The sequence below is a fragment of the Hippocampus guttulatus genome, chromosome 18 (assembly GCF_054856545.1).
Source record: "Hippocampus guttulatus isolate MCC_2025c chromosome 18, RoL_Hgut_1.0, whole genome shotgun sequence".
NCBI classification, from domain to species: Eukaryota; Metazoa; Chordata; class Actinopteri; order Syngnathiformes; family Syngnathidae; genus Hippocampus; species Hippocampus guttulatus.
In genome coordinates, this window is record NC_141278.1 from 914176 (window position 1) to 984525 (window position 70350).

Here is a 70350-nt window from a genome sequence, read left to right on the forward strand (position 1 = left end):
CACATGGCCGAGGTCTGTAGTGTGTACTTGGCTTCTTCTAATCCTTTTTTTTTTCTTGTCTTTGTTGCCTTTCGCCCACATGAACTCAAATTTTTCCCTTCTTTTTATGAACGCTGTCCTTCCATTTTATCGAGCTCTACTTTTTTTTTTTTTGCACTCCCACCACCCTCATGTCACAACAAGCAAACCAGACTTGAGTACAATAATACGCCACATCCCTCCGCAGTCTTAAATCCACAATGCATGCGCGCGCTCATCTTATATCTTCTAATGTCGCTTTGCTGCAGCAGTGGGAGTCTTTCAGCTCACCGCTTGGCATTTTAACTTTATTCCGTGCCTTATTGCCGTAATAATGGAAACCAGCAAGCGGAGCGGCAGTGGGCACGCAAACACATTTTTTATCGTTACAAGTCTCGCTTGCACTCAGTCAACGAGGGTTGATGGAGGAAAATGAAGTCAATGTATTTGGGTGCACATATTTTACGCAAGGCGGTAATAAAACGGAGGTGCCCGGCGTCAATTCATTTTTGGTTACGGTTGAAGTGAATGGATGGAGGGTTTAACAAATAACAAACACGATGCTTTTTTTGGGGGGGACACAAATCCCCTGTCAGCAACCCTCAGCAGCGTTTGGCCTTCAGATAAGATCTCCTGCCCTCTTTCAGCGATCTCTTGCTCTCTCATCCCTCATCCCCTTAAAGGAGCACGAGAGCATGGAGTGGAAATAACTGAGCCAGTAAAGACCAGGGCCAGAATCCATCCACTCCCCGCGCTTGGGAAAGTTACTCATGAAACGAGCTGGTAAGCAACGCCGCGTTGGGGAGGAGGGGGCCGTTGATATAACGAATGCTACGGATGGCGGACCGTGTGGCGGAGGGTATGATGGAGGAGACAAATGAGACGGATGATTGGGAAAGGCCAGAAGTTGAAAGGGGGAACATTACCACACCTTTTTCTTCAACTTGGGCGAAGGAAAGGACATGGACCAAATAACGATAAACCATTGTAAGGATCAAGGATTTCTTCTACGGTATTTTGCCACTACAGAGCAACACAAAATCCTTACAATCAGATCGTGAGATGGAGGGCCCTATTTTCGTAAACGGGAGCGTAAAAAAAAGCTGCAAACGCCCGAGGCTATCTACGCTAGACAACATAAATACAAAGAAACGTCTTGAGTCAAGTCTGCACAAGTACAGCAAGAAGATGCAATAGTGCAAATGAAGGAGATCGCGATCGTTTTGAAATGTTCATGAGCTCGAGCATGTCAATTGTTTAAAATGAAAGAAAACCTTGAGCAAAATCAGCAATGAGAAGTTTGTGGCACCCTGGCGAACACACCCCTATTGCATTGACTGAGCTAAAGCTTCGAGCTAATGTCAAAGTACGGAGGCCCTCTCGACACACGTAACAGAAACATGAGGTGGGCATTCATCACTCACAAACCAACAAGCAACAGTGGGCTACTCGCAAGAAGAACGCCAACGTGACATTTGCCTATTGAACAATTTATGAGATGCCGCTGATGTGACTGTGAAGGTAAGCAATAATCTCTTCTGTTCCCGGGGCTGCAACTGGGGCCTCTACGGATTGCTTCAATAAAAGCCAGCATTCGACAATGAAAAAAGCAGGGTAACGTATGATCCTTTTTTTGCATTATAATGCGGTGAATTCTTCTTCATCACAAAGCCGCCGCATGGTCACGATCAGCAAGGCTCCAACCCAAGTCGGAATGGCAACAACGCCTTGATGAACGTGACGGATCAAACTCCGTGAGGCAATGAAGAGAAAACAAGAGAGGTAAGGAAAGGGCACGGGCCTAGAGGAAAGACGCCTGAAAGATTAGAGACAACCCCACCCCGTGCCCCCGGCCTTCTTGTACAGGAGTGATGATGTCATCAAGGGATCTCCCTCCTGAAAAACGAGGAGAAAAGAAACAGAGCCACGCAGGGGAAGATTTTGAGACACAGAGAGGGGGGGGGGGGGGGGGGAAAGAGAGGCAGAGACTCGGGAATTAGAGGGGAGGGGAAAAGTTGGACACCCACTCTCGCCGTGACTTTTCCTCCTCTTCCCTTTCTCCGTGGAGGACGCCTCAAGACAAAAGAAAAGTCGCTTCAAGGATCCAAGCAAACACTGGATTACTTTGGATTTACATCCGATCTTGATATGCAAACGTTTCTTGTCGGATTCATGTCATAACAAGTTTGTGGATTTAATCCCAAATTCAAGGTATGTCTTCAATGAGCTGTTAATTGCCTGACACGATGTGCAACCACGGCGGTCTTGTGGGAATTTGGACTCATTTTGTTTTTTTGAAGCAACAAGTCTTTCAGCAAGCTTTCGGCAAAGTGCGAGGGAAGAAGGTCAAAGTAAAGGGGAAAGAAAACGTTCACATCAACTTGGCTTTTGTCTTTTTCAGGGGGCGGGGGGAGGGGGCGGGGAGGGCTGACTCAGCTGTGTAACTAATACGGACTAACCGCACTCATTGCACAGTTCCAGATGCAATAGCTCCACATAATAGCGGGATACACGAAAAAATCGTTTTTGCACTCTTGCAACAATTTGGGGAATCGCCTTTTGACGGTGTCGACTGTCCAGCTACTGCGTCAAGTGACGTGTGTGGCAGCTTTACTGCTGCTCTTTCACCAAAGCCAAATTTGATGGAGCCAAGATTCATGTGGCTCAGCCTTGCAATCAGGTCACGCGAGCGTGGAAAAAGAAGCGCGCGCGCCGCGGCATCGTAGCTCACGCTTGCCCGTGAACAAGGAGTCATGTCAGGATTCAATCTACTTGGTTTGCGGGGATACCAAAGTCACATCTGTTTCTGAATTAGTCAGCCCCCGTCCGCGTTTGCTGGTTTTTTACATGAATGCCTGCGCTGACCCTCTCCTCCCCGCGCACGCACATACACACCTCGGAAACATGACGCGTTTGTAATCAAGTTACAAATGACTTACACGAGCTTTGGGCAAATGTGGAAAGTGCTTCAGTAGCTTCTATATGAGGCTTGCAGCAAAGTCTATGAGCCCCGTGGACTGTTTATTCGGGTCAGTAGTGCATATATCATGAGGTATCAGTCGAGAAACACTCGACCCAGCAATGCATTTTATGGACTCCGGGCCAACCAGCTTATGTCATGAGATGTTTTGATTTTTCTTTTTCTCCCCTTTCTCATAGTGTAAGCGTCTTGAAAGCGTCCATGTCTCTGGTAACTTGAGACAGTGTGGAGTAGACTCCCTCTGAGGATTGCCTGCGATTAACTGTCCTGCCTTTTTTTTTTTCCTCTTTCCTCTTCCTCTGCAACTTCACCGGCCTGTTTCTCATTACCGACTACTCAAGCTCTTGGACACTGGCCAGAACGTAAGACTCATGAAAACTTGCCTCAGCCTATCCTGTGCACAGCACACTTTGGGATATTGCCTCAGCGAGTTTCTATTGCTCCCAGTTATTGCTTAGGCCGAGGATCTATCATAGCTCGATGGTATCTTTGCATTCAAAGTCCAGTGCATTCAAATAGGAAGCGCGCAACTTGGCCTGCTAGCATTCAGCCCGGCATTATTTGTCAGAGCCTCAAATGAGTACTTTCAAAGAATGACTTTTCAAGAAAAAATAAAGCCATAAAGTCCAATCCTTCTGCGGGGCCATGCAAAGACCTGTGCTACATCTTAAAAGGTGTAGCACAGGCTTTGTTTAATTGTGAAGCGCGTCGAGTTATCTTGTGTATGAACTACACAAATACACAATAAAGCTGCTTTGCCTGACGCGATCCTTGAGTTTTATGATCGTCACTCCTGTCGTAAACGAGGACAATGACGAATTGCGTTTCTAAGATTTACAAAGCACTGAGCGCACTTACCTCACCATGTGTGGGAGTGGAAATGATTAGAGAATTGGAAGGAGACAATTGGCCTTAGGTCAAAAGAAAGATGTCACTGGTAGGTTTATTATTGGTCAATAAGCTTCCTACGACTTCTGGATTTGGCCTCCAAATAGGCACTTTTTTGTTCTACTCTCCCTCCATTGGCTTGTCTTGCAGTGACCTAAACATTTGTTTGCTTTCTTTCTGTGCTTGGGGACCGACGACGTGTCGGCCAAGTCCCAACTTTATCTCCTCTGGCCAGCTCTGTGGCTACGCTACGGCAGTCAAAGAAAAAAATTTGATTTGCAACACATCACAGGAGGCTTACAAAATTCATGGGGATTATGGCCAGAAAACGATAGCAACAAGCTACTTTATATGCACTAGTTTCCATTCTCTGGAACGTGATGCATGATGTATTGTGTGAATTTGCTGATTATAATGTTGATGTGGTATCTGGCCACCTATAAAAGCGGCAGGTGCAGAGTGCTCAAACAGCCATCCGAGGCTTTGATTAACCTTCTGCCCATTGGAGCCGCAGGGGGGACTATAGTTTCATGATGTTTTATTTTACACCCCCCCCCCACACACACACAAATGGTTTTGAACAAGGATGGATTATGGCTTTATACGCTCGTTGGATTGATCGAATGCTACGGTGGGAATGCTAAATGCTATTGCGTTGTGTCCTCGTGGGTGGGGGACGCACGGGGGTGGAGGTCATCGCCCCAGGAAGGCAGGACAAGTGTGTCGACAGGAGGCAGTTTGCTCACTCGCCTGCCTTGAGGACGCCGTGTAAACACTGCCTACGTGTAAACACTGCGACCCTCTGAGCCTCTCTCGCCAGCTGAGGGCAAATGTGGGTCGGTCGGCGAGGAGTTCATGAGAGCCAGCGTGGCTGCGTGGCGTGTTTATGTGAGTGCATTGTCATGTTTAACTCAGGAAAAAAGGAAAGGGACTGCAGATGCTGACAATAAACGGTTTTGTAGAAATCGTATGATTGGATGTGGCATTGTTGAGTCACAAGCAAGCACCCGCTTCAACTCTTTCATGCCTCTTCCAGGTTTTTTTTCTTTTACTGTGAGGTTTGTGAAACAGGACCGTCAGGTGCATATCATAATTGGTTTCCTCCTCAACCTTGTTGTGGCTCAACAGACGCACGTTTATGTCATATTTGCATGCATGTGTGTGTTTTTTATGTTGCTTGCGCCCAGCGAAAGGCCAACCAGATGGATGGGAGAATGACGATGATCAGATTTGATTGACTTGCACTCCTTCATGAGCGAGATTGTGGCAAATTCATATGCCTCTATAAAAATCTTTAAAAAAAAACCACATCATAGTACATCATCAACAGGTTGACTGCGAACTGCTCAAAAATAAACACCTGCGTCAATTTGAGATGGGCTGCGGCATAAGTTTGCCACTGGAAACACAGCCGAAGGGTGAGCAGGCCGAACACCGGGAGGAGTTTGACATTTTATGCCCATTCGTCCTTCAGGTGGTGGCTGAGGTGAGGCGAGGTGTACGAAAGCATGTGGCTTCTTGCTTCCTGCCTGACTCTGCTGGCCATCGGCCTCGGCTCATGTGCAACACTTCCATCAGAGCAAGGTGAGGCTCCCATTCGTTTCCGGGCTTTAAAGAATGCAAATATCTACTCGGCAAGGTCACGAAAATCATTCTGGAGCCACGGACATTGAAATGAATGAAGCCATGAGACGCCGGTGCATTACAGTAAGGGGCTTTCACAGATACGAGAAACCCAAGAAGTTGCGCCTTGCTCGAGGTCACGCTAGCATTGCTCAAGATTTAAACTGATACGGTCGAACCTCCTTTCGACGTATCCCGTTGATTCCATCCATTTTCATCCCTATAACGTTCACATTTCCAAGTCCCGATTTGACGTCATTGACTTTCCATTTGCCGATTTTGCTGACAACGAACACCTTGGGAACCTCAACTTCATGATAGCGACCAGATTTTTCCCACAAAAAGGCCTTCGCTACGACGAGCCGATGCGGCTCAATGCTTGCTGTTATACGAGGCGTGATTATGGCTTACTTTGTTTCAACTGCTGGCCCTCAGTGGCGGGGTGGTCAGCGTGTGGTTGAAATGCGCGGTCACTTTTCTCTTCGGGAGCCAGCAATCATTCCAGCAGGCGTGCTGATTGACTGACGTTTTTTTTTTCTTTCCTCCGTACAATAAACGTCGCAATCGCTTTAGTTCCATAAGAAGCTTCGAGGAGCCGCTCATCACCGGCGAGTCAAGAAGAGACCGCGCCAGCTTGCGCGTCCCTTGAGTCTTTCTGCCGCGGCGCTTTGAGAGAAAGCAAGCCACGTCGCAAGCGGAGCCCGAACCTTTCGCGCCAGGCAGCGAGGCGAAAAACATGCTCGCAACTGTTGATTCAGCCAAATCTCAATTTGCCGGTAATTTGCTGACATGACATCTGGGGAGCGGCTGAATTAAAACTGGCGTTGAGGAATCGTGCTGCAGAAGCGCGGCATATTGGCCTCGGAGACCGGTCCTCTCGGGCAAATCTAATTGCTTTGTTAAGGTGATATGTTTTTTTTCTTTTTTGTTCACCGCAGAGTCCCTGCGATCGAAAGTTATGTTGGAATCATCTCTTTTGTCGGCGACTGCGCTGCAATGCTTTCTTTTGCGCTGCCGTGAGCGCCGAGCGATGCATTACCGGTCCAGATATCAAACGACAGTCTTCGTCACGATCGTCACAAAATGCTGCATTTACTCTTGCGGGCTGGTTTTGGGGGCTTTTATGGTCATGTCCTTCAAGAGCTGCTCCGCATGGCGACTTTCGGAGTTGTGAAAAGTGAAAAGCTGGCTTGTTTGGATTCAGGATATTTGAAGAATGTTTCATTTCCGCGCAAGGGAGGGTGACGGTTGGCTTGGCGGCATTTTTCGGATCATTATCGGTCTTGCTATCGGTTGTCTCCGCATTCGGCTGAATATGAGCTGGGGCCACTTTTGCGATTCGTTCCTGTGCTCAAGTAACATCTGCGTCATCAATAAATATTTGTAATACAGTTATCTTCCGGCAGTCACTCGTGCCCAAGTCGGACGGGAGAACGATCCATTGAATGCGTCACCATAATCTTCTCCACCTATCATTTTGGTGCGTGGTAATCATGGTTTTAAATGTCCGCAGAAAAGAATAGCTTGAAAGGAAATGACGCCAAATCTAATGTGGCCTTTCCAGTCTCTAGCGTGACCGCTGACCGGTACTTTGAGGTAAAATGTCGGTATTTTAGTCATGAACGCACCTCTGGATTGCAGATGTCGTTCGAAATCTTGCGATCGGTTGATTCCTCCGCAAACCTCCTGAGCTTTCGTGTATTGTTGAACGCACCCGGAAGGAATTTTATTTTGCGCCATATGAATCCCTTCGACACCTCGTTTCTGTTCCGATTGAATTGTGTCGAAGCTTCTTCACAGCACAAGTTCACACCAATAGCCAGTGATCCGGTCTGCCACTCGCCTTCACGCAAATAGCAACTACAGTGTGACTATAATCATCTTCTGCGTCGCAAAATGTTGTCTAGCTCAAGCATACAAATATCATCACTTTTGAAATATGCCCTTCGCTGTGTGAACTGAGAGTATACGTCCCCACAAATCACTGTCTTGCAGTGTATTTAAGAAAGTATACGTCCCCACAAATCACTGTCTTGCAGTGTATTCAAGAACTACCGATACGGAGTGCACAAATAACTCTCTTCTCAATTTGTCAGTTTGTTTCTCACAAAGTCAGGTTTGCCATTTCCAATCTCGACCCCCGTCCCTGTATCTATGCAGACAAATGCAGACCATCCGCTCCACGTGTCACATCGCAGTTTACAAAGCTCTCAAGGCTAAATGTTTGTCTGCCCTAATAACAGCCGTATCATAAAATTAGGCCAGGGGCCCAAACGGGGGGGATTAGCCATCCAAGAGTGCGGTTTTATGTCTTTTCACTCATCTGTGCTGCAGTTTTGTCTCTGGGAAAACAACCAGGAATGTTCACTCATTTGCCTCGAAGCAGAAGCACCTTAGATCCTCCCGCCATTTCTATTACCTTCTTAGTCTGTGGTTTCCTCTCCCTTTTTTGAGCCCAATCTACACAACGGAGTCATTGTATGAAATCAACGACATCGCGCGTCGCCCTGCGCATGCCTCGGGTGACTTTAATTGCCCGGCATACTGCAAAGCTCTGAGAGAGAAACATTTTTGGCTGATCAGCAATCCCGTCCAATTATCTGTGAAAGCCACACTGTAAAGCACGCTCGATACCTCCGTCTCCCCGCCTTATTAATAACCACACCGTGTGAGCGGACTTTTGACCTCCTCTCCCTAATGAACACCTACTTACCAAGTGTATTATCTAAGGGAAGCTCACAGATCCTAATGGGTTGCAGCGACCCTTGCCACATGTAGAAGAAAGAAAGAAGACAAGACCACTTTTACGCTTTCGGCGGTGTTACAAAATGTGTGTTTGAGTTTAGCTTTTTGACAGGTGTTCTTGTAATCCGGGTGCTTGCATTGTTTTCCTAAAAAGAAAGAAAAAATTGCTCGGAGCGCTCATTTCATTAAAACTCTCTTGTTTTGACAAATGTGTGAACAGCTCGAAAATCTGCAAAAAATACAATTTTTAAAAATGGAGCAGTGGATTCATTTCACAAAAACAGTCAAACGAAAAATCAAGTCTCATGCCGAGTCAAAAGCCAAAGAATAAAACTGAGTTTCAAGACGAGACGTGACAACATTGAAAGGCAGGACAAAAGGAGAACAAGGTGAATGGCAAAGACATCCATCCATCCACCCATTTTCTAATCTGATTTCTCCTCACAAGGGTCGCGGGTATCGCAGCTGTATTCGGCTGGGCGCACCCTGAAAGGGTTGCCAGCTAATCGCAGGGCAAACATACACAAACAACCATCCGCACTCAGACCTCGGGACAATTTAGAGGGTTCCTTTAATCTGCCATGCATGTTTTTAGAATGTGGGAGGAAACTGGAGTACCCGGAGAAAACCCACGCAGCCATGGGGAGAACATGGGCTCTCTACAGCCGACATGGCTTTCATCTTGACTCTGGGATGGGTCGGGGGGAAGAAGCCGGTGATGAAAACCAAAAGAATAAGAAAAAGACCAAGCGGCAAAGAGCTTTTTTTCTTGACATAAAAAAATCCCAGCAAGGAGAGATACGGAATGAAGACATAGGCTCCGTGTTTACGTGTCTTTTTCTTTTTTTTTTTGACAGGCAGTTTTTGAAAGGCTGCAAGAGATTTCAGTTGGCGCTGACTTTGCAGAAGCCAATATCAGTGGAGGGCCAAGTTAAAAAGACAGTGTTTTGATTTTCTTTTCCCTCCCTCTGCTTACAATCCATCCTTACGTGACAGGTGTTGTCCACACCTCGATTTGTGCAAGTCGACCACAACGGCGACAACACAACACGCGCCGCATACAGACGAGCCGCAACGTGCGCATGCTTTGTCTCACGGCTTGGCGCAGAGTCGAGCAGATGCTGCGGGGCATCAAGATGAATAGGTGATGACTTATTCGATTTTCCAGCGGGCCTCTCTGAACTTAAATTACTCTCTCAAACGTAATTATGCTCTCATTTCGGTCGTAATTTTAGCTCCTGACAGGACTGACATGAGGCATGATGTGCTTGAAAGCAGCCATGGCCTGCATTCGCTACTACGTCCCCAACTCTCATTTGCATTCAATTCCATTAAAATGGAAGAACAGGAAAGCAAATGCAAATGCAAAAAGAAAAAAAAAAGCATTTATTCTTCACAGGCCCTAATAAAGGGGGTTTATTTCTTCTTCTTTTGTTTATAGGTCTCTCAATAATAAGCCCCGGTCTCTTACGTTTGATTTAGCATCCCTTGGATTCAGTTCAATTAATGACTGAACGGCAATTTGTTAGCAGCTTTAACTACAGCAAGTTTGGACTCCATTTTTAATTTGGATTTCTTTTGATGGAAACGTTGCTTTTTGAGGTGAATTTCCCCCATCATGAGATTGTTGAAGAATGACAAAAGAGAATTTCTCCCCTCCAGCAAAATGAAAGTGGGCCTGGTATAATGCCTTGCTCAGTCCTCTGCCCCAAAAAGATCAATGACGTTGATTCACTCTAACAGCCCTGTTTTTCCACACATCTCACATAACCTCCCACCCCAGCCCCTTTTTAGTCTGTCAAGCACCATCAGTTATCTTCTACACCGCCCCCCCCCCAGCCCCATTTTGACAAGGTGCGAACATGTCCATCAAGTGCAGTGCGAGTCAACTTGTCTGATGGAGCCACGTTCGTCTCAGCACAGCTTTGACCTCGTTTCATCTAGCTCAGCGTGTTCCGCTCTCTTTCGGACTTCATTTTGGATCAATTTTCTTTGTACGTCTCGAGTGCGCAGTCAACAACCAGCACTGTTGCGATGCGTCATGTTCCCATCTCGTCAACCGACAAAGGTATGAATCGCCGCCGGCCTACTATTTGTCTCCCCAGATGCTCCGTGCCCGGCTTTACAAGTGGAAGAATGGAAGTTTCCACATTCGCCTCGGGATAACATCACAGGTGACGTCAGGTCTCTTTTGACTTTCTTTCCTCTTGTTATGGTGAGGATGTCGACCAAGATCAATGCCATTCGCAGGCTATGATTTGGTGAGGCGGTTCTCCCTCCTCAAGAATCAAGATGTCAAGAAGATCCGCAACCCTCGCGGGCCCGTCATCCTCCGCTTGGGCAAGACTCCTCTCATCCGTCCCACCGAGTAAGTTGAACGAACGTGCATCTCCTTGCGCTCGCTCAGCTCACAACCGAGGGAGATTTACACGGCAAGCCATCGTGTTTTTTTGGCAGCTGTGATGCATGTGTTTTATTCCACGCCATTACCGACCGAAATGACCGACAGTCAACTCGGAAGCTCGTGGAAGCTTCTTCCAACGTGACCCGTGGCTATCGTGTGCAATGCGGAGACTTGGAATGCCATACCTCCACAAGCCTGATTGCATTTACAGATAGACCACTTCCTCTCCCCCGCCACTGGGGACGCCGCATTGTAAAAAAGAGAAAAACGCAAGAAAAAAAAAACATGCGAAATTGACGGTTCGATGAGTATTTGCATGACCTTTGCTTTCATTCTCTGGCGTCCCTGCATCATGCATCAATCTCTGAGCGTTTCTCCGACAGCTCTGTCAACAATAAAGCATGTTTACGAACCTTGACAGGAGTAGTTTCTCATCTCGCTCTGCTCACTCAAAGGCCAAATAAAACCTTGCTATTTTTGGGGCGTTTTGTCCGTAAAGTGATTCACATACTGTATCCTTCAATATGTTAGCGGAGCTGCTTATCGTATACGCAGTGGCAGTTTACTGCTTTTGGTCATACAAAATGTCGCGGTTCATCCGTATCCTATCGCGCTTGGCCTCATTATGGTTCTGCTGGAGCCGACTGCAGTTGATGGGAGGCGAGAGACGAGGGAACACCCTGGAATGGTCATCCTAGTGTAACATTTCATATATTTTGTCAGTTTTGCCCTGAAGAATGCTGCGTTTTGACAAAAAATATAAAGACTGGATTTACTTATTTTTAAGCGACCCTCATGAACTCATTCAGTGCAAAGGGTGTCCCACCCCCCCCCCTCCCCCAAGAATCCAGGCATTCAATCCTAGACTTTCATGTGTTTTTTCACGTGGTGGTGTAAAGAAGTGTCTTTCTGGCCTGGACTGACTGATTCCAATCTAAGCGCATTTCAAACCAACCCTAAGGCTTTTTCTCAGGCTTTCACTCCATGAAAGTGGTCGCAATGCTTTTGTGCTAATGTGATCATTCCGGCTCAATGTGGGCAAAGCATATAAAAACGTGGTGTGCTGTCATTCAAGCGGCTTTTTAATTTATCCGCAACGAGACTGAGATGCGTGTGGGTCGAGTGATTGGAGACTAATGGTTTGCTTTGTATTAGAGGCTAATCGACTCACAAATGAGTGACAGCCAAATGAAGCCACTTGTTTCTTGGCGGTTTCATTTGTCTGTTGCCAGCAAAATGGCCACCACTCAGCAAAGTAGGATTTGATTGCTGTTTCTTTTTTTTTTTTTTATGTCGGTGGAGGGGATCAAAAGAGGGCAAAGCCATTTTCTGATATTGCGGCACGCAACCCAGATTGCGATCAAAGAATCTCACGTCTTTTGGTCCTGCAATATACAGTCCAAAGCACATTTCAGAATAGGGAAAAAAAAAGCCTCGAGGCTAAAAATCCAAAGAAATCTAAAACATTATCACCTGCCTTGCATGACGATTTGCTCGTGCATTAAATGTGTTCGTGAGGCCGATTGCAGCATCCGTCTGCAGGATGAACTGCAGTATACATTTTTGCGACAGGGTCTCAACCACAAAAGTAAACGACACATGACATACCGTCTCTCTTCTGTATTCAAAAAAAGGCCTCAACCTCAGCCACTTTTCCTTTCACCAAGGGCGGGAGTGGAACGGGAAGGAATTATTTGCTAGGCCCTCTCCGCCGATCACATTCAAAGTGATCTATGAAAATGAAATTCCTTATCGCTTTGCGCTTTTGCCATGTGTTTGCGACAAGCGTTACGATGGCATTTGTGAAATGGATGTGGCTCCGAACCCCCCCCCCCCCCCCACACACACAAAAACATTATGAGCATATCTTACATTGTAGATATCATATCGTACTTATTTTTTTTTTTTTGGCCCTATTGAAACAAACTCCTCGCTGCCGTTCCGCCAGCACCCTCACCCATCCACGCGCTACCAGTTTCCAGAGCTTTTTACAAAACGCTTCGTTCTTTCAAGCTCCCCATTTTCTCCTTCTCGCCTTTCCGTTCTACATCCTTCGCCTCCTCCTCCAGTCATAAATCACTTCATGAGGTGGGAAAGCAGCTGCCAGCGTCGGCCATTCACTGCGCACGTGGGCAAAGGAAGCATCACGGAATACTTCAAAGTATTTGCCATCTCACTGAGCCTCCGTTTCACCGGGGATGTTCGTGAACCCTTCATCCCTCAGTGCACTTTCATTCATAATTGTCTGGGTGAATTTGTGTGTTGAGATGCCCTTGACCGAACAGCAGAGCTGCAGCTTGCTGGGCCGTATCTGCGAGGAAAATGAATGCCAAAGGGTTACTGACTCATCGTGCGCTTTGCATTGTAATGCAGGCGCTATCTTCAAAAGGTGGTGGGGAAGTAAACAGGAATCACAAAGCCACCGTAAGCTCACAACTCTGTGTCATTTCTCCCTCCGACACATCAGAGGAAATTTCTATGCGCCAATCCTTTAAATTGGCAACAACAACAAAAAAATGATCACACCCGGATGAAAATACGTTGAAACTTACTGTTTTCGATTTAAAAAAAAAAACATTTTCATCAATAAATTTAGACCTTCTGCAGGACACACATTGCTTCAAAACAACTGCCCCACTGCCGGAATAAAGGTTTAAATGCGGCCAGTCTCGCATCGCAAATTATTGCTGTGAGGGAGTGCGTTTTGTCAAAGGACTTCTTCCCTGAAGAGTAAATATAGCCGCACTGAAAATGAATCTGTGCCAATTTCTTTCATTTCGCCCGTCATGAAGCATTCTTGATTTTTCTGTGTTTCTAGTGAGGTGTTTCCTGATGGCCTTCCTGAGGAGTTCACTCTCATATTCACCTTGACATTAAAGAAGGCTGCCCTGAGGGACACCACCTACCTCCTCCAGATATCTGATGAGCAGGGATACCCTCAGGTTTTGTTTTTCTATCTGAGAATACAATCTTTGTAGTCACCTTTCACTAGGCAGCCCTACCTCCAGATTCTCCTGTCCCTCCACCTTGCTTCAGCTGTCTGTTCTCTCTTTCTTCTAAGCATCCTTTCCCTTTCAGGATCATGACTTCCGATCCAGCCACCTTTCTTCACTATTTTTTGGCTGCAAACAATCGATTGCATCGTCACTTTCGAAAACCTTGACAATTTTTCCCGGTTTCATTCCAGGCGCCTTAACCCACCCTAATCCTCCTTCGAATCGTCTCTCTTGACTTCTTTGCCGTGCTGATCCAATTCAACGATGTTCCGTATTACGGTGTCGCCCTTCGTTGTTATTCACGCGCGCGGGAGTGTTGCATGACGAAACGCGGGGATTCCTTGGGGTACCTATCATCACTAGCAGCCAGATTTAAATACTCAATATGCATGATGAATGGAGGCCGGGTTCCCTCATTAGAAATGATTTATTGGCTCCACTGCTCGTGTGCGTAATTAATGTCTTCCTTTTTTAAATCCTCCCTGCGTGCCACCTGTACATATTACTCTTTGTTGACACCCATCCATGTCGCTTTCACATGAAGTAGCCTTAAGTCTTTTTGTTTGTTTGTTTGTTTTTTTAATGTATTTTTCTAAATTCCGAATTCTGTGCGTTGATGCCCACACGTCCCGTTCTGATGCCATCTGTGCCCCCCATTTGCAGCTCTCGGTAGACCTCAACGGCCAAGACGGCACCCTGTCGCTGAGAGCGAGACGGGCGGACGTCCCGGACGACCTGGTGAGCTGCTTATTCGCCAACGAGGCTGTGGAAACTCTGCTGGACTTGGGCTGGCACAAGGTGGCCCTGAGCGTGCGGCGGGATTCCGTCTCGCTCCTCGTGGACTGCAACCCCATGGAGACACAGCCCCTGGAGCCCCGTGGCAAAATGTCCACTGATGGGCATACGCTGCTGGCCATTCGAGCTACGGACGCTGGGCCTGTACAGGTAAGCTCGTATTGGAGTGCGGTGTGTGACTGCCATGCTTTAATAGCTTTTTATTTTTTATTCTTGGGATACCTTTTGATTAAGCTCGGGCTTCGGCGCGAGTCGTTAAACGGCGATGGTTTTACAAGCTTCTGAAACGTCCGTCATAAAGATATACGGTGATCTTGAACTTTATTCTCGGATTGGGCATTTCATTTTCATGATTGTGTTTTCTTTTGACAAACTGCTTTGGATAATTTCAGAGCATGTTCTGCATTGCCACGGTCCGAGAAGTCTTTTGCTCGCATATCCGCCCATTTGAAGACCCTCCACTGAGAGAACATTGTTTGTACTCCAATCACTTTGTTCCTAAGAGTCTTTCTCTCTCTTTGCACGTCTGCGTATTCATATTGGAGTGTGTGTTTTCTGGACCCTATCCGATGTTCCCGGGTGAGGCGAGCTTGTTCAGTCATGATTAAAAAGCAGCAGACTACCGGGGAGAATGAGTGCGCCGTGAGCCGGGCCTATTAACGGTGAATAGATCCAGTGGTCCCGGCATTTATATTAGTTTAAAGATCAATTAACTTCATTAGTCCGAAAGCATATTTGGTTAACGCGGGAAATGGGTATTCATACACACCGCCGCACAAAAACCTCCTGACAAAGCGCTTTGCTAACGCTTCATATAAACGAGCGCTTAATTGGCTCTCAGCTTTGTTTACCGCCTCATTGACGCGTACGTTGTTTATCTTCCTCCCTCTGTCTCTCTCAGATGGACATTCAACAGGTGGCGCTCTATTGCGACCCATCCCTAGCCGACCAGGAGACCTGCTGTGAAATACCAGGAGCTCAAGTAAGATTTGTCACCTTTTCGTGCATCAGATATCAATCACCCTACAGTTATTGTCCTTCCCGACAAGACAAGTGGGGGACCTGCTCAAAACACCTTGACATTTTCTCACCTTATATCATGACTTAACTTGATATTGTCACACATGTGTACCAAAAGTCTTGTCTCGAGATTGGTTCCAGGTGCACTAAAATAATTACGTCGAGAGAAATAACATGGCATGGCTGCACATGAGCCTGGCAACATTTGATTGAAGGAGTTTGGGCTACTTTCAACACAAAATGATGGGACTTCAAGGACCTTAATGGGGGTTCTGCGCGCGTCACGTTTTCGGCTTGTGTTCAATATTTTCTTACGCGGTTACAGTGCCCACCGGATGCCTCCAAGAGTCGACGAGCCGCAGAGAATGACTTGGAAAACACTTTTAGCCAGGTAACAAATAATGCTTTGAATGGCTTGCACATATACTTCACCACTGGCTTTTGTCGCTTGAAACGATTCTCAGAAAGTCTGATTGGATTTAAATTGCAAGTGGCAAATGTTCAGTCCCCGCATGTCAAAATAGCGCAAGAAGTGCCTTTTGTCACCTGAAGGGGAATTTTATACATGCCAATTGCTAGTACGTTTATTCATTAGTTTCCTGACCCTTGGGAAAAAAATGTAGCATTGCTGCTTTGAACTGTGTTGTATCGTAGAACTTTGTTGCCACCATTGGAATATTTTTTTTCTGTTATTACAACTACATTCAGGACTCAAATTTGAAAATCAAGATTTATTCCCTTTCCGGTCCTGGCATTTCCATTGACTTGAACTTTGAACTTTCCACACTGACAACACAAGGCCGCCATCTCGTTTCTGCGACTAACCTCTTATTGTCTACTTCACGAAGGAAATCTTCTCATCCAAAGACCTGTCACAGAAAGTAAGTCTGGTTGTTATTCAAAAGCATTGAATTTCCATGTTTGTTGGGGCCAAAACTGTACTTCCTGTACTGTAGTTTTCAAAATTGAGGTATATGGAGGACATGCATTTGCATTTGTTTGTTGATGCGTGTGGTTGGGGGGTGTGGGGGGTTCCTTTGTTTCTCTCTTCCTCCCTCACACACTTTTTGACTTCCTCAATGTAGTTTATTTGGGCTGGGGCCCTGCCACTAAGGGAGAAAGTCCTCGCGCAAACACAAAAGCGAACCCATCAGGACAAATTGAAAATGCAAGTGTGTTTCAGGTCAAAAATGCGCATTAATGGAACACTCGAAATCGTCCCTCGACGTGATTTTGAGCGCAAATGTTTTTTTTCGTCTATGTGTGGCCTGTGACTGGCGATCGGTTCAGGGTGTATCCCGAAGACGGCTGCGATCGGCTCCAGCATGCTCGCGACCCTCGTGAGGAGAATTGAATCAGACAATGGATGAATAGATGGATGGATGGAAAGCTAAGGGTTGTTTTGGCTTCTGTCGAGCCGCCTTATCCTCGAGCTACGCCTGAAAACAATTTCCATCACAGTGTTATTGTTCTGCAAAATTTTAATAGAATCACCGACTTCATTACGTGAAGCAAAAACGAGAGTGGAATTTGCCACAAATCAAATCTGCTTGAAAATGAGTCTAATATGGAAATAGAGACAGTTAAAGTCTTCTCCATTAAAAATTGGTGTTGTGACAGATAGAGAAAGAGAGAGAGAGAGAGAGAAACCTGATAAAGGCAAGCCCACTTCACATCGTGATACCGGTTGACGTTTAAGCTGTTCCAATTCCATAACGGCTTTTCCCTTAGGAAATAATGAATTTTGTTTCGGGTACATCATGTTGCTGTTATAAAATTTGTACGACATGTCCAGGCCACATTTTAATATTCAATTATAATATAAGCGTGAGTCAATAAAAAACACTGTCAAATTTCAAAAAAAAAAAAAAAAGGAACTAAAATAAAACTGGCCACCCTTTGAAGACGGCCAACAGAAAGGGCTCGTTTGGCAATTTGTATGACATGCAGCCAAAGTGGCATCGCTACTCCTCCTTGTAAACAGCACAGGGAAAGCCTCAAAGCTTTTAACTGCAAGGGGCCTGACTAAGTCCGCTATCGGAGACCAGAGCTTGGAAACGGTGAGTCATCTTTGGGTTTAGCTTTCAAAACATCGGACGCGGGAGGCGGGAGGCGGCAAGCGGCGTGATGGGTGTGCGCGAACTGGCCTGCATGCAGAGAGACAGTTGCGGGCATCAAGACGCTCGCTACTTTATGGCGTGCGAAAGCTCACAGACAGCAGGTGGACTCTGATGTCGTCACCTATTATGAGACAAAGACTTGAGCTCTTTTTTTTGAAAGGCGATCAAGTTTAGGGTGTGCATGTGGGGTATCGCAGAGCATCTGCTCCACTCAGTCGCGTGCTGAGGGAATCAAACATTCCTACTGATCCTCGTCTCCCGTGGTAGCTATGCGGTAATGTGTGAGTGCACGAGCACACCTCACATCATCTTTATTTTTTATTTTTTTAGCTGTAAACTGAAGCAGTGTCAGGCTGTTTATTTTTATGAAATAGTGCCACCACCTGGTAACAGCAGATACTGAAACATCCTCGTGTAAGTGTCATTGGTGAGCAGCCCCAGAGACGTTTCCTAAGTATTGTTGCAATACGTCTGGGACGCAGACATACATTCGCACTGGAGGATTCAACATGCAAATCTTTTGCATCAATATTCTTGTCCCTCAGTGATGCATGCATGCGTTTCAGATGTAGCTAATCAATCGAAGAACGCGTGACCATTTAGCTTTCGTCACTTTCCATTGGACTATGTAACCACGGTAGGTGGTATTCATGTGTGTGTGTGTGTGTTTGTTGCAGCTTATAAATCTTGCCCGAGTTTCTGGGATCAAAGGGGAAAAAGGCAACCGGGTGAGTCACACTTTGTGCGTACAAAAGAATGAATATCAGCGGAATGTTTCTAGTCTTTACATGCCTTGTGCTGTAAAAGCTACATGGAACCACAAAGAGAAAAAAAATGCTTTTAAGTTATCATTTTACAGAGCCTTTCTCTCCTAGGGTGATGACTGTTCTGCCGTTCATTCAAGTCCGGTAGGCAACTACGTCGTTTTGCTGCAACAAGCATCGGCCATTATTTGGCTGTTTGAAATCTGGCCCAAAATGGTCTCAACTGTGCGTCTCTAACCTCAGTGTGCGGCGGGGACCAAGGGAGAGAAGGGAGAGAAAGGAGTTATGGTGAGTGCCAATCCTCCACTACGGGTCACTGCATCGAAAAACGACGAACCCTTCAACCCACTTGTCTCCAAACTTTTTTTTCTATGCGATGATACGCTTCATGTGCTTGTTTCACTGGTGAGTCAAGAGTGTCCGCACCGCAAGTGTCAGTCCGGTTAGGCTTGAGTAAGATTTTACCACGTCAAAATGGTCATAGTTCAGTGTCATGCCGGTGTTTTGATCTACATTATGCATGCGTCCACTCAGGTGGTGTTTGTGTGTGCGGGTGTGTTTCTTACTGCTCGTCGTCTTGGACGGCTGACCAGTTGCGGTCGCGTTTTGCTTTGCATGAGTGGTGTGTGTGTGTGTGTGTGTGTGTGTGTGTGTGTGTGTGTGTGTGTGTGTACGATCTGCACTTTTTAATGTTTTTTTTCTAGAATCGCCTCATTGATTTGAGCCATTTCTTCCCTCCACAGGCGCCGCCTGCCAACTGGGGCGAAGCAGTTGCTTTCAAGGTGAAAGGTTTTAAGAAAGTAGGGAGGACCCGAGTTTGGTCTGACCAGCCTGCTAATTCGGGGCTCCTTAATTCCCCATTCTCGTTTTGGTGTGTTTCTCATCTTTTTAACTGCCTCTTGCCAGGAACTGAAAGGTCAGAAGGGTGACATCGGTCCACAGGGTCTCACGGGCACTCCAGGAAAGGATGTAGGTGTTGCTCTGTTTCTTCATTTGTTTTTGTTTTTTTCCTTCCTCTTGAGATTTAGAAGCTGTACGTTACTGTACAGTCGAGCTGTTTTCATTTCCATTGGCATCGGCACAAATCCTCCAAATGATGCATTAAAACTAAATGCCAGACTGAACTTGTGCTCACAAAGCACACTCGTGGACAGATATCTTCACTCCACTTGTACGGAGTTCATCTTCAACCCTAGACCGGCACCGATATCTCATCCGGCCCCATCTCCGGCCACCGCTTGAAGTCAGTCTCGTAAGGCCGCTTAGATGAGACCAGAGCAACAAAGCTTGCGCAATCAGTGCCGCCTCATTTTTACCGGCCTCTGCGTCTGGCACGCAGGCGGCTCCCCATTCAGAAAGATTTAAACCTTTTAATCTTCCCTGTTCAGAGGGGTGATCCGGCAGACGCGATGGAAAGTTTTGAGGAACAAATTACAACGCGTACGTCCGCTCCGAGATATTTCCCCGGTTCCAGCGTCAGACGCTCGCAATCAGTTGTTCACTGGGCTAAGTGGGTTTTTTGCGACAGATGGATTTGGCGGAGGAGAGATTCTTCTTAAGCCGCCATCCATCTGACGTAGGGAATATAAATGCGCTTGGTGACGTGACTCGAATTAGGCAGGCTGAATTTGGCGCACATGGTCAAGATAATGCCTCGTACACGCAACAATGTTTGACTGCTTCCAGGTTTGTTTGTTTTTTTTCGCATGTCTAGCACACGCGGGGGTCGGTGAAGTCGTTACGTCACTCAGGCTGACGTTGATGATGTCGCCGACCTGGACTGACGGCGTCACATTTCTTTCTGTCTGTCATCACTTTCCAGGGTCGAGCGGGCTCCATCTGTGTCGTTGGCCCCAAGGGACAGAAGGTCTGTGCGCATTCAATCCCGGCTACCTTTCTATCAACCCGCGTGAGTCACATCTCCACTGTCACGTCAGTATAATCCGGATCCGGGTTGACCTTTTTATAGGGTACCTCAGGATTTGTGGGTCCTGAAGGCTTGGCTGGGGAGCCGGGCTTGCCGGGACCTCCGGGACCACCTGGAGTCGGAAAACCAGGTCCAGCTGTAAGTAAAGCCGCTAAATCCACTCATCTGCAGGTGTCATTTTCCTGATACTGGAATAGATGGTAGCATTACATCGAGAAGGTGGATTGAACTGAGATTTTAAGAAAATAATCATCTTCTTCTTGAGGGTCCTCCTGGTCAGCCCGGTGGTGCAAAAGGCGACATGGTAGGGTCACACTCGTGGATATTCGGCTCCAGCTTTTTGTCCACTTTGTTTTTGACTCGATCATCCTGTGTCCTAAACAGGGTGAACCTGGACCTCAGGGTGGTGACGGATTTCCTGGAGATCCCGTGAGACACGTTTAAGAACTGCAGTAATGTGCCAAAGGTCTTAGGAGCCATTAAACGGGTTTTCCAGTCTGTAGGCCAAAGTTAACTAAGGGGAAACTGTTATTGAAATTGTGGTGCCTTGTTGTTGTTGCCCCATCTGCTTGATAGTTTTCGGTTATTGGAGGAAGATTCAGATACTTTGTACATATGCACCAACATTTTTGTGGAACCCTGCAAAGCATTTTACTAAATCCTCCGACAAGTCTGACCTTCCATATTTTGTTCCGATACCATCGAATTGGTGGCTGTGAAAAAGGTCACTAAATTAACATTCGTCGCAGCCCAAACGTTTGCACAGTCTGGCACATTTACATTCCAAAAATTGTGCATAAACTATTCACTATATGCTTGCTCAATCAACTCTTAGGGGCCAAGAGGACCAGCGGGGCACAAAGGAGAAAAAGTATGCATTCCATTGTCTCCTCATTTGCATGTCCGTGTGATTTCACTTCGCTACAATGAGGGGTTGACTTTCATTTTCAGGGAGACCCATGCGAAGTGTGCCCCGCGCTGCCCGTCGATCTGGGGAACACGGTGGCTTTGCAAGGGATGAGGGGCTCGAAAGGAGAGCCCGGATTGCCAGGAATTGGAGAGAGAGGACCGCCCGTACGTTGAACCTGCCCTTTCTGATACCCTTGACATTTTTATAGCCTCTGCTGCACTTTTCATGGCACGTGACCCCACTAACTGAGTCTTTGGAAAGCCGCCCCTGCGGCGTACGCAATGCATTTTTTTCTTGCAATTCCACAGAACGATAGTGGCCCCGGGGTGGTACCTGTCGCTGTAACTTACCCAAAGTAGTGCAGAGGCTCGAAAGAAAGCACTTTCTCATTCTGCTCATTTAGTATCTTTTCAAATGGAATCCGAAATGATAGGTGTGAGGGAATCTGCAACGATTTTCAGTATTGCAAGTACAATCTGCCACCTGCAGTCGGTTCTTGAAGATCATTAAGCTGGAGCAGCAGAGAGCGACAAATTGGGATAGGGCTGCACTCCTTGACAAATAACGCATCTGCCTTCTTTCCATATTCGCCAGGGTCTTCAAGGTGTGGCTGGAACGGGCGGACAGAAGGTATAGAGTTCCTGCTTCTTCATTTGCTACTTTGGTCTCTTTTCTAATCGCCGCGAGGGCCGCGCAAACACACTCAACATTCCGACATGCGCCGAAAGCAGACGGTAATGGGGATGCGTTTCCTTTGGGTGCTCTCGCACATGGTCCACCTGCTCGATCTCTGCCCGCGTGGGCGCCAAGCCCGCCCGAGCACTTTCCCATGCTCACACGTCCCACATCTGCCTAATTACAGTGACCCGTCTGATTCCCGAGATGCGTCTAAACACGACATCTCTCAGCGAAACACTCGATGATGAATTATGATTTTTTTTTTTCTTTTTTTTTTTTTAAGGGAGAAGCAGGATCAGATGGTGTTAAAGGGGAAAAGGTCAGTTTGACGTGTCGGTGTTGAAACAATATTTTAACACTGATTCAAATCCGTGACGTGTTTGTTCATGTTGTTCAGGGTGAGCCCTGTTCCGTGTGCCCCACCTTGAGCGAATTAGCCCCAAACCTCGGGACTCAAACTCTGCAAGTCAAAGACCAAAAAGGAGAACAAGTAGGTCTAGGCAGAGAGTTTGCTCCTCATTACTCTTGCTTGTTTCTGGAACTTTCCAGAAAAGCTAGCATGAAATGGATTGGGTCATTGTCTTCCTTTGACGATCGGTGCATTTTTGTTTTTGTTTGCATCGGTGGTTTTCCTTGCATATGTGCGCTGCGATAAATGATTAAAATGATGCATTGTTTCACTTTTTCCTCCCCCGCAGGGACACGCTGGAAATGTAGGACCACCTGGCCCAAGAGGAGAGAAGGTATGTAACAGGAATAAGAAACGGCGCTCAGACTAGGTGACCTCAATCGTAGGCTACGCTTAAAACGTCTATGCGGGCAATTCATTTATTTTTAAACGGGTATTTTAATTAACTGCAGGACCAATGTAATCACTGGGCTGTTTTGATTCTATCCTTTTTTTTAAAAGAAATTTGAGTTGCTGTTGGTGAAAAGATAGCAATGACATAAATGCATTTGACACGCTCGTCTCCGAGGTGCATCAGAGTATGAACCATGAATTACCAATTCAAAAGACACATCTCGTTTTATTAATTTGAAAAATGTTTTGGGGGATTGTGGGGGGGCTTGTCTGCAGGGTAACGCAGGGAGAAGAGGAGCTGATGGTAAACCGGTGAGTTTGGATTAAGTTCTTTGAAACAGAATGCGTGATCCTGTCAAGACGTGAAAAGATTATCGTCTCAAAAAAAAAAAAACAGGGAAAACTTGGCGCTAAAGGATCTGCCGGCAAGGATGGAGGCAAGGGTGAAAAGGTACAAAAAGGATGTGCTGCTTTAGATAAAAAATGCATTCCGATATATCCGTTAATTTAGCGCCAGTATGCAAAATTAACATCAACAAAGAATAATGGCAATTTTTCCAATGTTTCAGTCACACGCTCTCCATTCTTTTGTTCTATTTACAGGGAGAGATCGGACTGCCTGGTCTGAGTCTTCCTGGCCAGAAAGGGGAACCGGTAAGAAAAGACATAGGGACCGAGTCTTTGTGTGCATCGAATGAACCTTCTTTCACCTCTGCCCTTCTGAAGGGCGTGTGTGGCTTGTGCCAGCCGTACGAGGTTGGCAGCGGACCTGCCAGCATCAAATTACCTGAGGGAGCAAGAGGCAACCCAGGCGAACCGGGCCCTCCGGGCATCCCCGGACTTCCGGGCCTTGGAGCGGAAGGCAAACAGGTGCCGATAATAACGACTCAGCTCAAGCCAAATAGATTGCAAAAAGAAATCGGGGAGATTTCAGAATATGTCTCAGTGCGCGCTCACATGACTGTGTTACACCCACCCAGGGCCCCCCGGGTGCTGCTGGAGAGAGAGGAGATAAGGTAAGATACGGAAAGGCTGCGCTGCGTATGCTGCGATACCCACATCCACTATTTCACACAACATTAAGCAGGCCTTGTCTCAGGCGAAAAAGGAAAGTACATAAATAAACCTGCTTTTTATTTTTTCCCAAGCTTCATAAAACAGGCTTCAAATGCCTCAGTAGGTCGTTCGACCATCGTAACTGATTTGATGCGATGAAAGGATCATTTCAGAAAGTCTGACCCAAAATTATGATCAGGTCTTTCTTTTTAATTTACCTTCCAAATGCTGAATACATTTCAGCTATCGACCCAGCCAGACTGCTTTAAATTATCTGTCAATTCTGCTTCAAAACTTCGGTACCCACAGTGATACATGAGCATTTTAACCACTAATACAAAACTATGAAAAATATACACAGTAATACATACTCGATCGAGAGAGAGAGAGAGAGAGAGCAATGCACTACCGTCGTGACCGATAGAACGAAATCCTGAATACAGATGAGGTGGCTCGGGCATCTGATTAGGATGCCTCCCTAGTGAGGTGTTCCGGGCCTGTCCCATCGGCAGGAGGGCGGCCCTGGGGATGAGCCACGACACGCCGGAGAGATTATGTCTCCCGGCTGGCCTGGGAAAACATTATGAAAGAAGTGGCTGGGGAGAGGGGAGTCTGGGCTTCAGTGCTCAGTCTGTAGCGCCCACGACCCGACCCGGATAAGCGGTCGAGAATGGATGGATGGACAAACAATACTTGGATGTGCACGCGTGTGTATCTTATCAGGGTGACCAAGGTGACAAAGGGGACACGGGAGACAATGGTGCTCCTGGAGTGCCAGGACTGCCTGGAGAGCCTGGACCAGATGGACAAACGGGCCTCAAGGGAGAAAAGGTACTGAGCAATCTGGCATTAGGCTGCCACTGAAGGCATGACTTAAGTGTAACGTAGTTCAATGATTGCTGCTTGGAAGCCGATCCTCGATACTCTTGATGGACTTGCTAACGACGGGTTGTTCGTCAAGATTTCTGCGTCCAACTTTGATTTAATGTGTTTTGCCAGGGTGAAGCTTGTACCAGCTGTTCATCTCTAGGCACTGCAGTGGGTGACGGTGTGGCTGTGCCTGGGCCAAAAGGAGAGAGGGGAGAGCCCGGCCCCCCGGGAAAGGGGAAAACGGGCAAAAATGTGCGCAAAGCATGTTTGGAGTTTTGACTTGACAATAGGTGCGAATTACATCACATACCTTTGCCTTATTATTATTTTTTTAATAGGGTCAACCAGGCTTGGCAGGCATACAAGGTCCTCCTGGTCTTAAAGGCAGCAGGGTATGATTCCATTTACTGGGCTTTTGCTGCGATGGATGTAAAGGACTATGTTGCTGTGCCCTACGCAGGGAGAACCTGGACCCGCAGGAGTTGGCCAACCGGGCGCACAGGTAAGGCACAATCAGTTGCAATAAAATATGGACAAACAAACAACAAATGATTTCTTTCTTTGTATCAACTGCATCCCCCGTCAGGAGCACATGTGGGTCATATCACCCAAAACAAGAATATGTACAGAGAGAATAACAACAACAAAGAAAGCCAAAGATGACAATAACCTCCGCCCAATAGTTATAGCCAAGATATTAGCAAAAGATCAACGGTCCAATTAACATCAAGAAAGAAATACCTCATATGTCATAGGCCTCCGAAGGAAAGACTGAGGGCAAGGGTGAGCAATTATTTTTCCCCGGGGGACTGGGCCTAAAGTTTGAAATCTACTCCGGTTATCGATTCTATTTCTATGTTGAAATAAGTAAATGACATTGTTTACAAACGCCGATGAGAGTACAGTATAACACATACTGTACTCTCATCATCATTGTTAAATAGCAAGAGAAGAGTACCTCGACCAAAACAAAACTTTTAGGTGAAATTCTGCAAAACAATTGGAATTGTGCAACATTTGTACCTCTCTTTCCATAACATGAAGACCACAACGCTTTGTGATTTTAACTTTCCATGAAGATAGCACAGTGTCTTTGTATGCCAAAAATCATGCAACAACTCACAGCATTTTTCTCCCAACTGCCAAACATTGCAGAAACAATCTAAGCAAGCATGTTTCAGTGTATGGGGGTTTTTTTTTTGTTGTTCATTGAGATAAAGCGAGCCTGAGTTGAGCTTGTACAATGCATCAAAGGAGGTTGAAAGCTTGAGGTGCAGATGAAAAGTGCACATGACAGATGCTCATGAGTAAGAGGGGGGGGGGGTCTGTACCTGGATTTGTTGAGCTTCTTTTGTTGCTCCGGGCATACGAGCCCCGTAGAGTCCACCAAGCACTCTTGAACGAATTTCCTCCCCGAAAACGGTTTGGTGTTCTTCGCGATGTTGTGGGCGATCACAACGCCGGTCTTGGTTGCTGCTTCCCCGGTTGCGCGTCGCTTGGAAAAAATAGAATCCTCGTTTTTCGAACTTCGCATGCAAGTCTTCGGATATCTGCAATTTCCCAACTTCGGTCAAATGTGGGCATTTTTCTGCGTGCTTCGTCGCGTAATTCCGACCGACTCGCGTGGTGATCCTCGACGGCGATCGGCTCACCGCAAACAATTCCTCTCACCTGTACCTGGACGTAAACGACGCGCTCACAACGTAAACAGATTTCAAAGTAAATGTTGTGCCGTTTGAGTCCACGCACTATGCAAACTTGAAAGTCGGTGTTATTTGATTCTTTCCAAGCAATATTTCGCAGGCCAGAAAGTACCAAAAAGCACGCAGTATCCAAAATTTTGACAGTACTTCAGCTTTTATTTTCTTAATTTCAAGTAACTCTTCGTGTGCAAGTAAGAGCCGGTCCGCCTTCGGCCCGGGCCTGGGTTCGGGTTAGCGTTATTCCCACAGATATGAAATGATTATCATTTTTTTCCCGTGCGGTCTGTGTTTACATATTCCATGTCTGCCAGATTTAATACAATAATGCTCTAAAAATCTAAGGATGGATTCAGAAAAGACTTTGATTGCTTATTTGACCATGAACTTGGCTTAACATCGTGGAGGGAAAGCACTCTTTGACCAGCACTTTTCTCAATGTACTTCAAAGGGCATCGAAGGACCCAGAGGACTGCCGGGTATTGTTGTAAGTTTTAACTTCATTGCTTAAGTTGGACTTTTTGATTGATTCGAGTAAAATCTAAACCGTTGATGCTTTGTTCAGGGACCTCCAGGATCCAGAGGAACACCCGGCCCCGCAGGTCCCGTTGGAGAAAAGGTCATTATTACTCTCGGCCGCTATCCCTAACGTGTTCTATTTGTAGTCATACCGTCGAACATGATTGGGGTTTTCCTATCCACAGGGCATGAGAGGAGATGCTGGACTTCCAGGACCGCAAGGGCCACTGGGCTTCGGAGTAACTGGGCCACCGGTATGACAGCATCTTTTCCAGAGCCATTCACTTCACCGCTGCATATGCACGTATTGATGTCAACCCTGTTGACTTTTACGCCCACAGGGTAGAGACGGTGCCCCGGGCGCCCGCGGAACTCCCGGAGCTGATGGCAGACCTGTGAGTTGTTTTGTTCATGTACTGTCTAAAAAAAAAAACAACAACAACAACAACAGGAAATAAACACAATGTTTGGCAGGGTAAAAATCTTGTGTTAAGGTCTGCCAACGAGCGTCATGTTCTTTTCGCCCGTTTTAGAATTGCCCTTGATTTTAGGCAACACTGATAACCAAGGATGTGTGCCTCTATCTCGAACAGAGGCATTGTCTCCTGCCATCAGAACCACGGTCCCCTGATCTGTGCCCAGCTCACGGCCCCGAGCTTTCTTCTTGATTAACAAACAAGTGTGTGCGTGTGTGTGTGCTGTGTTTGTCTTCTCTTGCAGGGACTTGACGGAGCTAAGGGGGACAAGGTAAGTCTACCATTTTCTTTGGATGAAGTGATCTCTGAGGGCTTAGAATATGAGAGGGTGGAACAGATGGTAATTACACGAACACACACAGACACACACACACACAAGCGCGCACATTCACACACTGGCTATGGGGCGATCGACAGAGAAGCAGTCGAGGTGACAAGTGTATTGTTGGTTGGTAAACAAGAGTAGTTTTGGAGTCTTTTGTCAGCAGTTGCCTCAGACTATTGCTTAGCATATTCATCAGATTCCCCAGCCAAAGGGGTCATGTGCGATGGGAGAAAATAGTCGTGATGTTGTACTTTCAAAAGTTAAATGGGTTTAATGTGAATAATAGGAGCTGTTGGAAAAAGTGAGAGGATACGGTTCAGTCAACGGCATTCAAAGGAGATGACTCAAATCTTTTTTTTTGTTTTTTGGAAACGTGTACTTAATGTATACTGAATGGACGCACGGAGCCACGTTAACAATATGCGGAGGGTTTCAATCTTGCACTGCAATCCTTACATTCTTGTTCTTTTTAGGGTGACCCTGGCGAGTGTAACTGCATCATGCCAATGCAGTCAGGTGCAGGAGGACCTGTGAGTATAAACACAAACATCGATTTTACGGAAATGTCACTTGAACATTTTGCGCTAGTGCAGCTGGCCAAAGTCAAGGCTCTCCTTTCTTAAGAGCACTTTGAAACAGCCATTCCCATTCGTCACGTCTTGGCCGGATTACTGTCATGCACTTTACTTTGGAGTCAGATAATCCTCCATTAAGCGCCTCCAGTTGGTCCAGAATGCTGCCGCTCATCTCTTGGCTGGTATTCGTAAGAGGGAGCGCGTCACTCCTGCTCTGGCCTCCCTTCACTGGCTCCCACTGTATTTTTATTCTTTGGCTTTTGACTCGGCACGAGACTATATTTTTAGTTTGACTGTTTTTGTTTTGCTTTCTAACATTTATTGTTCGTTGTTGTATGAATTATTCTCGCGCCGTGTCCGGGATTTTGATGACAGCGCTGGTTGTTTTAAAGTGCTCTTGAAATGCAGTTGAGTTGAGAGGCGAGTTTTTCACTTTCCGACTTGTGAGTGCTATATGCATCCTGTTTGAGCAATGGCTTGATTTCGATGCCTCTCTCCTTCCAGGGAGCCCCCGGGGCTGTGACCGGCACATGGCAGCCTGGCCCTCAGGTTTGATCAGTGTGCCGGTAGCGTTCATTTTATTGGATTGTGAACGTGCAATGTTATGTTTTGCTTGCGTTATACTATGTGTTGCAGGGACCCCCAGGACCACCGGGCCCACCGGGCCCACCTGGGCCTCACGGTGCCAACGGACTTCAAGGACCTCAGGTAAGATACATGGGATCAGGCTGGTGGGGGTTTCTCTCTCCATTTCAATTCAGCGGTGGAATTTTTTGCCCTGAATTGAACAACACGCCACTTCCAGTTGAGGCTTTCGGCTTGCTGGGTTGGGGTCCTTAAGTGAGGAATTGACACGCTTCGACAATTGATGGCTCATAAAACGCATGCTGGAATTAGCTCAGGGAATGGCAGGTGTGCAACCCGAGTCATCAACATACGACGATAAAAATGCACTAATGCTTCATGCTTCAATGCACCTTGAAGCGCAACTGAGCCAACTTTGGGTAATGTCGGTCTAGACATAAACTCTTATTTGAAGGTCTTCCGTTCGATATCAGCAGTAAATGCATTGTTTGACTTATGTCTGATATGCCTTCAAATAAAGTGTTACTGGGGTCTGTGCTTCAAGAGTCAAAGGTGTTTAAAAAAAATGTGGTGACGGGCGAGGAACGGAAGCGCAGTCATTACTGACTAGAGTGTTTTTTTTTCCATAAACAATTGAGAAATATTCACTCCTTTGTGATGCAAATTCTCATTATTATTCTTTTTGAATGGGACTCATTAAATATCCATGCCTTTGGGCTGTGCATGCATTATACCCGGAACCCATACGAGAAGGAACAGGTTCCAATCGTTTTTGATCCTCACCCTTTGACTCTACTTTGACCTCTCGTGGAGATGGGAGTGGTTATCCCTCGATTGGCAACAAGTCAGTTCAACCTCAGTTCCTTCTTTCAGGGTATCCCTGGAAACGACGGGATACCAGGGAAACCGGGTTTGCCTGGATACGTTGTAAGTAAAATTAGAGAGAAAAGGAGTTGAGGTGGCATTCTTCTACTGACTGTGCAATGAACACCCCAAGAACAGTGATCACATGACTGTCCCTTTACAAGAGAAGACCCTGTCACGATATGTCTGCCTTTTGTGTGAATGCTGAACGTGAATGTGGGCCGATCCTTTTCTCATTCCAAACATTGACATTTTCCCCACAATTTCACATTGTTTCACCCCATAAAATCCTCATTCATTTGCAACGAGACAGTCAACAATTTGCTCTCATTCCAAATTCTACATGTTCAACTCATTCAATTCACCTTGGGGTTCATTTCCAACATCCACACGATTCCCACATAGCAGAAATTCCACATTTTCACTGGCATAGTTGCACTTTATGCACCCACTCATCTGCAGGTGTGGACTCGGGTTAAGGTTAAGGGTTTCTTCTTCTACCTTTTTTCGAGCTTCAACTAATTCTACAATTCTTGACTGATTCGAAACATTCCAACTTGAACTGCTGTTTTCTCATTCCAAACCTTTACAGTTTTCCTACAATTCAACATTTTCAGTCTACACATCAATCTACCCTACAATGAACACAAATAGCTTGCATATTATGTGACGGCTCCGCCATTGATATTGAAGATGATGCATATTAGCCGATCTGCATATCAAACTTCTAATTTCAGAGAAAATTTTAAAAAAGGGTCTTACATTGCACAGAAAAAGTCTGAAAGGTTGAAAAGGTCGGTTTGACCTTGTCTTGGTGAATACATCATCACATCACAACATCCGTGCCTCTGTTTCGGTGCTTGGGAGTTGACGTTTTTTGTTCTTTCTAAATCTAAGAAACCACCGGTGGCTGGTACAAAACTTTTTTTTTTTAAGAATAAAGATGGGGGTTTTTTCTATGCTTGTGATGTTTTTTTTTTTATTAAATTAATAGCAAGACTCCTTTTGGTGACAGTTCATTTTTATCATGCAGGTTTATGAAAATTCAACACAACTGATTCATTTTAGTTGTGCCACTCTAGTATGCACTCCACAATGTACCAAAAAGTGAACGAGCCTCATACCGCATGAGTCGCTGTGGTCTCTTATGCATTGAAATTCCAAAATGAAAACTCATTGAAAGTCAATTTTTGCAGAGGCCTGACTTGCAGCTGCTGCCTCAAGATGCTTCTGACGAAGATCAAGATGTGAGTTGATTTGATATCCCCTTGTGTTCATGCTGAGAAATTGTTTTGAACATTAATTCTTATTCTTCTTATTTACACCAAAATGCAGAAAGCCTGTGTTGGGGACTGTTCCCAAGGGATGCCAGGGGTGCCGGGTATGGCTGGGGCCAAAGGAGAAAAGGGAGACCAGGGCAAGCCTGGCGTCACACCCTTGGATAACTGTGATAGCGTAAGAAAAAAAAAAATCAATAAAGAAAATCTTATTTTAGCGTGTTCATTAAAGTATGACACCAAAAAAAAAACACTTTTTTATTTTTATTTTGGCATCATATACTTTTTTGTTGTTATTGATGGGTAAACCGTAACTTATTGCACATCTATCTTGTCTGCTTGCAGTGTCTGGAGAAACTACAGGCAACAGATCCGAGGGTCAGACAATTGACACGAGCGCAGCGAAATTGTGCGAAGGTTTCTTGATATTTATTTCTTGGCCGTTGTAGGATCCCTGCACCTGTACAGGATCACCCGGCGTTCCAGGGGTGCCCGGCTCACAGGGAATACGCGGGGAGCCCGTGAGTCGGCATTTGCCGCGCTACCGTGCGTGTCCTTTTTCACGTGAAGAAATGTTCTTTCTTAATCTTTTCTACAGGGTACACAAGGGGACAGAGGACAAGCTGGACTTCCAGGAAACATGGTGAAGATTTCGCGCAGTACAGATTTGACTCATTGAAAGTGTCTTTTAAAGTATTCGTTAGCAAATCTCATCATTCAAGGCCATGGGGTGCACACTGTCACCGGCTGGACTCGCTAAAAATCTTGTCCAATACAATTGCGACAATTTATGCGTTGGATATGTTTATTTGACATTAGGTATTGTAACAATTTCAAACCTGTGTTTATGTTCAGCCTATGTATGTATTGATTTGCATCTTGCCATTTGTTCACAGGGCCCTCCAGGTTTCCCAGGTCCTCCGGGCCCATCTGGCTCACCTGTATGTTTCATTCACACCGTTATTTTCATTTTTATCCGACTTTTGTTGAAAGTCCTTTAGGGATGTTACCTACATCAATTCTATATACTGAAAATGTTCATCGAGCATCCTACTCAAAATGTGGATGTGTGCGATACCCTCCTCTCTTCACGGAGATGTACCGCACTGGACAGCAGGCCCTAACTTCCCCTGCGCCGCATCAGGGAGAAAAGCAGCCCTTGAATATATTAGTCAGCATCATTGCTGTGGAAATTGCAACAATGGCCAGCTGCCAATTAGTATTTCTTGTCCACAATCATTTCGTCATCACTAATTTAGGACCATCTGTAATCACAATGTGATGAAGGCAATTATAAAACGCGAAACCAACTTATAATTCAAAACTACTCAGAGTATGCTTTTTTTTCTCAGGTGCTGGAAATGTGGTTAAATGAGGTTTAAGGTTTCTTTTCTTTTTTCCAGATAATGGTCTTTTTTGTTTGTTTGCCCCCGTCACTGTTGACGCAGTGTGCTCCAGGTGTATGGGAGCATGTAAGGTCCCGCGTTCCTGTTGATGGGATCCGGGGTCTGGATAAAAAGGAACCTTCAACCTAATTTAACCATAAGTAGACAAGATGAACGTCACAACGCTGGTTGAAATGTTTTTCAGTCATGGATTTATTGAGAACAAACATAGCGCACTATGTTCCACCTTGGGCAATGTTCCAGCATACAGCTAAACACATATTCCGCTTACATGCTTCCTGTTTTGTTTTGTTTTTTTACATTGATGCTCCTCACCCTTGCATCTCCCCTTCACAAACATATATCATCAGGGTCCGCAAGGCGAACAAGGGTCAGCTGGCATCGCCGGAATCAAGGGTGAACAGGAAAGTATCTGCCTACCAATGCCTTCCAATGATGTTGTGTGGAAATGAAATCATGATTTGGGCAATCTCTACTACCTCAGGGCCCTTCAGGGACGCCGGGCTATCCTGGATCCATGGGGCCTCCGGGAATGCCAGTAAGCGAAATCCTCCGAAGAATAACACTGACAGAGATCTGACCGCTTGGTTGGGTACAAAGTGTCGTGGTTGACTCTGCGATGTGACCCGGTATCGATTGACTGGCCTCCATTTTTTCTCAGGGACTGAAGGGTGAACGCGGGAGCCCAGGGACGAGCGGTCAGAAAGGAGAATTGGTACAGGAACCGCAATGCCAGCCTTCTCATCTACACAATGAGTCTTTCCGCGAGTGTTTCACATTATCTTCTGCTGTAGGGTCCTTCGGGTCTCCCCGGGTACCAAGGACAGGCGGGCGCACCGGTCAGTGTTTCATGATGCATTGTTTTTGGAAACTGGCTCTGGCTCGAGCATTCAATAGCTTATCGACAGACATCGATGAGAAATCCCGTCTTCGGTTTTAGGGAGGTAAAGGAGACACGGGACCAGCAGGACCTGTTGGACCAAAGGGTGATCAGGTAGACGTGAGCAACATTACGGCATACAAAACTGAATTGTGTGATATTTATGTTCTGTTACGTTTGAAGGGCTTTCAAGGACAACCCGGATTCCCTGGAACGCCGGTACGATTTTATGCTTTACCGCTTCACTATACGCGTACGCTTTATTCCTTTCTGTATAACTCTGAAATCGTTCATGTATATTCAGGGCCCACCTGGCCTTGCTGGCAAAATTGGAAGGGAAGGACCCCCAGGACTCAAGGGTGAAAAGGTGAGCATCTTGTATGCATTCAATTATGTATCGTACCAAGATACGAATTGATTCTGTTCTCTCTTTCACAGGGCAATGATGGTGCGCAAGGTTCTCAAGGATCAACTGGACCCCCAGGCTCATCAGGCTCCCCAGGACTAATGGTAGAAACAATATTAATAACTCAACATCGTTTACATTTGAGCCATATTATTCCATGATGAGATCTCGGCGGCTGGTGTTTGCAATTAAAGGGTCCTCCTGGCATCGAGGGAATTCACGGAAAAGACGGAAAACCAGGGCTTCGGGTATGTTTATATGCAGATTTTATAGCTATAGGGGGGGTGGGGATCGGGGCCAGTTTCCTGTTTGCAGCTGTTCTGGGCAGGCTTTCTTCATTTTATCTTTATTTGTTGTGTGACTGTTTGTTTTCTTGCCAGGGAGAGCTGGGCCCACCGGGACCAGCCGGCCCACGAGGAATGCCAGTGGGTAGCACCTTCGGAGTTCTTCATTGTCTTATAAGGCCATCTTGCTGTGTATTACACACAAAAACACACATTCAACTAAAAAGTTGTTCACAGCTACGGAGAACTTGCTGGTTTTGTTAGCCTTAACCTAACATAAGTTGAAACATGCATACACATTCTGCATATCAAGTGCCGGAAAGCATTTTCTTTGTCTTTTTTTCCTTTTTTTTTGTTCAAGCAAGCCCTCCCTAAACCTTGCTCTTGACTTCGCTGACAGGAACCTAACATGTTTGAGTCCTTCACATTTTGGCAAAATGATTTAGTCCGCAAACAAGCTAATCCTGTTTGTGTCGTAGTCAATGTTTTATCACCAAATATTTTCCACCCTAATGAGATTTCCATCAGCCACAGCTGCAAGGTATCCTGTTTTACGAGCAATTGAACGTGCGCAAACACAATTACGACGATCATCATGTGGACCATTATCCGCCATGATCATATCTATATTCATGTGAATAGTTGGATTGTATGACCATTACAGGGATAGTAACATAAGTGCTTCTGGCAATTTGTGATGATCTCATTTTACCGTATTTTCCCTGACGGTCACACATGTACAGTCACCGTCGTCCCTGTGCAAGGCAATAAAGTTGATTTTCTTCCTCCCCGTTTGTTGATTTTCCTAACGGAAATCAACCAATCGTATGCTTGATTTCAACTTGCAGAGATTTTTTTGTGTCATTTATTGATTTTGTTTTGATCCTATTTGTGTCTTTGCTGACATCTCTCTTCAGGGATTCAAAGGGAAAACTGGCCACACTGGATTTCCAGGACCAAAGGTTACTTTTGTCATTTTTTTTCTCTCTTACATTTGCAATTGTAGAAAATGATGCCAGGAAGTGAACATTTGACTATTGAACTCTAGTTTGATTAGTGTCCAAGTGGTGAATTCCACCCTTGCTGACACTTTTTATGACACTCTCGCACCTCCAGGGGGAAGCTGGAATTTCAGGCCCACCTGGACCACCAGGTAGACCAGGGCACGAGGTGAGTGTTTCCTTCTTCTTAAAAGAGAAGCTCCATTATCTATGCAGACAAAGCCCCATAGTAATGACTGTGATCTCAATCTGTGACCTTTCCAGGGTGATCCCGGCACGCCAGGAGCTCAGGGACGACCGGGACCATCTGGTCACATTGTGGGTTCATTTCTATTTTTGACTCTTTTTCTTTTTTAGGCAGCGGGGTGGGGGTGCTTCAAATGTATGCGGTGCTGCTGTTATACTGTTTGATTTTATCCAACAGGGTTCACCAGGTCCAGCTGGACCCCCAGGACCTCCCGGTCCAAATGGATTGGTGAGATTCTCACAAGCGTGTTATCATGGTGACCTGGATGACTCATTTAATTGCTTTTTTGTTTGTTTGTTTGGGAGAGGGCGAGTCAAAGGAAATGTAGCAAAACATGATTGAAATACTCCAGGAATTCGTATGCATTTTGTGGTTTTGTAGGGTATAAAGGGAGATAAAGGTCAGATTGGAGAGAGAGGTCTACCGGGAATGCCTGGAACCCCAGGTCCTCCTGGTCACCCAGGATTAATGGTAAGCACTGTTCAACAGCCCACAATGTACTTGTTGGAATCCACGTCCATACATATACGCCATATAACTTGTTTTCTTCCTACCTTGTCTGTTGCTCTATAGGGCGAGCCAGGAAATGATGGTTCTGCTGGTAAAGACGTGAGTAACGACCAGCGTTGAAGTTCTTGTGTTCAGTTTCTCTGTGGCAATTTCATCCGTTTTTTTGGTTTGTTTTTCCCCCTCCTCAGGGCTTGGCAGGCCATCCTGGTGAGAACGGGAAAACAGGTCAAAAGGTAAGCGCCATCTCAGCAAGTGCTCTCCATCAGCTCCGCAGAGCATCTCAAAAATCAGGACGATGCTCCTTTTTTTACTACTTTAGCTTATACTGGCGCTGGGGCCAATGTACTGCACTGCTGAACATGCGTTCTCTCAGCATTTCTGCCCACTCTGCACCCATGCCGAACATAGCCGTACTTTCGCTCTCAAATCCTCCTCGCGAAATCATCTTCACTCCTGACCTCAGTTTACCCTTCTTCACACTGGCAGTCGGCCACCTACGTCCAACAATCTCTTCTTAGACACGGGATTCCAGTCTGTGTGTACAGTGATATAGCTATTCGCCGCCTCGGGGATAATGCTATTAAGCATGAGAGGGAGATGCTAGATGAGGCTATTTGTCACGCTGACAGGACGCCATTGTCAGGGTTTTAGCTGCACAGAGGAGAAAGACAAAAACGGACTCCTCAATTCTTCTCCACACTCTATTTCAAGAGATGCCTGTCTTCCCGTGACACGTAAACATCGGTCGTCCATTACGGGCGCCTTTGTCCTCGATAAATCACTATCCCTAATGTGGCAAGTCTGGTTTTCAGTGTTTTTATGCAATCAGAGTGAAGGGTGCTACGGAGAGGAAATTGATATGGTTGTAGCCATTTGGGTTTTTTTTTCTTCTTACATACCATCCAAACGGTTGTGTTCACTCACTGGGGAAAGTTTTTTTCAGCTTTTCATACAAATACGGAGAACATTAGCGGAACAAATGGAATGGCTGTCTCTCCATCTCTGGAAAGGGTGAACCCGGGGCCACTGGGGAAAGAGGCCCTCCGGGGGAGAGAGGCAGACCGGGGCCCCCTGGTGGAGGCTTGGGATATCACTCCAAAGATGCACAGCCAATGATTGGCCCGGTCGGGCCCAGAGGGGAGAGGGGAAACCCTGGCTCAGCCGGCCCCCCTGGACTACCTGGAACTCCAGGCTCACCGGGAAATGATGTGAGTGAAAGTACCGTCACACCCGTTTCACTCACGTTCTCATTATTAAAATACTGTTCATAAAAGCAAAGTTCAACAAAGCAAATGTTCTCACCATCATTTCACAGGCTGTTGTCAATTACGATGAAGTCAAGAGCTTCATCCGCCAGCAGGTCATCAAGATTTTTGATGGTGAGGAAAGGCAACAATTCCTGATAAGCTCGCATTTACAGAACAGCAGAGCCTTTTATTTTTAAATTATTATTATCGATAATTATAGCTCGGAACTAGCAACCTCAACTCAATTACACTTCACTACAGTTTGGCAGCTAGTAAACAATTATTTAAAAAACAGACATCAAGCAGGTAATTGTCTCTCAAGGCAGAGCTTGCTGTCAAAGTGAACATAAAACAAACATTGTGTATTTTAAACAAGCGCACAAGTTTGCCTTTGAGAACTACGGTAGCTGAATGCCAAGACGCAGCACATTGCGACATGGACAGGCAAACGGATAGGCAACGCATGTCGATGGACAATAAAACAATACTTCTCGGCAAATATTATTTATCCTCTATGGCAGGTATGTCCAGCTCCGGTCCTGGAGGGCCACTGTCCTGCCTGTTTTCCATCTCTCTGTGCTGCATCACACCTGATTCAGATGATCAGTTCATCAGCCAGCTCTGAAGCAGCATTCGAACGATCCTGATTATTTGAATCAGGTGTGTTGCTCCTGGGAAAGCTGGAAAACAGGCAGGACAGCGGCCCTTGCGGACCGACTTTGGACACCCCTGCTCGATGGTAAATGACTATATTACTGCAGACTCAGTCCGTTGTGAAAGTCGAAGCATTATACGTCCGCCTGGTTGCCGAGGCACGTACACAATGGAGCACAACGTGGGGCTGGAACCCATTAATGGCATTTTAATTTATCTTAATGAAGAAGGATGATTTGTGCTTCAAATTTTTGGAGTTACGACCATGGTCATGGAACAAAATGAAATACGCAAGTCAACGGGTAACAAGTAAGGTTTTAGATGCGCATCGACTCTTCTTGAACTCACTTTCGCCATTGACAATGAATATTTATCGTTCATGTGCAATCATTCAATGAATCTCATCTCCCCAGAGAGAATGGCCTACTACATGTCTCGTATGCAGATGCCTGTCGAAATGGTATCATCTCCCGGTCGGCCCGGGCCCCCGGGGAAAGACGGCATTCCCGGTAATCCCGGAGCCCCCGGCGCACCTGGCATCCCAGGCCAGATCGGCCGATTAGGTCGGCCTGGACCCCAAGGCCCAGCTGGTGAGAGGAGCAACCGGCAACCAACATGTCATTGGTCATTTAAAAGTTTCGCGTGCTTCAAATAATTCATTCTTTTTAGGACCAAGGGGCCCAGTGGGTGCAAAAGGAGATAAAGGTGTAGGTGAAATGGGAGATGTCGGACCACCGGGAGCACCAGGTGATGTATAGAACTGGTCCTCACACTGCATGTTTTTGAGATCACGAAAAAAACCTCCACTCCTGACACTTTAGTATGTTAATTCTGGAAATGTTTTATCAGTCACTGATTAGAAATTTCCAACATGATTATGCCCGTCATCATTTTCAAACAGTTATAATTACCATCGTAATTAAGTCAGGGATCAACATCTGGGCTACTTCACATAGCGCCAGTTACAAGTACCCATCTGTAATCACAGGTTTGGGCGGTCTTATCCATTTCCAGCCCACCATTTTGTTGACAGTATGCTTTCAGTGCAAAGTGAAACGGGAACATTCATGAATTACACTTTGTAACATTGAACTCATGCTGAATTTGATCATCTGGAATGTGCTTTATTTGGTTGCGTTTGACCTTTCAGGTATCCCGGGTTCCCCAGGGTATGGTAAGATGGGACCCCCAGGTTCCGTCGGCCAGCAAGGAGTTCCTGGAATCCCAGGTCCGCCTGGACCGGCTGGTTCAAAGGGAATCGACGGCCGGTGTAACCCTTCAGACTGCATGAGCCGTCAAGTGGAATATAGCCCCAAGGGCCCGTCTGTCAAGGGCCCCTGGTAAACGTATGGAAGGCAAGGAGGGGAGAGGTCGGGCAAACCAAAGGACATAAAGCCGGGAATTGTGACCGCAAACTTAAAGATGGCAACTTCCTTTGTTATTGAACAGCGCCCATGTTTGTTTGTTTGTGCAAAAATCCACATTCCTCTTCCTCTACTTTGACCTAAGCGGTGAATCTCAATTCCATCATTCTTTCCTTATGAATTCCACTTCCTTCTCATATCATTCTTTGTTGTTGTTTTGCCTTCTCTTCACCATGTTTCACTCCTTCAAACCAACCACGGGAAGGAGGAAGCATCCGTTTTTCTTTGTTTGTTTTTTTTCTTTGTCAAGTTTAGAACGCAGCCACGTGTACTGTAGCACTTTGCTTGCACCTCTGATATCACAGTGCCTCACAAAACTTCACAACGGCTTCAGCGCTTGTGGTGTTCTCCGTAGTTGAATTGGGTTTCGAAGAGAATGGATGCGTACGCACCCTTTTCGAGGGGTTTACCGTTTTGTATATATTTATATTTATATATAGCAGCTTTTTATACATTTTGAAACATTTGATGAGCGACGTCATACCATCGCCATGGAAATACTGTCCACCAAACGTGCGGAGAGCTTGTCACCCTATTTCAAGTGAAGAATTGAATTTATGACTCAAAAGTACGCTCGCGATTTTTCACATTCAAGCAACATTTTGGACACGCTTTGATGCCGATACGGCTTTCTTGAACATTTGCGGCCGTTCGTCTTAAATGGAAGTTAATAGCTTTGGATTCACAAGCTAGCAAAATGCTATTCTACTCCCTGGGGGGGCATTTTTAGGCTTTCGTATCCCACTGATTGTTCGGAATAGCCAAGCCTTGAAAAACAAAATTGTGGTTTCTCTTAGAAACAGAATTCAACTGTGTTTTGAATGGCTGTACGATGCCACTCTACATGCTTGCTGTGTATATGTTGTTTCAAGACATTGCTGTGCAACTCGTGTTTCTTCCTGAGGTTGTTTTATAAATCATTTGAGTGAGAAAAAAAAATAATAATATGCAAAGCAACGGTTGTTGTTTTCATTTGCATTATATTTGTGCAATCGGTATGTCCCATGTGTAGAAATGACAGGATTTACAGTATGTATGAGCACTCATGTTGAAACTTGCCAAACAAGTGTTGACAAATTTCAAGCTGCAGCAACCACCACCCCCCTCCCACACCCCACCCCCTAAGAAAAGGACTGAATTGATATAAATGATAATAGGGGAAGAGGATTTTTACATAATAATAAAGATGAGTGAATTTTATAAAAGGTTCCTTTTTATTGATTTGGGTTGACTTGAACAGCCGGAAAAAAAAGAAAAAAAAAGATTTTACAGTCGATTACGTTCAGAACAATAAATAACGTCTTTTATCATGGCTGACACCCCGCTGAAGGTTGACAGTGGCACAGGAAGCACATTCAGACTCCAAATGAGAATTATTTCTGAAAATGCGATTAATTTCTGGATTCTTGATCGGCGCATATCGTAACCCATTCCTTTTTCGCTACATAATAATCAACACACATTTACAAAGATTTACAGCACTGCATTGTGGGAGATGGGAGTGCCCGTTGGGATATGCCGTTGCCAGGCAACAAGAGGAAGAGATAAAGTAGTCGTTAGTTTCTAAAATGAGACTTGGGCAGAAAGCGGGTAATGGAGAAAGGATAGAAGAGGGCGCACGGAGGGGGGGGGGGTGAATGAGGGATTTCGCTCAAGCTTACAATTGGCAATAATACAGGTGACAAAGGTATTGTACTGAGAGTACATTTCGGATTCATGAGTCCTTTGCGTCGTTTTTCTCCCCCCCCCCCCCCCCCCCCCACCCCCTTCCGAGGCATTTATTTGCCAGATGCGGGTTCGCAGGAGAGGCAGGATGTTTTAACTAACTAATCACAACATATTACGTCTATAAAACCGTGGCGCAAACGTACTTCCTACGTGTTCCCGAAAGAGCGGAGAAGAATTCAGATGGATGTGGGTGGCCGTGACCTGCTGTTGTCATTGTGATGTCAGGGATTAAGGAGAGAGAACGTCCCATCGGGTTGTCTTTCTCAAAAAAGGGAAGGGGAGGGTGTACATCCTGTCAACGTACTCCCCCCCACCCCTTTGCTCATGGTGTTCAAGTGAGAAGAGTGGTCTCTGTCCTTCTCTCCCTCCCCATTGTCATGAACTTGGTGAACGGAGAGAACATTCTAAATGTTGGGTCCTTTGATGGTTCCCGCCTCCTGTAGTCTCGGAGAGGTGTAGGCCGACGCGGCCAAACACATTGCGGCCTCGCAAAAGCCCGGGAGGCCTGGTGGACCCGCCTTACCGGGACGGCCGGCTTCACCGGCTGCTCCCTGAGGGCCTCTCTCGCCAGGCTTGCCGTTTCGAGCCACGCCGTCAACACCGGGAGGACCTGAGCGGGCAACAGGCAAGCGTCGGTCGTTTACCGCATTGTTCATGGCCGCTTGGGTTAGCACGATCCCTCATTGGCTAATTTCCTCCAACTACAGGTACATGTGGAATTTGGATGACATGAGGACTGCGTGTGGGCGTATCGTTATGCGGGAGCACGTTCTCCACGGTTTGAATTCGATTCCGCTCCTGAAATCCTTATCACTCCAGAGCATCTGGTCAATGACTGAAGTTAACTATGTTTTTGAAATGCCCTTAAGTAGACTCTCTGGTGGCAAGACCAGCCCCCCCCCCCCCGACCCTCCCGCCACACCAAGAAAAAAAAAAAAGATCAGCGTGACAATTTCATGTTCCCAGTTTCACAGCACCGTTTCAGGTGAGCTCAAGTAACTTGCCTTGAATTCCTGGGGGCCCTGGTGGTCCTTGATGAGGTTTGCCAGGATCTCCTCTGTCACCCTGAGCCCCTCTCTTTCCTGGAAATGACAAGAAAGAAAATAGACTCGGATGTGCCCTGGAAAATAATCAATTGTCGGCTCTTTATTTATTTATTTTTACCTTTAAGGCCTGTGTTTCCAATCTGCCCGGGGGCTCCAATCATGCCAGGAATGCCCCTCGAACCAGGTAGACCGTGAGCTCCCTGGGGACCAGGTGAGCCGGGAGGTCCAGGAGGGCCCGGGGGGCCCATAACACCAGCTCCACCGAGCACAGCTCTCTTGGCACTCATGGCCACTGCCGCTAATTTCTCTAGTTTACAACCAAAACACGCTTGTTCAGTTTATTTATGTCGGTCATTTGCGGTGAAAGTCATTTCAATGGCAAACGTGTAGCTGGCCACCTTGCAACATCTTCAGCACGACTTCAATAATGTGCTGGTCAGATGCATCCCGGCCCTGGGGAGAAGAAGATCCAAATGCGTGTCTTTATGTCGCAAACGCTTGCCTGCGTGTGTCGTAAGTGTTGGCGTTCAGTGCCAAGAAATTTGAACCGGACTCACCGGCGACCCCTGAATGCCCGGCATGCCAGGCACACCTCGCATTCCGTTCAGTCCTCTGGGACCAGGTAGTCCAGCAGGTCCCTGGTCACCCAGTTTCCCGGGGTTTCCCGTTGGACCGTTGTGTCCAGGGTCGCCCCTCACTCCTTGCTGCAAGAAGACCCCCAAAGTTGAGTGAATTGGCGTCAGGTACGCGCAACGAGTGAAGTGACGCAAAAAGGAGCAACGATAGCACTCTGAAGTGTGATCTTTCATCATTCATATTCTAGAAATATTTCTGAAACAAAGCTGACCTGTCCTTTAGGTCCAGGTTCTCCAGACAAACCCTGCCAAAGCAAAAAAGAGCATTGATATAAAAAAAAAAAAATGCCACGAGTAGTTTTATTCTTCATTCTAAATTTGGGAGCATTGTCGCGATTTGTGTTCTTCTCAAAGCTACCTTGAGACATGGCTGACCTTTAAGATCAAATTCCTACAGGTGTTACTTAGGAATGTGTCCCCCTCTTTTCAGCTTGAAGCATCGTTCAAAATTCGCTCTCATCGCTTCCTTACCTTTTCGCCTTTCTCGCCAGCTAATCCCTCAACACCTGGGTCACCCTTGAATCAAAAGAGCGTGAGGAAATATTAGACCACAGCAAATATGGATGCGTGCTCATCTGCATGTTGACACTGTATACTTTCTGAGCTCTAAGTCAGCATAGCTGCTACTCACGATGTCTCCCTTCGAACCGCCTTTCCCTTGGAATCCCTGAAATAAGATGTTTCAAGATTTGAATACGTGTCTTCTCAAATGTAAGGATCGATTCAAGCAAATGATCAACGCAGATAAAGTGAGACGAGGTCGGAAGACGTGACCTCCTGGTGAACAAAAGGACGATAAGGACAGATGTGAAGGTGACAAATCGTGCCGCCTCATGTTCTCGTTTTTTTTCTTTACTCTGAGCCGTGACTTTACTCACGGATAAACACTGCCCCCTAAAGGACACGTCTGTTATAAGATAAGAAAACCTTTATTAGTCTCGCAATGGAGAAATTCCCAATTCACAGCAGAAAAGTTATGAAAGGAAGAAGTAGAACAACAAAATATAGGAGCTGCTGGAAAGGCAGCCACTCTCGCGGCGCCATTTTGAAGTCAAAATAACAAAAAGAACACAACACAACACATAGGACACAGACAGTCGTGCAATCTTCACCACTTTTCTGCATACATTTTGTTGTCTGAAGCAGTTATAGATGAAAGAGGAGAGGATCAAAGTGTCCTTTCACCAGTGGATCAGTTATGTGAGGCAGATCCTTCCCAACGCACCTTGTCTCCTGTGGTTCCACTCAGGCCCTGAGCACCTGGAACACCCATTGGCCCTCTCTCTCCTTTGCCTCCCTGTCAATCGTATATCACACATTAAATGTGAGTTTATATATAAAAATTAAAAAAAAGACAATAAAATCAAAACCGAAGGCAAAGCAAACGGGCAGCTTACAGACTTCCCGACGATTCCTTGAGGGCCCACTGGTCCGCGCTGACCTCTGTCTCCCTGGAGTTGCAGATAGAGGTGAGTATCGTGACAGGCCTCTGCATTGCCAATGCAATAAATTGGGATCGTTACCTTGGGACCAGGAACTCCCGCCATACCAGCTTCACCAGGAACGCCAGGCTCGCCCTAGCAACCAATCATATTAGGTGTACAGCATAAGACCACCGTCGGAATGTATTCAAAGATGCTGTTTTGTCTCATGTGTTACCAGAGGTCCAGGAGCGCCAGGTAAGCCAGCGAGACCCCTGGGTCCAGGCTCGCCCTAACAAGAGACAGAGAAGGAGATGTTGGCCGCACAAAATGAACCGTGCGTGTGAAATCGGAATCTTACCTTAACTCCAGGGCCACCCTTGGCACCGGGACTACCGGGCAATCCCTATCGACGCAAATGAGAAAATGCAACGATATACATTCAATCGAAGGTGAACTCATGCCCGAGGTGTCCTGCCGCGCCGCGCTCTCGCAACACGCAGTTAATTCAAAACGATGTGACGGGTGTGACGATGATCACGTCAGTGAAATGAATTCCCCTCGTCAACTCGTAGGTTTAGCATAAACCTTGGAGCGGGTTCCTGGCAGTGACTCTGCCGCGTATTCCGGTGCAGCTTATTATTGCGATATGCATCGGGGCATCACATTACGGTGTTTGCAGCGGTGTGACTGCATTGACCACACAGCAAAAGCTTGCATCCCCAGCTCCATTACCCCTGAGTCAGAGCGGCACGCACGCACACGCGACTAGCTACCGCTTTTATTGTGATAAATCACAATGTCACGGGAGGGGGCGGGGGGGGGGGGGGGGGGGCTGTCTCGGGGGAGTTTAGATTCTAGAACAACTCGGGTCCCAGGGTCACTCTTACCCTGGAGGAGAGCCCGGAAAAGATAAGAGCAAAATATGAAAATATGCCAGCCACCTCCTGCTGGCATCCCCTGCTTGCGTTCTGCCGTTGTTGATTTGGGAAGGAAACGTTGCCACCATTGCCTACGTGGCTTGCATGACAATGAACATTTGCGGACAATCTCCTTTTGGATGTGCCTTTCGTGACTTTGCCGCCATGAATCACTCACCGCTGTTCCCTGGGGCCCAGGAGGACCTGGCATACCAGCTTGGCCGGGCCCACCCTGCCAAAAGATAAAAATGGGAACGGAAAATAAAATCAAGAAATCAATAAATGGCTCCGTGCACCATCGAGCTTCCTATCATGACAAGCGCGCGGAAGCCTTACTTTGATCCCCGGAATGCCCGGTGTGCCGTCTTTTCCATCAATGCCAGGCAGGCCCTGAAAATGACGAAAGTGGACTTCATTTAGCACAGTATGACATTGTTTCAACTGACTCAGGTTCAAAAACACCAAAAAAAAAAACAAAACCCTCAACTCACATTGTCTCCTTTTTTGCCAACTGCACCCTGCGGGCCCTGGATCCCACGGCTGCCCTGCGGGAGAAAAGCAAATGAATGTTAATGTATTCAAATCAGACCTCAGGATCACACTTTTTTGTTTTTTTTAAAGGACAGTATTCACTGAAAATCATGCGGAAGGTCACTCACTTTATCCCCCTTGTCTCCTGCCTCTCCGGGTGAACCCTGAGGACCCTCCTCACCCTGAAAGTCAAACGGGTTACCTAAAAAGAGTGCATCATCTTTTTGGATGTCAACACAAACCTGTGCCTGTGTGGGTTCTTACCGGAGGTCCGGGTATCCCTACAGGTCCGTTGATGCCCTTGTAACCACGAGGTCCCTACGGAAAAGCACAAAAAGTGCTCTTCATCGCTCCAGATCATGGCCGCCTCCTCTTCATCATGATGAAGGGGCAATTAGTGCTGAGCTCAATCCACTAATGGGAGTTGCAAAGAAAATGAGGGGCCGTTTTGGCTTTGGCGCTAACTTGGCTAACGCAGCCAATGTTAACGGTAAGACAGATTGCTACAGAGGATCATTAACTACATATGGAGACACGGCGGACCCAGATAACCCCGACTCATTAGAGGAGGCGAGGGATGCGCAGTGGCATCATTTCCATATGTCCCCATTGCTGGTAATGGATGATGTTTGCAGAGCGAGTCCAACTGTACTACACCTACTTGGAACTCTTCAAAAAAATAAAAATAAAATGAGAACAGCCTTGCCTCGAAAGATGAAGTGGACAATAAAGTTGTGTGAACATGAGACATGTTTGATTTCTCACCGCCTCTCCTTTGGGACCCATCATTCCTGGATAACCTCTCACACCCATTGGACCCTATATATACACAACAAATCAAAAGTAAGAACAAAGTTGACCGTCGACCCAGAACAAAGGCAGCCGCTCGAACTGATCACTTCAGTCAGAATAAACGAGGACGTGACACAAACTATGATTGTCATACCGAAGGTCCCGGAATGCCTTGCTCTCCAGAGAGGCCCACTTCTCCTTTGATTCCCTGGAGTAGGAGAGAAAAGATTGAATTGTTTTTCTTGAGTACGCATAGAAGAACAACAAACAGGTTCGAGCCTTATTGAAGAAAAAAAAAAGTTGCTCCTTTCAAGCGTTAGCTGGCTGGCAAGATCGAAAAGACACACACCGGGCATTAGGAAGGTCCCCAAATCAACTCAATGCAGCTTTTGAAACTCGTCAAATAGTTCCCGGTTCCAACTTATAAACGCAACCTGCATGCTCTCGGGATGGGACACGTGACTAGCTCTGAAACGAGACTGCAGACTGACTGTTTATGCTAAGGTGAGCTCGCCGAAACTTTATGCAAGCTATTTCTGTCCTATAAATGGAGTCTATCCTTCAATCGAGTCTGACCAACTCCTGACAAGCATCTTTTTGAAGACAGAACAACGTCACAGTATGTCCAGGAGTCTAAGACACTAGCTTGCACAATCGGGGAGGTAGCTCCATGAACAAGTTCATCATTTACAGTATTTGTCGCCAGCAGACTTCTCCCAGACTAATTCCTGGGGTCTGACTTGCTTCTCCCCAAGATTCCGCAGCGTGCTCGTTAGATCTGCTTTCATTCAGCAAAGGTGCGGTGAGCAGATGAACCCTGACAAACTCATCCTCCCATTCGAGTATCTGGCTCCTCACCGCCCTTTACTCCCGCTCACCCTTACGCTAACTGAGCTGCCAGGTTAGCGCCAGTCATGTGCCTCGGGGTGGCTTCATGCCAACTAATCCTTGCCTCTGCTGGTTCTGAATGTTGGGGGAGAATGTGAAACTGTGCAAGATGAACATGAGAGATTGTGTGGCCTACCTGTTTTCCAATACTGCCGGAGTCTCCAAGAACACCGGGTCGTCCTTTGTGACCCTATAGAGAAATCGCAAAAGACATCCAATCAAGGGGGTAAATATGACAGATGAGATGTTTCGTGTTTTTTCCTGCAGTTAAAGTCCAATGCCATTGGAGCTAAGCGGTGCAGTGATCGAAGGTATCCAACGGATGAGGTTGCACCAACAGGACTTGAATGTTGCACCATGGCCTTAAATGTTAGACCGACATGTGGCAGAGTCCTGAAACGGCGAAGCGGGACACTCACTTTGACTCCCTGAAGTCCCTGCGGGCCCTTAGGTCCTGCTGGACAGTTAAGAGGACACTGTGGAGAGAGGGACATGTGTCATTCCTACTCCGTCAAGACATCTTCGAGCTTCTGGGTCCTACCTGGAAGTCGGCACTTCCTTCTTCTCCACCAATGAACTTCCCTGGTGGGCCCTAGACAGATAAGTCACAGACAGACGAATGGACTATTACCCCTTTTCCAGCAAAACAAACTCGGCGCCGGTTGGGCGCAAGGGCCAGCGCTGTTCTTACTTGGTGCTTAGCAAGTCCTTACGAAAAATGTGTTTGCTTTTTCCACCGGCAAAGAGCCAAGTAGGAGCGCTTCTATTTTTCTTAACCAGTGGAGATGATCACGAGGCTGGCGGCCTCCGTCGCTTTCTGGTGGGCAACAATTGTGCCGGAGTTCACCGCTCAATGGTTTGAGCAAAACTTGCCTGCGTCCAGGCAGTCATTCGTCACGATAACCCCGCCCACTGTCCCCTTATCATTGTTGGTGTCAGAATCTGGCCCGACAAATAACTGGGTCCAGTTTAAGGACTGGTTTCAAAAACCAGGGTGAGAGCGAGTGGTGAAAAAGAAAGAACTGGTGCTGGGCGCTGGCCTGGAACTCGTACTAGCACAAGCGCGGTGGGAAAGGAGCACACGCGAGGCGCCCGGTTAGTTGCCAAACAGTTGCTCATGCGAGTCGAGAACTATCTACCTGTTCTCCAGCTTTCCTTTTCTCTGTTTATAGATTGCGTCAGGAGGTACAATATCTCCAATGAGGCCTGTGTATTTTTTGCTACAGTCAGGAGAGACAGCCCACAGATTTCATGGAAGGTGGGTGTTTGGGGGATGGGGGTATTTACCCAAAGATAGCACTCAAGCTAAACAAATACGCTCACTCCCCTGAGCCGCAAACATCACTCTCATTGAAGACAACCCCTCCACTCCCCCGAATGCATGCGGGAGAGTCCATCTACCCGTAGAAAATACACTTGAAAGCCTCCTACTCCAAACTGTTGATATTTCAGTGCTTTCTCTGCAGGGACACATGCAAGATTCACGGCGTTGTGCCCGTACGGGGCGTTTTTTACACAGCGGTGAGTGTGCTAAACACATCCGTCAACCGCGGTGGTTTGCCCATCTCAGAAGAAACCGTGCAAGTCAACGTGTGGAGCTCTGACGCTCCATTTGAATTGGACAAAAGATTCATCTTTTCCTCAATAAAGCTTTCTCTGAGAACGTTTGAGTGTTGTCTCTGTACATTTTTGTACAAGTTCCAGCTTGGCCTTTGGCATTGCTTTTGTTAATGAGTGGTTTGCATCTGCTGGTGTATGCCTCTTAGTTCATGAAGTCTTGGATAAACAGTAGATTGTGAGACTTGTACTCCTCCATTCTTGGGGGTTTTTGTTTCCAGCTCACACAAATTTGTTTCTGTCATCAACTGTGGCTATTTTACCCATTTGGCCTCTGTTACCCAGGACAACAGCGGTTTCTTCTTCAGGACATTCCAATGATTGTGCAATGGCTCTGATGAATTTCCCATCTTGCCCATCACCTGAACAAGTTTGGTAAACAAATCTCCAATGTTGAGGTCTTGGATGATTTACAATTTGGACCTCGACTTGGATTACACATTTTATAAAAATCCACTTTGACCATTTAAAATAGCGAGAAGCACAAAACAAGGACTCAAGACTTACTGGCTTGCCTGGAGTCCCAGGAAGCCCTGGAGGCCCAGGCGGTCCCATTAAACCCTATGAAGGAAAAAGAAGAAGGGGGGGGGGGTGGACAATACCAAAGATGAGCTTGGTGTTTGTTCACTTCAAAAAGTATGAAGATGTTTTGTGTTCTTTATGCTGACCTTTGGTCCGGTTGTTCCGATTTCACCAGGAAGCCCAATTGGCCCCGGAGCCCCCTGAATAATTCATTGACACAATCAAATCTTTTCAGCCCACAAAAAAAAGAAAGCAAAAACAACAACAACAATAATCCACAGGAATAAAAAGATGCCAAAAGTCAATCTAGTAAACAAGAAACGTACTGCAAGTCCTGGGAGTCCAGGTCCCTGTGTGTGAACAAGAAGCACAAGTGGTCAAAGAGTTAGTGACACCGAATCTCTACCGCTCCTATTTTATCGATTCTCTACACACCCTCATAGCTTTCAAAGGAAGGAAGGCCGCTGTCGTCTAATAATTCAGTAATGCCTGCTGAGTTTCCGGCATGAAGGATAAACTTTCGGTCGGTTCACATTTGCTGTTTATTTTGCTTTGTAATTAATTATAGACAATGCAATTAAGTATGTGAGCCTTCTTGCGGGAAGGACAGCCCGTGGCACAACATTTTGTGTCTCTCTGCCTTGCACCACTCACTACCCACCCCTCTTTGTTCGACCATGACATTGAATGACTCCGGAACTGAGATTTGGGCTGTGCTAATAAGTGTCAGCTCGATGGAGACGCAGCCCCCTCTACAGGTTATAAATCGTGTTACAGTTCAACCAGAAGAAACGCTGGGATTGAAGTTCTCATCCATCTCGAGCAAGGGTCTCATACTCAATTTATGTGCAGGCTGGGAGAGTCTGGGTCACATCAGCTAATCCTCAAAAACGGCTTCAAGTATTAAAAAAAAAAAGTACAACTCATCCAATCTTCTATTCATAACAGTTCAGCACATGAACGGTTCTTCAGAACATAAACACAATTGTGATCTCGGCATGCCTCTCTGCTCCCAAAAAAAGCAAGAAAATTCAGTCTCCAGTTCCTCTTGAAATTGTCTGTGATTCCATCCTCTCTCTTCACGGTTGACCAATTTGTAATTTGAAGATTACCCGGACCAAATTTGTTGTTTGTTGGCTACAACTGCTTAGTCATTAGCAATGCCCGCATAATCAACGCATACTTACAGGTCTGCCAGGCTCACCACTTAACCCAGGCTGACCCTACAGATGAGAAGGCAACAGTAAAAAGTAACACAATTAAAAACAATCAAATGTGCACCAAACGGTCTGTATCGTTCAAATCTGATGTGACCGTATGAGATGCAAGGCCACAGCCGAGGCGCATTCGTAATCTAACGCTTCTGAAAATTAAGAGCAGCAATGACCGTTTTCCAATTTCCGTGCCGTCGTGAATTACTTAAGTCCAACGCCGCACCCGGTATTTCACTTTACTGCCTATTTATACTTCCACTCCATTACATTTCGGATGCTTTTTTTTTTTATGTTTCACAATGTACTTCAACTGATTAATGTGTCAGCTATTCGGGTTACTTTGCAGATTGGTGTTATATATGGATATGAGCTGCTATAAATCCGATAGCCCGGCAGCAGCCAAAGTTTGAAACGCCTTAACGAGCATCATTAAATGTAGCGCCAGTAAATCAGAATCAGCAGTTCTCATCAAATACTCCAATGGGGACACCTTTTCTAGAGTCACGACTGAATTTCAAAGTTATGAAAGATTTAAAGGAATGTTTTTTGGGTTTTTTTTTAGATTTTCATCCATCCAACAGCAGTGAATGGCAAAACTTGCCTTCGGGCCGGGGCTTCCCACGGCACCTCGGTCGCCCTTTGCGCCAATCAAACCCTGCGGATAGAGAGAAAAAGATGAAGAAAATGCGCACGTAGGTCGGCCACTCGGTTTGCTACATGAGGCGTGAATTCACATTGAAATCATCAGACATTTGATACAACTTGACACGAGTCCAGGAGGTAATTAGGAAACAAAGAGGAGATTTCAGATTCCAAAGAGGATTAGGGGCAAAGGCTCAAAAGACCTCGCGCATGTGTGCGAACGCACTTCAGTTCGCAAGTGACCATGTGACACATGCAGATAAACAAGGCGCTTCCGCCAACTTCACTCAAACCGAGTTGCAATTGAATCATGCAGACTCGCCATTCACCGTTAAATTTGATATAAAACACAACAACAACATTGGCATTCATATGTGACTGCTCTCTCGCTTAAAACCTTTTACTGAGGTCCACAACAAATAAAACCATCCATTCAAACGTTACTCTGCACTTATGACGAGACGTCATAAGTGCAACCCGTTGGCCTCATCATGTGACTCCCCACCAAAAGTCCGAAAGGCTCGAAATTGAAACGGTCCACTTTGCCATGTTCTCACATCAATGCCGTTCTCCCCCGGAGCACCATCAGGACCCGGCTCTCCTGGCTCCCCCTTTTGTCCCTAAAAAAACAAAACAAAACAAAAACACAGACGGCAACTTCAAATAAATGGAAGTCATAATTCTACATGTATTCATAATGTAAAAATGAGAGTGCTTACTGGTGGACCAGGGGGACCAGGTGGACCTTTGTCTCCCTTGAAAAAGAAGAGTATTGATCATTAAGGAATGCAAAGGTGATGAACAATAAAAGGAGCCATATACATATAGACGTATATACAGTATGTGCGTGTATATATGGATATATGTTTCATTTAAGTTTAACCGGGGGAGGGGGGTGGGAATAACCACTGGTACCTAACCAGCTCGAACATTTTTGCATAGCAACTGTCACTCATGGTTGAGGCCGACATGATTACCCCCACCCCTCCCGCCATGGTATTACATTTGAATTATGTACAATGCTGCCTATATTATTAAGAATTTCACAACTGCTTATCCGTTCCAAGAAAGACATTGAACATTGACCTAAACCCAAAGCACAAAAGTTGGAACATTCAAGATTTTTTTTTGGGGTGGGGGCAGTCTACAGCGATTGCTTTCCCAACCTGAAAAATCCCAAAATGTATCACATGACTGTGATACAACTCCAGACTCCTTCCCTCAGGTCTGCCAAGGGGCCCTTCTCAAAGACGCCTCTCTGCTTGGGAACAGAGCTCCTTTATAGCTCGGAATGTTTGCATTCGCAGAGCCCTCTACTGGTTCAATTAGAGGACTGCACTCATGTACCGGGTTGGTATTTCCCCAGCACAATGATGCTCTTTGTAGCAAGGCTGGTGGGCCAACCGGGGGAGATACTCACATCAATGCCGTCCGACCCAGGAGTGCCAGAAGGTCCTGGTAGGCCTGCCTGGCCCTGAGGACCAGGTGGACCCCTCTGAAGGTGAATAAAAGGAGAACAAATAGATTAGATACATTTGCATGAATTCATTTTTTTTCTCTAAAAGGAACCATACATATCTTAAGAGTATTCTCTCCATTTTGACCAACCCAATTAATTTCTTGGTCAAGAAAAAAAAATTATATTCATGGAATTTAAAAAAAATATTAACTATGCCTTTAAAAAGGAGAGCCCAAATGGAAAAGTACCACAGTAAAAATGTGGTACTGTTGTATATTTAAATCTCATCTAGGTGATGCATGTTAAAGTATAAATTGCAATTAAATGATCCTATAATCAAATACAATTTTAATAAGAATGTTCAAAATAAGAATGGTGATACAATGCATACGAGAAACACACAGGAATACATTCTGTGAATGTTTCATGCCGTTGGTAGTAATTCCTTTCATACATGAAACACAATAAAGATGAAATATTAATAATAATGCCGGAGTACAAAGCACCGAAAGTGTAATGTGGGAGGAGGGGTCACTCAGACGGCACACCGAACCCACGGGCGTGCATTAGAGGTGAGAATTTCTTTTAATCCGAAATTCCGATACTGAAGGGATTCAAAAAGAAAAATGGACAAAAACATTTCCATATTCCTCCACTGTTATAAAAAAAAACTCAAAAAACAAAACAAAAAAAAACATCCAACAGAAATGGCACGTGGGTGCCATTTTAAACACTTTGCAGTCAAAGTTTGTTTTGTTTCTCTGTGCCACTGCCCAGAGATTCCCATCCTCCACGGCCACAGGATCTTCATTTGAGGGGGGTTTGGGGGGGGGGGACAAAAAAGTGGAGATTGCATTTTGCTTCTTGGTTTGAAAAATGAACATCTTGTCGAAAAATGTCACCAGGAAGCCCCGAATCCATCACGGTCTCCATTTTAAGCACGAGACCAGAAGAGAGTTCAAAAGCGGCAATAATACCAACAAAAATGAAGGCCCCGTGTCCTTTGTAGAAAAGTAGAAAATCCATTTCATGCTCATCTCTTTCTTTTCAACTGGAGTCAGGTGACTACCCCCCACATCACATACGATAGCGGCAAATCATTTGGACTTCAAGCACCTCTCCCACCAACCTAAGAAAATCCCACCACCAAATGGCACCCGGCTCAGCATAAAGTAGTTGCTTGGAGCAGGTGTCCCCCCCCCCCCCCGCCCATGTCCACTTACCACTTGGGCCAGAACCAGGCAGAGTGTCTGCAGTATTACCCAGGACTTCAGCATGACCGAGAGAGAAGCCATGGTCCTTTCTCCCCTGTCGGTCTCTCTCCTCGGTTCAACAAATCCTCTCTTCTTGCTCCCCTATTCCTTTCCAGGCCAACGCAGTGAGGGAGTGATGGGGTAAAAACTAACTTCAAGAAAGTGTGGGGGTGGGGGTGGCGGGTATGTGCACACTCAAGAAAAAAAAAAATCCAACTCGGGAGGATAGGGTACAAAGGAGTGGTTGAGGGAGGGGAGGGGAGTCAGTGAGAGGGAGGCAGAGGTGTAATGATGACATCCTAGATCGAGAAGGAAGCAAAGAAACGCACATTGCATCTATCTTCTGCCGTGATTGCTTATTTGATGGAAAGCATGCACATTTTTCTCAAAGCGACGCAAGCTCTTCCCAAATCCTCAGGAGCTGGACGACTGAAAACTGAACTCGAGGTGAAATTCAGACTTTGAACCATTCAATGTTCATATTTCAACCGCTAAATGAAATGATTGTTGTTGTATTTCGATAAACCAAACACACTGACACCAAGTGGTCATTTCTCCAATTACAGTTAGTCCTGAGAGAAATATTCCTCGGAACCTGAGCAAACAAGTGGCAATGTCAAAATGATCTGATAGTGACCCCTACAGTTGTTAGACAAAATAACATGAAGTTCCTCCAACATCCACTAGATGGCAGCAACGCCAACATATTTCAGCCTGGCCTTAACTGTCGTTGATTTACTGCTCCATTTGGAAAAATGCAGGACACGCTCAACACAGTCGAATTAGTGGTATTAAATTGCCGGCGCGGCGTCTAACATACCACATGAGCATAAATGTCCGATAAAATGACACCATTATATCGAAAAATGGATGTGGCACACATCATCACATACGGATGTTACGGTCGCACCGACGGTGACAACACACATACACACCGCCACGTACACAGCGCTAAGACCAAGTGACGGCGTTGCTTTGTTAGTTTATTAGAGCCTCCAAGGGACTGGACAGGCTATAGATCACAACGGGGCAATGCCGGGAATGAATCCATCAAAGCGACTTTAATAAAGTCGGGATTTGGCCGACTGGCTCAACAGATGAAAGGTTTACGTTCGGGTCCAGCGAAGGAGACCAAACTCCCGACTTTTCCCGGTGCCCGTTTATCAGATTTGAAGGAGAGGCAGAAGTGGAGCGAGCGGTGCGTTGCAAACGTCAACCAATCTTTCCTCATGATGTGGAACACAAGGCGGCCACAATGGATATGGCAAAAATCTTCAAGAGCGTCTCACAAAGCCCCTGCTGGAAGTGCACTGCGCACGGCATTCGGCTTCAAGGCGCACCCGAAGTACGTGATGAGATTAAGAGTTTAACTGACTTTGACCGTCGCTGTACTGCAGCGGTTCAATGTTTCAATACTTTTTGCACAAGTTGCTGTTTTCTAACAGGGGGCTGAACAGCCAAATTCAAACGGCTGTTCATTTCCAGGTCCAATTCGAATTGACGTTTAAGGGGTCCTCTTTATCACGCACAATGGCAGGGGCCCGTTAGTTATTTGCACCTGCGGACACCGATGCCAGCGTTTTGAATTGGAGATACCGGGACACTAACCTCAACACTTTTTAGGAACACACCAAATTATTTCTGATGTATATTTACTGATCCAACAAAATTGTGCACATTAGTTGTGATGATGTATGGAACGCCCGAGTTGATTGACTTCATTTTAGACGATGAACCAAGACAAAGCAGGAATCGGGTTTGGGGAGCATGACAAATATCTAATGCTTGATATTTCATGCAAAGTTAGCAAAAAAGTAAAAACAGAATTGAAAGAGCCAGAGAGAAATGAGCTTGTGAGTGAATTCATCTACCGTTGCATGTTTATCCAGTTTAGGCTTGACTGAGAAATGGTGCCGCGCTAAGGCCACGTGCTCATAAGTCTATGTCTCCCTCCTCTTTTGCGTCAGCGTCTTTGATTCATAACGGGTGCCGTGGATGGCCGGGGCTAGGCCCAGGTATGCGTTTGGCAGGCGCGCAAAAGAGGAAGGTGCTCGGGACTGATTTGTCCTCGTCATCCGCACCGCGGCGGTTTACCGTGTCAGCATGCAGAGCGTTTACCTGCGGTCATCGAAAAAGCAATAGCGGCCATATATCAGCCTGCCACTTGCAATACATCAGCTACTGTTTCTTCTTGAGACAAAAAGCAAAGCGGCACTCTGCCCCCGTGGTGAATAAAGCGGGCGCCAAACGTGCCGTCACTCGGGGGCGCTGGCGCGCAGAGAATCCCTTCGGAAGACCACCACGGGTCTGGAATTGAACCGTGCATTCGTTCAACGCCTCCTCCTTATGCTCTTTTCAACTTCGACGTGGTAAACAAAGAGCGGGACATGAAACAAGATGACAGCATCAGCATTGGGTGAATACCAGATGCTCTCATTAACAGCTCTCCCAAAGAATAAAAACCACATTTGCCGTTGCGGTTATGAAATGGCTCCGATCGGAATAGTTTGGAGTACGAACATGACAGCCCTACACCTCCGAATGAATATAAGGTATCTTCAAACAGAAGGTCGCATCTTATACCTTGAGCGGATCCAGATGTAAATAACATGCAAATAAAAGCTGAAGTGCTCATCGGTTGTCTCGTTCATCTTTTGGCATCAACTCAAATGCTTCCCATCTAAGAACCCCCCCCCCCCCCCCCACCCCCAACCTAAATAAAAAAAATCGGAGAATTGCTGATCCATAAAGGAAGAAGGTCGAAAAAGTTTCCCTTTCTTTACACCGGCTGTTGAATGTCCGGTTGAAATGTCTGTCAGCAATTCTGCTGTCATCGCAGCTGGCTTGAGCCGACAGCCGCTGATTCATACATCATGTTGATGTGTACAGTTTACCCTCCCTAAGTGGCGTGTGAACAAGATGTAAAGCAGCCAGACGGAGCTGAGAGGCTCGCTTGATGTACAACTCCATGTCGGAACAAGGGCAACGTGAGATTTAAGTCACTCTGGATGCGGTAGGATCATCACAGGCGTGCAAGTTACAGCAAAAAAAAAAAAACAACAACAATATGAAGAAGCCATATTTTAACCCAGCCCCCCCACCCACCGTTCGAGAGATAACCAAATATAGCGTACCCAGACATCAGCATTTCGAATGCATATATGCAACCCAGACAAAAGCCGTCACCGTAGATGTGATGAAAGGTAAACTTGGCATCTGAAAGATTGCGCAGAAAAAGACTTCAGTGTCAGTTCAACAACTATCAGTTATGAAATTGGCAACAATAAAATGTACCCGTGCACAACAAATCCCCATCAAATAATAGAGCGGCACATAACTCCACAGTCAAAGCGGTTCTCATCACAGTCTGGCATTTTGTATGGATGCACCCAGCAGGATAATCGTCCTTCAAATGCATTAATACCCAAGTTAATATTTGCAGGAACTGTGCGCTGCTATGAAAGTCAGAATGGGCCAACATCCCTGGGGGGAAGTTGAATCGGTACTCGAAAGGGAGCCGGCCGGGGGTCATTTTGGGGGGAAACGGCTTACTCTGCTGATTCCGTCTCGCTCTGCAACCCGTTGTTGGAGTTTTGTGCTCTCTCAGCTTGGAAGGCGGCAGGTCAGATACGTGAGCTGCCAGTTATTCGACTGTGATTACTCATTTCCGTTTAATCTTAATCTCAAATAGAACTTGGCACTTCTATTTGTTGATTGTCCGTGTTATTTTCCTTCACGCGTGATTTTTAAAAAATGTATTTTTAGCAAGAGCCAGAGGGCCCCAAACAAAAATATTCATGGCGAATGAGTCCACCTCTTGTCCGATCCAAGTTGAAGATTTCTTTTTGAATGACATTTAGTCAAACGACAAATGTTGTAATTGGGCCTGATTGGTCAAATACACACTGCTGCATTTCATCCAACAATGTTTCAGGTCCATCATTCAACCACTGTCATCCTTTTCAAACTGGAGCACTTTGAAACGATTACCGTTATTACTCATGACACAAATCATGACAAAAAGTAACTACAATGACATTATATCTTGACAATAGGAATACGATTAGCATAGATGTGTTCCACTTCTAACAAAACAAAGTGTTTCGGTGACAAAAAAGAACAAAAAGCTTAAAATAGATCATTCGGATTGATTCGCTCGGTTCATTTGAACACGTCTCACTTTATCGTCTCCCTCGTCTCCCCCTTGCCCACGGCCTCATTAATAACGAGGCATACTGCGCTCCAAGCTATGCGATGCCCTTCATCGATATGCGATCAAAGGAATACCTCTGAACCATTCGCGTGGCGTCATGTGAAGAATCTACGTTCACAATGCGTGCCGTCGATAATATTCATGCAAAGGAGAAGACAAACTAGCTGGCCACGACACAAAGTACGCCCGCACAAAAACATTGTCAAGGATTCTGCTTCGGCAAAGACACTGAACTCCGACAGGAGAAGGTGTCAAGTTCAAGGCCTGTGGGCCCCGATGTCATTTGGTCCGTGTGAATCATGTCATGCAGTAGATGCCGCTTGCTACACCACTTCTGTCTGGATGTCATGAGAGCTCACGAGTGTTGTGTCCAATGAGCGTACGCCAAGATAAAGCATGGGGATAAAATCGTCTGGATGCCCGATACAGCCGTAAGACCTGCCAGATTCTGTACATCCAAGCAAACAACGGGCCAGGGTAATCTGCCATCTCCCGAGATCTAAACTGTCTCAAGAGCTGAGCTTGAAAATGTCACCGCCCCAAGGCTTCAAGTGCTCTCTGATGAGCAATTTTACTGGAGAAATCTGCGGGGGTTCAACGAGTGCGCCGTTGCCAATTGACAACTGTGTTTTCTGGCCCGTGAAAAGGACGCGTCATGTTGTCCCGGTCAATCGGAGTTCCCCCTTTCTGAGGATGCAAAAGTGATGCGCAAGGTGGCAGGAAGTTGATTTTTCTAGCTCATCCTTTGTTTCTTAGTTGAATAGAAACCGTTCTTTGCTAACGTTCCCCTGTGGAAGGCATTCATTTGCCCTTTCTCAACAAAACCAGACCCGAGGGGACCCAAGTGCAGGCTGGAGGAACAAACAAACACACAAACACACAAACACTGGAAAGTACAATGCCAGGAATCACTGGCGAGGAACTTTTTAATCTGTCTTCGGGCTACATGCATGCGTGTTTGTGTGTGGGTGTTTGCTTTGCTGCCGTCTGCCTGTGAAGGTAAAAGGTGTGCAGACAATATGTGTCAGCCAGAGAGGGAGAGGACTACTGAAGGAGAGCTGGTGGAAGGGAAGTGAATGAAAAATTCATACGGCTGCAGGTCCCAAAAGCCCTTCTGTCTTTGCCAGGAGTGCTCGGTTTGAAACGGCCGGAGTAGGAGCTGTGGGACTGTGCCAAAGAGATAGTAGGCAATCGCACACATGCATTCAAAAGGAAGACGGCCAGAGGATGTTCTTATCTTGGAATCGGGAGTCAACAGCACAAAAACATCAGTACTTAGCAGCACAGTTTTCCAAAGAGCTTTGCGAGAGTCCCCCGGATCGCTTTCTCACGCAACCCATCACGGCTTGTCTTCGATCGCTCCGAAAAGTCACGCGAAATGAATGCGGCTTCGGCCCTTGGCCTTGACACTGTTCTGAAAAGTTCGGATTAATGATTAAAATGTCTGCTGACCACAAAGCACACGCCAGTGAATAAATAGAAGCATGTTCATTTTATGTTACAGTTGAAGAAAAATGAAGGAGCAAACAGCCTTGAGATGAAAACAAAAACAAAGCGAGGGAAGAACCGCAGTGTTGCCATAGCCACAGCCACGTCCTTACGCTGCCAAAGCACAAGGGTAGAGTAGGCAGAGTGAGGGTGCGGGGGATGGGGGGGGGGCAATGGAACTTTTAAAGCTCTCTTGCACTGTGCAAAACTGGGTCAGCAACACATACAGACTACCCAAAAGTCTCAGCTCAACTCATCCGCAAGCACTTGGGTGAAATGACGTCGTCCAGAATGGTGGCGTTTGCCCAGAGCCCAAACAAATCACCAGAGAGACCAAAACACACACCGCACGTTTGACTTGGATTGCCAAACCATGAGGAGATGAACATCCACACTGAATCCTAATCAAGCTTGTCGACATAAATCCTTCAAATGTTGACTCTTTTCCTTTCAATGTACTGAACTGCACGTCCACGTTGGAATGCTATCAGGAAACCGTCGTTCACCGATGGATCGGAAGAATGGAACCGTTTTCTAAAACATCCACGTTACGTCTCCAGCACTCTTGACGGTATTGTGCATTCAGTGTAAAATAACTTTCTTCGCAGCATTTCTTGACTGACCCTCTGCGGACCGAACTCTGTCCACGGTTGAGGCCGCGAGCGTCGCCCTGGGGATACGACCACAGCCTGCTGTGCGTGACACATGTTCCGCAGAATGGCCCTTCTTTGCTTCATTTCATCCTCCTCATCCTTGATTTCACTTCGCCACCCATCTTCATTCCACTTTAGCCCAAGTAGCACACCACTGCAAGCAGGTAAAGCCACCACAGGGCCACTTTTACATCCTTCACTTCCTGCGATTCCACAGCTGCTTTTCTTCTCCACATGGCTAAACTTCCACAGAATCAATGTGTTCCTGACCACCAAAGACATCTGTCCCAAAAGCCGTAAGCGCAAAGAGAGGAAAGGACCAAACTAATCAAAGACGGCATCTGGCGAGAGTAAGTTCGAGTGAGACTAACTTCTTCAACTTTTAAGCAAAGTAACCAGAGGGAATTGCAGTGTCCAGTTTATAGTGCAGCTATATCTTCCATTTACTAAACATATTCATGTTGAAGTTCATCAAGGCTCTGGATGTTTTGGGACACCTTTTTTTGCCTTGGGATCCCCCCAGAAGGAGCGGGAAGAAGTGGGCGGGGAGAGGGGCGTACGGGCTTCCCTGCTAAAGCTATTGCCCCCCGCGACCCGACCCTGGATAAGCGGTAGAGAAAGGCTGGATGGATGAATAAGAAGCTAACAGCAACTGTGACATTTGAACCCTTTCATGCACCCTGTACCCTGATCACATGATAAGCTGTCCACTGTGGTAACCGCTGTCCCTGAACGGGTTAATTGAGGTTTCTCGCATACATGCGAGAAACCTGGAGCAAAGTGAAAAGAAAAAAAAAAAAAAAAAAAAAAGAAAATCCGACACCTTTATCCCAAACACAATTTGTGATTTGTACTGACCAAGATAATTGCTAAAAGTGAGGTTGGGTCAAATGCAAGAAGCGGGTTCTTCGTCATCCAAAGGTGCACGGAAATCAAATCTGTCAGGCTTAAATTTAGCACCATCAGTCTCCCTGTGCCTTCATCTCAGCAGTTTGTTCCATTGCCGTTCTGCTGGGTTTGTCTGGAATATTCCTTTTCCATCTCATTATACCCACTTTGGGATCCTGCAAGGTCATTAATCCCAATCAGCGTGGTCATTATCGCACATGCCAAGCCATTTTTCAACACTTGGTGTATGGTTTTACCCGGATGCACGTTTCCCCATGATCAGTCTCTCTTTCTCGACTTGGACATTCTGTTTGTGTCACACTGCGGGGAGGGAAGGGATTTGAAAATGATCTTTTATCATCAACAGATTCCAACAAGGCATTATCATATCAGTACGGACAGAGGATACCACTTTTTCCGGGGGTATGTTTTGTTTTGTTTTTTTTGCTGTCTTGCCAGTTCTGAATCGGTTGCTGACTGGCATGTTTTTCAGGTGTTTTAGCAGGAAAACCCTTCAATGGTCTGGCTCAAACGTGTCCAACGATGCCAGATTGGGCCGTCTTGGACCGCTTTGGCCTTTGCTGAGGACCCTGACATCATCAGTGAAATAACGTTTTCAGATGAACTGCTTCAGACGCTCGAAGAATCAATCAGCGCTTAGAATATGAAACCCCGACAATTTTGCCTGACCTTTAGTCATCAATTTCAGTCGTAAGCTACTGGTGAGTTTTACTTCAAGATTCATACTTCTTTCTTTCTCCATTGCCAAGCCTACGCATTTCACAGGTCACGCAAACGCTCAGATCGCTTTAATTAGCTTTCTGAAGCGAATGAGTTCCGAAGAACCACACAAATTGTTCTGTCAATGCTCACTTTGAGCCCGCTTCAATTGTTTGGGTGTGAAGTCAGGTGTCAAAGGGACTTTTTCCATCATGTTCAAATTCGTTACCTCCGCCGAAGGATTAATGCTTCAGTGTTCAAGCTCATTTTGCCGATTGTGTGGACTCATGGCCTTGTTTTGTTCGGACTTCCATCATCAGGAAGCAATACGATGTTATCCACGACCATTCTCGACAATTCTGGAGGAAAGCGGAGCCCCACAGAGACACAAAAGGATGGAAATACGACCTGAGGTTTCGGCGTGAGATTAACTGCGACCGCTTTCCCCTCCCCCTCGTGTCCCGACCGCAGAAATCTTCAGCTCAATGCAAATGGGAATGGCTGTTGCATAAAACCGATAACGGTGTTGTGCTGTAAGTGGTGTTTTCAAACCAGTTTCTGGGGAACTGAATTGAAGTAGTAGCAAACGAGGAGAGGAGTTATGGCGCTGTGCAGAGGAAGAGGGGCAGCGGGACATTTTGTCACATTCACAAAGACCGCATTAAGGCTTTGACCCACTTGAAGCCGAGCCACAATGATGCGGCCGCTGCTCTCTTAATACTCCCATTATTGCCACTGTCAACTTCACTCTCAGTGGCGTTGTCGTCACGTCCATGGTTAAATTTAGATCCTCTATTATTAGGCTGTGGATCCCATGGATGTTTGCTGCATGCACGTGGCCTATTTCAAAAGCAGCCAGACCCTTCTAACAATGTACGTCAGGTTAAGGGGATGGCTTTTTGAAGAAGGAGCCTTCGTCACTAAAATTGAAAAGTCATTTTGCCTCCCTCCGTCGCATCCACTTTTTCTTCATCCCACGAGTGCGCGAGCTCAGAGCACCGCCAGCCTCTGTCGAGTCCTCGCCAACAAAATCAACGCGCTTGATGGATAAGCCTGGAGAAAATGAGTTGTCAGGGTACAGGAAGCCCTTCATCAACCTCCCTGCCGTCGACGGCGCTCATTTGACCTCTTCCCCCTGCTCTCTTTTCGGCACTACGCATCTGAGAAATGCATATCTGATCATTCCACTTTGCAAGATTGAGTTTCAAGAGCGGCTCACGCCGCGGTTTTCATGAAGACGCGTAACGATATCGCAAGGTTACGTCCACAAAGTCAAACGTGGAGGTCACTGGATCAGAGAACCCAGATCAAAATTGGAAAAAAAAAAAAAAGGATCTTGTGTTTGCGTCGTAAAATGAACCCCGGTCTGTGTGCAGACCACAAGCAGGGAGGCGTGAAGACGCTCTGCGCTCACTCGGCACCATTCCAAGCTGTTTGTGCTTTTATAACTCTGGCAGAACCTTTGCCAGACCCTGATATGGACTTGAGGGTCACTTCACAGAGATATGACGACGACAGGATGGTGGACTATGGCGCGTTATCGAAAGCCAGCAGTCTTGAACTTGGCTTTTAAATTCGACAGTGAGAGCAGCAAATCGGTGCTGTTGTTAAATCCCGCTTCTTTTCTTCTTCTTAAGCATCTGGCTCGGGTCTAGCCTCTTCTTTCTCCACAGCACTTAGCACCAACAATATTTTGTGACGTTTTGGCGTGATTACGGTCCTCAAACACCTTCAATTAGTCCAAAATGCTGCAACTCACCGACTAACTGGAGCTCGTAGGAGGCAGCACGTCATGCCAATGCTTGCCATCACTGGCTTTCTGTACATTTTAAGAGTTCATTTCAAGACTTTGTTTTTTAAAATTCTTTTGGACCAACAGTTGAATATCCGTTAATGATCTAAATTGACGAAATACATGTTCCTCCTGCAGTCAGAAGTCACGAGAACGACAGTCTATGGCAGTTTTGGTGGCACCGTGCCAATTTCAGACTAAGGCTCGGACTAGTCTTTGTTGCCGTTGATTTGGAGACGGATATACAGCACTTTACAAAGCCTGATTTAATTTGCGAGACACACAGTTGACACTGAACAGTGTTTCATATTTGGGCTACGTCAGACTTTCATATCGTGCGACCTAACACCACTCGGGGCCACTGACGAGCTATATGCTAAAGATGACGACCGTACGTGGGGGGACTGGAAAAAATAAAAAATAAAAAAAAGCTCACTGGTTAACAGTTGTGCTTTATAAGCAAGTCCACGCGATTAACATTCCAAACCTAGAAGCAAACGAGACCATCCGCACCGCGGCTTGCGCAGCGTCACTGAGCTCCCCGCCTCAGTCTTGGTGTGCCTTGCGAACTGCAGACGAGACATTCAAGAGTGCCGGGGAATAATTTAGGGACGGCAAAATGTGACCCACTTCTAAGTCGCGCTGACTGCAAGGTACGAACGTCTAATAATATTTCAAGAGATGCTTCATAAATCATAAAAGGGCCCACGATGCTTCACTCGGAACCTTTGGCACGGCTGCGCTCTGTTGTCTGCCATTGTTCGGCGAGTGTTGCGGGGAGCAAAAACGCAACCGAAAAGACAGATCCGCCGTGCTCAGCGGTACATCTCTCTCACTCAAGTCGCACTCCGCCCGCCCGGAAGCAAGGGCGTCTGTCCTCCCGCGCGCCGACGCAATGTGTTTCTTTTTGCTGTCGACTTTGTTGTGACACACAAAGGGGACATGTGATGGACGAGCGGTCTCGCGCAACGAGATTGCGCAGGGGCTGCCGGGTTAATTTGATTGTGACAGAAAAAGGAATGGACCCGCTCTCAAGATTCACCGAATAGCTGCTTGTTTTCTCCAAGACTCATTCGTCAATCATTTCTGATATCGTGGTATTCGTTTGCAGAATTTACCACGTTCATTCTACCCCCCCCCCATTCCAAATGCTTCCGAAAAGGTCTTTCAGTGGCAGAGAGAGAGCTGCAGGGGGAATTGGAACAATTCATTTCGAACCTCCTGCAAGGCAGCTGCACATGACAGCACTTGCAGGTCTGATCCATGCATCGAAAAGTTTTCTGACCTCTGAAGGGAAGGTGACAACTCAGAGAAAAGCAACAACAACAACAAACTTAAGCTAGAAGCAAACGCAAGAGGCTGCTCGCTGCCTTTGTCGCGGTGCTCAGTTCGCTCCTCCGCGCGCGGAACATTTATGAACGCAGACGGCGACGATGCAAATACCCGAATCCCAGCCGCATACCCGCAAGATCCTTGACAAGTGTGGAAGTACCATCAATGACAACGATTGGCAACATTTTGAACGGGGATTTGCAAACGAGCAATCGAGATTCGGGCACGAGCACAAATAGGACTGACAAAAAGGCAAACGGAGTAAGTGTGGCGGAAACGCAAGACGTGAAAGCAAATTGAGCTGGCGTCCCGCCACCCTTTAATTATGACTCATATCTGATTGACTTAACATCCAACCTTTTGAGGGGCGCTACCGTTGCTTGGCTGGCGTCCGTGTGGCTAAGAACCTGTTGCGGAGCCCAGCGAGCAGATGCCGGCAGTGGGCAAGTGACGCCACGCGGAGCAATTATTTCGAGAACGGGCAATGGCAAGAAACACGTCTTCCCCTCGCAGCACGATGAACGTAAGCCATCGTTTTAAAAGGAAAAACAGCAAGTCGTTTCATGCCGTACTTTCCGTTGCCGTCCCCTTCCATTTCCACCATCCAACTATCGGGGCGGTCAGATGGAGCTCGGAGACGCATATGCATCACGTCCAAGCGAATCGGGCTTCACGGCGCGTTACCAGACAAGTCACTTGTTTACCATGTATGACGTGCCCTGTGGCATCGATAAAATCACATCGTATTCTTCCGCAGAAGATGAAGCACACCATCGAGCCATTGCTCGGCGTCGACGGAGGGGTGCAGAACAGGACCCGAAAGACAAATGCCTCCTGCGGGCCCCTTTCAGTGAATCCCCTTCAAATGGCTTTACAGTAATTGTGCGTGTTGACTGTGGGCCCCATCGTCCCTTGCGATTTGCAAAGCGCCAAAGCTCGATGTCTTCCGTCGGGATAACGAGGCGCTTTCTTACCCGCGCGGCACCTTTTGATATGTTAAAGCGCTGCGACGAACCGACGGGCGGCGGCAATTGAATTGCATTAACTTTGCCTTGTCGGGAGTGAACGAAGGAGGAGAGACTAATGAAGAGAGGCACAACGAGTGGGAGGAAAGGAAGGGAGACTAAGATGGAGTCAGGCAGGTATCAGAAGAGGAAAAACCGATGAGACGAAGACGTCGGGGGCGCTCGACGTGCGCATCTACTCAATCACACCTATAAGGCTGTCGGTGCCTGCGGCAAGCACGTTTGGAGGCATTGGTGGGGTCATTGAAATGGGTGCGTTCCCGTCCTTCTCAGCACCTTAACTTTGTAAAATATGACTCGAGTTAGTTTGTTATTTATTTCAGTGGACTTGTCAACGACTGCACCGCGACTTTCCTCATCTGCGTTAAGAACCGGGAGCTCGTTCTGTCACTCCATTGGGAAACCGTTTACTTTTAGTGAAATCGAATGTTTATAGTTCGTCCGTATGCAACGTATACAGCTCAAGGGCAATTTACAATTTAAATAGTTCATGTTCAACTCTTGTTTTTGGAAATGATGCATTTCAAGCGGAGAATTCACTTTGATGCTATTTTGGGTGGGGGTTTTTTTTTTTTTGCATTTTGACATTCAAAATGAGTTAAAATCTGTGTTAGGCTTGTCTTCAGCATCAACTGCGCAATGCTGGTGCACTGATTGGAGATGTAATGCAACGGGGCTTCCTGTATTCTCATTTCTTTAATAATAAACAAAAACAAGTAAAGTGAAAGAACAATCTCGGGAGTCGTTCCAGCTACGGAAAAAAAAAAAAAGAATCTTTATTTTTTTCCCCCCCGGCGATATTCTGCTTTTGCTCTTTCAAAGGTTTGAAAACATCTGCAACATCACCGACTGGGGATTGTGAGCTGTTTGAAGATGACACTCGCTATTCCCATTGATGGCAAGTGTTTCGCACAATGGATAGGTTAAAAAAAAAAAAAGGATATGAAAAGGCAACAGTGCTCCTGATAAGTCTGCAAGTGGCTCTTCCTATTACTTTTAACCTTTCTCTGCAGGGGATTTGAGTAGGGTATATAATAAATGATAGCAGAGTCAGCCATCTGTTGGCTGATGCATTATTGATCCCAGGCTGTCGGCAGGGTGACAAGTCTAGCTTTCTGTGGGTGGAGTCTGCTGACCATTCACAGCTGCACATGGGCAGACCAACGCAAATCTACTTCTCCATCACGAGCTTGCAAAAAAAAAAAGCTGCTTATTTTCTGCTGTGATGTCGTCACATTTTTCTCATTTGCACTTCTGACACCAGAGGGTTGATACGTGTCCAATCCAGAGATCAGCAATATTGAGAACTTGAAAAGTTAAAAAATGAAGCTCTCTGGAGCTGTTTTTTTATGACATGTTATGAAATGACACCATGCGCCAGGAGCACTGGGGGAAAATTAGACAGCAGATTAATTGCGTCCAGTATGTGGCCATCCCGCGACGCACTATAAATGAGCTCATTTCCAGACTGTCAGCGGCAAACGGATGACTTCATAAAACGACACCAGAGGACAGCGCGTGCGTGCGTAAGTGAAAAAGAGAGAAAGCCAGAGAAAGTGGAGCATGTATACAAAAGCGTGTGCATTACTGAATAGCCATCCATTTTCTGTCGCGCTCGTCTTATTAGGGTTGCAGCAGAGCTACAGACAAATCCGGATCACTTCTGTCAAGCGGCTGCATGCAACCCAGCCAATCGCGCTATTCTCGACTATACCTGTTCAGAATTTCTACACGAGCCTCATCAGGGGAAAATATCCACAAAGGAATGATCGCACCCCGGTTCTTGCATGTATTTGAGTATTTCATACAACAAAGAGGAAGTACAAAGACTACGGTTGAGTAGAAACATGAAGTCTGGGTCGGACCACCGTCTCCGCTGCGATCAGGATGCCAGGCAACCTCAAACTAACAACCGCTGTGAAACGGGACAATGAGCGAAAACAAAACGGTGTTTTGAAATCTATTCGATTCTTGCTTTGCTTAAAAAGATACATTTCCAAAAGTTAATACAGTCCATTCTCTTTTCAACGGACTCCGTTGGCAACGTTTTCACCCCTATAACGTTCACCTTTCAAAGTCCCGATTTCACCTGATTCATTTTCCGTGTTGCTTACAACAAACATCTTGATAACGCACACACCCTTATAATGAACAGATTTTTTTTCCCCCCGCAAAATAGTGAAAAGGCCTTTGTGACAACGAACCGCGGGAAGCTAACTGCCGCCGCGACCTTGCCTTGAACGAAATGTGCAGCGTGGGATTCCCCTCTGTTGCTTAGCAATGCTACTGATCAACTCGTACATGAAATGAAAATAAATCTTTCCATCCTGTAAAAAAAAGTAATAGCCGACAATACCGCATCTCAAATACTTGCGGGATAACTACGGTCATTTAAGAGCAGGCACATTTGCCATTAATTCAAATACAAATGTAGCTCAGCAGGCACTTTATTCTCAATCCGACTCAGGCTTCTGGACAAGGTTCTTCCGCAGTCACTCTCTGCCCTTCTTTTCATGGGAGATCATCGCAGGGGTGGACACCATGTCACTGCAGTGATTTCATTAAAAATGTCGTGAAATTGAGTCCCCGTGAAACATTCACGCGCACGTACACACCTGCAGCTCACAGCATCTCTCTCACCGCCGTAATAGACCTCCGTAAATAGGGCTATTTTGAGCCGAACAAGCGCGGAGATGAATAACATCGTATGGGCTCCACGAGTCAAAGCACCAACGTAATGGATTGGACTTTCATCTTTTCATTTCTCTCGCTTCCTCTGCCTGTCTCACGATGCTGTGGGATCTGCCGGTGGAAGGTTGGAGTGCAAGCAACATGGAGAAAATGGGTGCGGTGCTGTGAAGGCTAATATGGAGCGTGTTTCTGCTGGCAAGAGGAGAGGTAACTTTGTCCTTGGCTCACTCATAACCACATCAGAGTGCTTCAATGAAAAACAGAGTGTCATAACTCGTGGTGGGGGACAGCTTTGATGTGGGTTAGGAAATAGGGATAGCATTGGGAGTAACTCAGACCGCTGCAGGGCAAATTTATATATAAAAAAAAATCACAATAATCATAACGTTAGTTAGTTTCCTCAAAAAGCAATTGAATTAGCAACTAACTGGATTACCCCTTCAGCTCATAAAAACTGACATCAAAAACGAAAACAAGTGTTGCGCTTGTATTTTTGTTCAGTCTAACTTTAAACATGACGTTAGCTTGGATTTAACCGCAGCCGCGCTTCGCTTTAAGTCCTCCGGCGCCCCACGGGGGACATGCGCCTTGCACTTTGAAAACTGCTGGCTTATTGACTTATTTTTATATTTTTCAAACTGATTACGATCCCTCAAGGGACAATTCAATTTAGGCGCTGCTAAATATTTTCATTGCGCATTGCAGAGGGAATCAGACCTCACAAACGCAGGCATGTAAGGACGGAGGGCACAGGCTGACTGCACCCCCGCAATTTCGCCACTGCTTCCGTTGTTGCACCAACCTCAATGAGAATACCTTAACGCTAACCCTCGAAGGAAATCAAAGCGCCCAACTCCACCACCGTCAAGTCAAGGTGAAGTGAGAACATTTCCAACTCGGCGTTTGCAGACAAACTCAGAGAAGGCTGAACTTGTAGTTGTCGAGGAGAAATGTGCAAGCAGATTTACATTGTGAATTAACCGGCTTAAGTGTTTAAGAGGCTTTTACAGGTAAACCTGCCTGCCGATGAGTGAGGATGCCGGTGACTTACTTTCCCCCACTTTGAAGTCGCAAACCGCCTCATCCTTGACTGGCGTGGCGGAGCGACTCTACAACACAGCTACAATGGTGCCGTGAAATGATTTGCATGCGGCAAAAGCGCTGGTGGATGACATTTGACATCTCGGAGGAAAATTCTCCCTACACGATGTGTGGCAAGCCTTGACAAGTGTATTTAAGCCAAATACGTGAAGCGTTGTTCCAAAGTCATTTTGGGAAGTTTTCAGCCACAGAATAAATTCAAAATTAGCACCCAAAAAGACGATGACACTTGTGGTCTGGCGCAGATGGAAGTGGTTGCTATGGAAACGTGGCATGCATGCGAATTAGCGAAACCACGTTCGTATTCCTCCACCTTGACGTTGCCAATTTCAATTTCAATGCCTCAATCCTTTTCCCCTTCCGAGTGTAACATTTGCTCCAGTCAGTAAAACAACAAATTACGGGCAAAATCTCAACAATCAAAGGTTTTGGTCACATATTATGGCTTACTAAAGCTTTCCTCATCGGTCCCACAAGACACATCTTTCATAAAAAAGTAGAGATGCGTTTACCACTGACAGACTTTCCGTAACATTGTATCTCGATGTACTTATGACGACGTCAGCTGAATAACAACTCCATTTGCGAGTCTTCCCTGTGCCACGGGGGAGCCACTATACAAGCTGACGCTCAGTCTAAGATTGCTGTCAAATATTTTAAATATATGGATCCAATAATAGTGAAACTTCTCAGGCAGGTTTTATGCCGGAGCTGTACTCACGGTCCAGTTCAAATGTGAATCGCCGTATTAAATCCGCAGAGTAGCCAGTAAGGCTCAAAGAACTGCAGCGGGCCTTTTCGTC

General features: G+C 46.2%; 2 protein-coding genes and 1 long non-coding RNA gene across 5 annotated transcripts; 2 read left to right on the forward strand and 1 right to left on the reverse strand.

Moving 5' to 3' along the window:
* The first annotated feature begins 2038 nt into the window (after nucleotides 1-2038).
* col16a1 (collagen, type XVI, alpha 1) lies at nucleotides 2039-40181 on the forward strand. 3 transcript variants are annotated; one of them, XM_086136274.1, is made up of 70 exons: nucleotides 2040-2229; nucleotides 5361-5470; nucleotides 10360-10428; nucleotides 10505-10622; nucleotides 13477-13600; nucleotides 14318-14599; nucleotides 15351-15431; nucleotides 15795-15860; nucleotides 16318-16350; nucleotides 18267-18317; nucleotides 18465-18497; nucleotides 18597-18641; nucleotides 19097-19135; nucleotides 19260-19322; nucleotides 20176-20220; nucleotides 20323-20418; nucleotides 20546-20584; nucleotides 20665-20709; nucleotides 21116-21151; nucleotides 21232-21354; nucleotides 21785-21820; nucleotides 22152-22187; nucleotides 22266-22358; nucleotides 22567-22611; nucleotides 22947-22982; nucleotides 23068-23121; nucleotides 23274-23324; nucleotides 23397-23540; nucleotides 23651-23686; nucleotides 24450-24557; nucleotides 24726-24848; nucleotides 24935-24988; nucleotides 25057-25098; nucleotides 26748-26783; nucleotides 26862-26915; nucleotides 27001-27069; nucleotides 27157-27210; nucleotides 27536-27562; nucleotides 28090-28146; nucleotides 28696-28740; nucleotides 28828-28899; nucleotides 29650-29703; nucleotides 30837-30887; nucleotides 30976-31095; nucleotides 31263-31295; nucleotides 31367-31438; nucleotides 31516-31560; nucleotides 31814-31858; nucleotides 32674-32724; nucleotides 32805-32861; nucleotides 32985-33038; nucleotides 33118-33162; nucleotides 33264-33317; nucleotides 33387-33422; nucleotides 33508-33570; nucleotides 33642-33713; nucleotides 33804-33857; nucleotides 33990-34034; nucleotides 34811-34855; nucleotides 35010-35063; nucleotides 35159-35212; nucleotides 35319-35369; nucleotides 35523-35612; nucleotides 35715-35750; nucleotides 35840-35884; nucleotides 36662-36859; nucleotides 36967-37030; nucleotides 37966-38142; nucleotides 38222-38299; nucleotides 38703-40181. In XM_086136274.1, exons 2-70 carry the CDS (start codon nucleotides 5395-5397, stop codon nucleotides 38894-38896), a joined length of 4773 nt encoding a protein of 1590 aa, XP_085992400.1. In that variant the 5' UTR covers nucleotides 2040-2229; nucleotides 5361-5394; the 3' UTR covers nucleotides 38897-40181. The 3 variants fall into 3 exon arrangements, with proteins under 3 accessions (XP_085992402.1, XP_085992400.1, XP_085992401.1); XM_086136275.1 differs by lacking the exon at nucleotides 29650-29703; XM_086136276.1 differs by lacking the exons at nucleotides 36967-37030; nucleotides 37966-38142; nucleotides 38222-38299; nucleotides 38703-40181 and having other exon boundaries at nucleotides 2039-2229; nucleotides 36595-36728.
* Nucleotides 40168-53980, reverse strand: col9a2 (procollagen, type IX, alpha 2). Its single transcript, XM_086136277.1, has 32 exons — nucleotides 53615-53980; nucleotides 52353-52427; nucleotides 51652-51687; nucleotides 51490-51552; nucleotides 50892-50945; nucleotides 50264-50299; nucleotides 49403-49426; nucleotides 49223-49276; nucleotides 49062-49115; nucleotides 47479-47529; nucleotides 47357-47413; nucleotides 47074-47127; nucleotides 46204-46257; nucleotides 46023-46076; nucleotides 45522-45575; nucleotides 45386-45439; nucleotides 45218-45271; nucleotides 45063-45116; nucleotides 44905-44958; nucleotides 44168-44212; nucleotides 44045-44098; nucleotides 43909-43962; nucleotides 43783-43836; nucleotides 43611-43682; nucleotides 43017-43052; nucleotides 42857-42901; nucleotides 42598-42630; nucleotides 42308-42454; nucleotides 42149-42203; nucleotides 41869-42057; nucleotides 41709-41786; nucleotides 40168-41314 (listed from the first exon to the last, which is right to left on the reverse strand). The coding sequence occupies exons 1-32, from the start codon at nucleotides 53684-53686 to the stop codon at nucleotides 41109-41111; spliced, it is 2076 nt and encodes a 691-aa protein (XP_085992403.1). The 5' UTR covers nucleotides 53687-53980; the 3' UTR covers nucleotides 40168-41108.
* On the forward strand, nucleotides 47774-48498 carry LOC147190467 (uncharacterized). The gene is made up of 3 exons (XR_015103658.1): nucleotides 47774-48032; nucleotides 48110-48195; nucleotides 48404-48498. It is a non-coding gene; the product is annotated as an uncharacterized LOC147190467 (long non-coding RNA).
* Nucleotides 53981-70350: the final 16370 nt, after the last annotated feature.

Bases quoted from the DNA above. Each gene is read 5' to 3' on its own strand.
- col16a1 (XM_086136274.1), top strand. From the start codon at position 5,395: ATGTGGCTTCTTGCTTCCTGCCTGACTCTGCTGGCCATCGGCCTCGGC. The intron at 23,541-23,650 runs GTGCCGATAATA...ACACCCACCCAG, and splicing joins TTGGAGCGGAAGGCAAACAG to GGCCCCCCGGGTGCTGCTGG. The intron at 24,849-24,934 runs GTGCGCAAAGCA...TTTTTTTAATAG, and splicing joins AGGGGAAAACGGGCAAAAAT to GGTCAACCAGGCTTGGCAGG.
- col9a2 (XM_086136277.1), bottom strand. From the start codon at position 53,686: ATGGCTTCTCTCTCGGTCATGCTGAAGTCCTGGGTAATACTGCAGACA. The intron at 44,959-45,062 runs GTAAGGCTTCCG...ATCTTTTGGCAG, and splicing joins CGGGCATTCCGGGGATCAAA to GGTGGGCCCGGCCAAGCTGG. The intron at 42,058-42,148 runs GTGGCCAGCTAC...GTTGTAAACTAG, and splicing joins CGTGCTGAAGATGTTGCAAG to AGAAATTAGCGGCAGTGGCC.